The sequence below is a fragment of the Onychostoma macrolepis genome, chromosome 20, assembly GCF_012432095.1.
Source record: "Onychostoma macrolepis isolate SWU-2019 chromosome 20, ASM1243209v1, whole genome shotgun sequence".
In the NCBI taxonomy this organism is placed as follows: Eukaryota; Metazoa; Chordata; class Actinopteri; order Cypriniformes; family Cyprinidae; genus Onychostoma; species Onychostoma macrolepis.
Window position 1 is genome coordinate 31,175,131 of NC_081174.1, and position 71,801 is coordinate 31,246,931.

The 71,801-nt window shown below is 34.5% G+C and overlaps 6 protein-coding genes across 13 annotated transcripts; 2 read left to right on the forward strand and 4 right to left on the reverse strand.

Annotated features, from left to right (window-relative positions):
* Window positions 1–4,695: 4,695 nt before the first annotated feature.
* Window positions 4,696–28,127, reverse strand: ppp2r5cb (protein phosphatase 2, regulatory subunit B', gamma b). 2 transcript variants are annotated; one of them, XM_058755830.1, is made up of 16 exons: window positions 27,921–28,127; window positions 27,268–27,327; window positions 25,633–25,795; window positions 17,600–17,799; window positions 16,029–16,139; window positions 15,095–15,187; window positions 14,554–14,684; window positions 13,680–13,739; window positions 13,303–13,411; window positions 12,523–12,576; window positions 11,290–11,460; window positions 11,063–11,190; window positions 9,141–9,242; window positions 8,989–9,061; window positions 8,500–8,616; window positions 4,696–7,114 (listed from the first exon to the last, which is right to left on the reverse strand). In XM_058755830.1, the coding sequence occupies exons 1-16, from the start codon at window positions 27,954–27,956 to the stop codon at window positions 6,980–6,982; spliced, it is 1,743 nt and encodes a 580-aa protein (XP_058611813.1). In that variant the 5' UTR covers window positions 27,957–28,127; the 3' UTR covers window positions 4,696–6,979. The 2 variants fall into 2 exon arrangements, with proteins under 2 accessions (XP_058611813.1, XP_058611814.1); XM_058755831.1 differs by lacking the exons at window positions 25,633–25,795; window positions 27,268–27,327; window positions 27,921–28,127 and adding an exon at window positions 20,825–21,075.
* Window positions 28,128–29,294: 1,167 nt separating this feature from the next.
* hsp90aa1.2 (heat shock protein 90, alpha (cytosolic), class A member 1, tandem duplicate 2) lies at window positions 29,295–41,240 on the reverse strand. Its single transcript, XM_058754939.1, has 11 exons — window positions 41,080–41,240; window positions 40,020–40,169; window positions 38,321–38,687; window positions 37,860–37,993; window positions 35,839–36,159; window positions 34,430–34,595; window positions 34,121–34,311; window positions 32,642–32,789; window positions 32,293–32,561; window positions 30,847–31,180; window positions 29,295–29,742 (listed from the first exon to the last, which is right to left on the reverse strand). Exons 2-11 carry the CDS (start codon window positions 40,167–40,169, stop codon window positions 29,633–29,635), a joined length of 2,190 nt encoding a protein of 729 aa, XP_058610922.1. The 5' UTR covers window positions 41,080–41,240; the 3' UTR covers window positions 29,295–29,632.
* Window positions 41,241–41,439: 199 nt separating this feature from the next.
* LOC131526592 (heat shock protein HSP 90-alpha 1) lies at window positions 41,440–47,730 on the reverse strand. The gene is made up of 11 exons (XM_058754940.1): window positions 47,172–47,730; window positions 45,531–45,683; window positions 45,080–45,446; window positions 44,860–44,993; window positions 44,475–44,774; window positions 44,177–44,342; window positions 43,894–44,084; window positions 43,664–43,811; window positions 43,313–43,581; window positions 42,906–43,239; window positions 41,440–41,766 (listed from the first exon to the last, which is right to left on the reverse strand). The coding sequence occupies exons 2-11, from the start codon at window positions 45,681–45,683 to the stop codon at window positions 41,657–41,659; spliced, it is 2,172 nt and encodes a 723-aa protein (XP_058610923.1). The 5' UTR covers window positions 47,172–47,730; the 3' UTR covers window positions 41,440–41,656.
* Window positions 47,731–50,834: 3,104 nt separating this feature from the next.
* wdr20b (WD repeat domain 20b) lies at window positions 50,835–58,412 on the forward strand. Of its 4 annotated transcripts, none has more exons than XM_058756781.1 (4): window positions 50,847–51,152; window positions 52,334–52,516; window positions 53,556–54,800; window positions 57,332–58,412. In XM_058756781.1, the coding sequence occupies exons 1-4, from the start codon at window positions 50,895–50,897 to the stop codon at window positions 57,383–57,385; spliced, it is 1,740 nt and encodes a 579-aa protein (XP_058612764.1). In that variant the 5' UTR covers window positions 50,847–50,894; the 3' UTR covers window positions 57,386–58,412. The 4 variants fall into 4 exon arrangements, with proteins under 4 accessions (XP_058612767.1, XP_058612764.1, XP_058612766.1 ...); XM_058756783.1 differs by having other exon boundaries at window positions 50,895–50,919; XM_058756782.1 differs by lacking the exon at window positions 50,847–51,152 and adding an exon at window positions 51,173–52,075.
* A 4,700-nt stretch (window positions 58,413–63,112) lies between these two features.
* mgat2 (alpha-1,6-mannosyl-glycoprotein 2-beta-N-acetylglucosaminyltransferase) lies at window positions 63,113–68,509 on the reverse strand. Of its 4 annotated transcripts, none has more exons than XM_058756760.1 (2): window positions 68,345–68,509; window positions 63,113–65,208 (listed from the first exon to the last, which is right to left on the reverse strand). In XM_058756760.1, exon 2 carries the CDS (start codon window positions 64,989–64,991, stop codon window positions 63,633–63,635), a length of 1,359 nt encoding a protein of 452 aa, XP_058612743.1. In that variant the 5' UTR covers window positions 64,992–65,208; window positions 68,345–68,509; the 3' UTR covers window positions 63,113–63,632. The 4 variants fall into 4 exon arrangements, with proteins under 4 accessions (XP_058612743.1, XP_058612744.1, XP_058612745.1 ...); XM_058756761.1 differs by having other exon boundaries at window positions 68,220–68,357; XM_058756762.1 differs by lacking the exon at window positions 68,345–68,509 and adding an exon at window positions 67,759–68,202.
* Window positions 68,510–69,852: 1,343 nt separating this feature from the next.
* Window positions 69,853–71,731, forward strand: rps29 (ribosomal protein S29). Its single transcript, XM_058756764.1, has 3 exons — window positions 69,853–70,009; window positions 71,345–71,444; window positions 71,608–71,731. The coding sequence occupies exons 1-3, from the start codon at window positions 69,948–69,950 to the stop codon at window positions 71,614–71,616; spliced, it is 171 nt and encodes a 56-aa protein (XP_058612747.1). The 5' UTR covers window positions 69,853–69,947; the 3' UTR covers window positions 71,617–71,731.
* Window positions 71,732–71,801: the final 70 nt, after the last annotated feature.

The window sequence follows — 71,801 nt, forward strand, 5'->3', positions numbered from 1 at the left end:
TCAATTTTAAATTGGCTTTAGTCCTTATTCACATTATATGAGCAAAACAAAATAACTGGCCAATTTAGGATTTGATTGTACTACTATAGTGCAGTTGTTTACCATACAAATATAATACCTAAAATAATATTCTGAAGTGTTTGAATTGATTGGTTCAAGTGATTCTGTATTTACTGTCATCTGCTAATATTTTATCTTCTTGTTATTATCATAATTATACAAAATTATACACTACCAGTCGAGAGTTTGGAATAATTACTATGTTTTTTAATGAAATAAGTCTCTTCTGCACAAGGCTGCATTTATTTGATCAAAAATACAGTAAAAATGTGAAATATTATTAGAATTTAAAACAGCTGTTTTCTGTGTGAATATCTGTTAAACTGTAATTTATTTCTGTGATGTGCAGCTGTATTTTCAGCATCAGTCTTCATGATGATCTTCAGAAGATCTTCACATGATCTTCAGAAATAATTCTAATATGCTGATCTTGGTTATTTTATTTTAAATTGTAATAATATTTCACAATCATCTGTTTTACTGTATTTTTGATCAAATTAATTAGCTTTAGGGAGCATGAATTACTTTTTTCAAAAACATTAAAAAAAAAACTATTAAATTTTTTAGATGTATTTTATGGCTCGAAGTGACCATTGCTTTTCTGTACCAGAACTGACTGAGACTCACGCGTGGAGAAGCACGAATGTCGGAGGAGATCCACGTCTGTGTTCTTGTAGTCTGGAGGATTTTGGCTCCATCTTGTGTCACTAAAGAGCATCGCTGTGTCTAAAAATGAATAAAAGATCCTTAGTGCACTTTACTGTAATATTTGTAAAATGGGCAACCAAAATACTACATTTCTTTGCCAACTGGAGGTAATTGTGAATCTGAAATAAATAATAAATAAATGGTAAAGTATCAAAATATCCTATATTTATCTATTGAAATATAAAAATATTAACTAGTGCTGTCAAACGATTAATTGCAAAACAAAAAGTTTTTGTTTGGATAATATATGTGTGTGTTATGTGTATATTTACTATGTATATGTAAATACACACACACACAAAGTATATATTTAGAAAATATTTACATGCATTTACATTCATATAATTTACATTATAAATAAATGTTTAATATGTAAACATAATTTTTCTGCATGTGTGTGTTTTTATATATACATAATAAATATACACAGCACACATACATATATTATGCAAACAAAAACATTTATTACGGATGCGATTAATCGTGGTTTGACATCATTAATATTAACCCTTGTGCTGTACTGAAAATATCGTTTTGTGTTTACTTCATTTCAGAAGTAATGAAATGCTGTATTGTTCAGCTTTGTGTCCTTTGAGCTACACAGTGTCAGTGTAATAATGGTTTGTGGAGATTAATTATTGTTACGCGTCAAACATATATTGAGTTTAATCCATAATCGAACCGTTTATCCACACGTTTAACGAGACTCGCTCAGCAGGATCCTTTCATTTAGCCTTCGTGTAATTAATATCAATTGTATGCCTTGAGTTTGTGTTTGATGAATGGTCAGCCGTCAGATGTATGTTTGATCTCTGAACTGTATTCATCTGTTATCCGAGCTGAGACGGTAAATCTATTCCTGAAGGAAGTCATTACAGTAATCTACACTGATGCATTACTGGTTTCTGTCTCAGTCTTGGACTCGTGTTCTTCCTCTGGGGTTTGTCAGTGGGTTGAGGACAGATTTGCTTCCTTGAAGATGGATCTTCCAGTCAGAGACCTTTTTTCCGTGTTTCTTGAGGTTGTGTATTCCCCAGTGAAGCGCTCCTCTGGCTTTTCCCCTTTCAGTCTGATGTTATGCATTTTGTATGAGTAGAGACCTCCTTTTCTCTTTTATCTGACAGTGTTGTTGAACCTTCTTTCAGAGTAGATTGAAAGCCTTAAAACCTACATAAAATTAAAATGACAAACTAAATGTACGGTTGACGTTATCAGAAGATATTTGATTTGTAGCTGCACTAAAACTCCTGAAAAAAAATTAGCATTCGCAATGCATCGTAACTCAATCCAAAATAAAATACATGAAAATAATAATAATAAAAAGTTGTTTTGAAGTAAGTTGATGAAAGGTGGAGAAGTGACTGATATATTCTGTATAACGAAGGGCACTATACACTAGTGATGGGCGCTTTCGAAGCACTGCTGGGTTTTTACCGGTTTCATCAATTTGTAGACATTTTTAATGAGACATTTGTGTAATTAAAAGGATGAGTCTCTTTTATACAAGCTATACATAAAACAAACAAAACAAGCCCTGCAATTTAATATTATTAAAATAAAATAAAAAACACATAGGCTATTTTACAGACGCTTCATATTTAATGGCATTTTAGAATTTTTATTGAATTTAATGTATTATACTTTCAATAAAATATTTGCAATGGGATTTTAAAAGCTGTTTTCATGCATGTTTAGCCTGAGTTTTTGTTGCATTTACACACTTTTGGTGTTTCGTGTTGTTTCGAGCGCTTCGAAAAAGTGAATCATTTTGCGAAGCAATTGATTCATTTCTCCAATCACTACTAAACACTGTTTATAATAAATGAGCAGCAAATCAGTATATTAGAATGATTTCTGAAGATCATGTGACACTGAAGACTGCAGTAATGATGCTGAAAATACAGCTGCGCATCACAGAAATAAATTACAGTTTAACAGATATTCACATAGAAAACAGCTGTTTTACATTGTAATAATATTTCACATTTTTACAGTATTTTTGATCAAATAAATGCATTCTTGGTGAACAGAAGAGGCTTCTTTCATTAAAAAAAAAAAAAAAGTAATTATTCCAAACTTTCGACTGGTAGTGTATAGTTTTGATAAAAACATAATAAAATATTAGCAGATGACAATAAATACAGAATCACTTACAGCAAGGATGAACCAATCAATTCAAACTCTTCAGAATATTTTAGAAAATTTTACTGCATTTTTGATCAAATAAATGCAGCCTTGATGACCAGAAGAAACTTCAAATGCATAAAAAAATCATATTTATAAACCATCATATACCACGATATGAACATGGTATTTTTAAGCAAGTACATTGATAGTAATTAAAATATGACAATTAAACGACACTTGAGTGATCCAACTTTTGTGAACTGAACATCTCATACAGAAATATTTAACTTGTTTACTTGCAAGTCATGTGACCATTTAAGCAACATCAATGTGTTGATTAATGAAAATGTCAGGCGGACTTTAAGTGAATATTTTAGGTCAGAAAAGTTTGTGAATCTCTGGGTCTCTTTTCTTCCGATATTAACTGTAGGTAAACATTACCCTTATCTTATTACGCTCACTTTAGTAACTTTTAAAAGTCGTTAAGATGGTGTACAATCGGCCTCACCGTCATGTGCGCCAAAAACCGAGATAATCGTTCGACGCGCATTCAATCCTTCAAATATTCGACAAAGCGTTGCGTCGTTACACTGGACAGAGAGATGGAGACTTATAGTTCGCCTAGAACTACGAATGTAAAGGTACTTACCGATAATAACGCGTCTTTAAGTAAAAATCGCCTTACCTCAGAAAATCGCGCCAATTCTGTCCAAGCTGCTATGCGCGCGCTGCCAGAGGGTGCACCGTGATTGGACAAGCGCTGGCACCTGATGACGTTTCCACACAAGGTTGACGTTGAAATATGAATAATGTAAAGTAAAAAATAAATAAAAACATTTTGTGTCAGCAAATTATTATTTTTGGTGAAAAAAAACAAAACGTTGAAAAAAGTATTTTAAACAGTCAGCATTATTCACATTTAATTGAGAGATAGGTCCCATCTCTTAAAGGTACAGTTCACTCAAAATAAAACATAAAAAATAAAACATATGACCTACTTTTTTCTGTGGAGCAAAAGGATATGTGGTTTGCCATTCTCTTTAACTGCATCTTTTTTCAAAACAATGAAAGTGAATGGGCCTGAGATCATAAGTCCCTTACATTGATCCTTACATTGTTCTCAATTAGTTTTCCACATAAGAAAATACATATTGGGGGTTTTAAGAAACACAAATCTGAGTTAATGATGACCAAAATTTAATTTTTTGGGTGAACTATGCCTTTAAGTATGATTGATGGAAACCACAAGGTGGCGTGAAAGGGCAGCAAAACCAATTTAATATGAATATAGTGGAAACTTAATGGGTCCTTATTTCAAGGCAATTTCATGAACATTTCAACCAATCATTTGGATTTGACAGCAGCGTTATTTTAATATCTTTGTGATAATATTATAGCTTTTATTAATATTTTGAATATGTTGATTTCATTTTAATTTGAATGTTTTAGTAATTATTTTGTTATATTACACTTAGAGTAGAAAACAGTGGGAAATAATTAGCCCCAAAATTAAAATAATTTTTATTCTGATCAACAAAAGCCTATGTTAGGAGACTATTATTATTATATTTTGTATTATTGACATTTTATGAATATTAAGCCCCTAAAGTTCCCATTCCATTCTTATTTCATGAGAATTACCACTGAAACTACTTTTTATTTATCTGTAATCAAATGTTCCTCACCCATTTCAGTGAATGAGAAAAGCCTTCAAACCTTTCTTTAGTGCAAAACTTTCAGTCACAATCACGCTTCAACACACACATGCACAACACAGAATACAATTAACACCTTGTAAGATGAAAATATAAAACACGTTTTCTTTATTTCCTGTATATAGACATAGACCACTTGAGATTTGGAGAAAAGCACATATGAAGGCTATTTTATGATGGATCTCATCAGACAGCTGAATGCAGAGACAGAAAAGTTCTCAATTACAAATAGTAAAAAAACAAAAACATTAGAAATTAAATCGTAAACGTTTCTAACGCAGTTACAGAAGTCTGTCAAATACCAACTGTCTGCAAGTGGCTAATAGCGGTTTTCATCTGTACACGAGAAAATTTGTACAAAATAAGAGATCTACCATTCAATAATAGATGGATCATAACAGTACATAATATGTACAATATCAGATGGAGCCATTTAGTAGGGGGACGCATACTAAAGGACACTTTGCAGTTGTATTTTCTTTCATGAAACGAAACGGAAAGTGAAATTCACCACAATGAAAGCTTCCAGCTGGAAAAAGAACGCAAGTTATGCTATTGACACCGGCGAGAAAAATCATCTTTCGCAGACTACGTTTTTAGATTTTCGCACTACAGCCGAAAGATAAGGAAGGAGTTTAAATTAAAACCCAAGAGAAAGGTCAGGAGAGAGAAAAATAACGCATTTATCTATTGAAATTTGCACATTCAAATCGGACAGACGAGCTTATATGGGCCGAGAATAAAAACCTGCATCTGAAATCACGACACGGACGAACGCAGAGAGAGCACTGCACCGTAGCTCCGACCAGGCCAAACTCAATGGGAGTTCAAACAATGGTTCAGAGGGATTCGTCCTAAACCAAACCCAAGGAAACAATTCAGAGAAAGTCATTCAAGTTTATCAGGAGAATTTCTCTTTTTGTCAGGCTTCTCCGGGTCCCGTTCTATCCGCGTTTCTCGCGAGCGAAACCAGAAAATTTCAGACGAAAAATACTTTTTTCCTCGATCTAAAAAGGCACTCTATGCAAATAAAGGCTTGGTCGAAAAACTGGGTAAACAAAACGTTCGGTATTGCCCGTTAAAAAGCTTTGACGCTCATCTAAAAACGAATTAACCACCGTAAGGCCGCTCACCATTGTTTGAACAACCAAAATCTCCCTGGACGAACTTATTGCCAAGTATCTGGACAAAAACGGAAGGGTATTTTGCAAGCGTGACGTGAAATACACACTGAGCCGGTTTCATTTCAGACACAAGAACCACAGAAGAGAGCGAAATCTGAACACGGCTCGCTGCTCTCGGTCTCCAAACAACCTGAGAATCGTTCGCTCGCCCGAATACAAGTGCGGTTCAGCTTGAAGGGATAGTTCACCCAAAAATGAAAATTCTGTCATTAATTACTCACCCTCGTGTCGTTCCAAACCAGTAAGACCTTTGTTCATCTTCAGAACACAAATTAAGATATTTCTGATGAAATCCGAGAGCTCTCTGATCCTGCATTTGGAGCAATACAAACGTTCCCAGTCGCAGAAATCGGTAAAACAGTCCATGTGACATCAGTGGCTCAACTTTAATTTTGCGTAGCTACGAGAGTACTTTTTGTGCGCAAAGAAAACAAAAGTAATTTTATTCAACAACTCTTCTCCACGAGTTACCATCTTACGCTATTTAGGAGAGTACCACGATGCATGTGCGTGCTTTCCCCAGAACATAATCAACGTAATCAGAGTTGTTTACGTTCAGGAGGAAACGCACACATGCTGAACGTAAACAAAGCTGATTACACCAACGCGCACATGCGGTGTGGTACTCTCAGTAATGGCGGAATACATGATTTGGAGGAGAAGACTTAATGAATAAAGTCATTATTTTTGTTTTCTGCGCACAACATAATCTCTTCGCTTACTAAAATTACAGTTGAAGCACTGATGTCACATGGACTATTTTAATGATGTCCGTACTACCTTTCTAGGTCTTGAACTTGGCAGTTACATTGCTGTCTATTTCATTAGAAATATCTTAATTGGTGTTCTGAAGATGAATGAAGGTGTTATGGGTTTGGAACGAGATGAGGGCGAGTAATTAATGACAGAATTTTCATTCTTGGGTGAACTATCCCTTTAACAGAGAGAAACGGACAAACGAAAGCAGAGGAGAGGATGAGTCGGGACTAGCGTGGATCGAGGGGGTCTGGATGTGGGATGGGCTCCGGCGCGGTCGGTTCTGGACAGAACGGGTTCATGTGTTTGTGGGTCACACCGGAGCCGTCCTCCACCGCTGGTCGTCTGTGCTGAACACGGCGGCTGAGACTGGACTGGTCTGGTCTGGACTGGACTAATCTGGGCTGGGTTTCGGGCATCTGTGGTCCTCTAGTGGCCATCCTGGGCACCGATCATGTCCTCGGCGCGCCGGTGCGTCTCCAGGGCCTTCACGGTGGAGGTATCCTGAGGCAGCTCGGACTTGCGTCGCATCAGTGGACGTTCTTTACGCTGGTCTCTGTGGGGCTGCGCGGAGAGACGAAATAAAACAGTGAAATGACATTTGCACAGAATATCCAGTGGGAAACTTAAAAGATTAGTTTGCCCAAAAATGAAAATTCTGTCATTAATTACTTGCCCTCATCTCGTTCCAAAACCATAAGACCTTCGTTTATCTTCGGAACACAAATTAAGATATTTTTGATGAAATCCGAGAGCTCCTGACCTTTCCGTAGACAACAATGCAACTGTAATGTTCCCAGATCCAGAAACATAGTAAGGACATCGTTAAAATAATCCATGTGACATCTGGGGTTCAACTGTAATTTTACAAAGCTACGAGAATACTTTTAATACTTTTGCATTAAATATCTTAATTTGTGTTCAGAAGATAAACGAAAGTTTTACGGGTTTGGAACGACACGAGGGTGAGTAATTAATGACAGAATTTTTGGATGAACTAACCCTTTAACTGTGATATTATTAGGGCTGTCCTCGACTAAAGATTTTTCTGGTCGACTAAAGGGCATCAACGATAAATCGATGCAGAATCGATGGATTCTGAGATCTTCCGAATGCATCGCGATTCTGAGCTTAGATTTTAACAGCAAACGGTGCTCTAATCTAGTTTTTATCCGCACACTCAAATGCTCATGAAGATTTATAAAATGTCTTTAATGATTTTTAGGTATTTTTAAGCAAATAAATGCAGCTTTGGTGAGCAGAAGAGACTTATTCCAAAAACACATTTTAACAGACAGTCACATAGAAAACAGCTATAATAATATTTCACGATTTTTACTGTATTTTTGATCAAATAAATGCAGCCTTGGTGAGCAGAAGAGACTAATATAAAAAAAAAAAAAAAAAAAACACCTCACTGACCCCAATCCTTATTTAAAGGGATAGTACACCCAAAAAGTGCATTACCGCCACCTATCTGTCAAATTGACCATTGACACTATCTACAATCTCAATTAGGAGTGTAATGCACTTATAAGTCTGCGATTCGCCGTAAAGCAAGACGACGACGCGTCACGCGCCGGCTGTTATGAACGCGCTCAGGACAGTTGGACCGTTCGGTGTATCAGAGGTAAAAAACTATATAAATACTGTTCAGTTTCTTGCACAGACCGATCGTTTCGTGTCTTTAGACCTCAATGTATCGTCACGAGCTGCAAGGTTTAATTTGGTTTTGTCTCTGTATGTTTTTTTCTCTCTCAAAGCCGCGAGTCCCATTGACTGGCATTATATGACTGACAGACTGCAACGGTTTGAGTTAAACATCTTCGTTTGTGTTCTACTGAAGAAACAAAGTCACATGCATCTTGGATGCCCCGGGGGTCAGCAGATAAACATCACATTTTCATTTTTGGGTGAACTATCCCTTTAAATGGTAAAACATCTTTTACCTGAGTGGCTTCTTCTTCTACGGTCTTCTTTAGCATCATGACATCCTCAATGATCGGCCCGTCTGTCTCCATGTCCATCGGACTGCTGAGGCTGGTGGAGTCGATGTACATGAGAAACTAAATCAGAGAAAGTCATTATCAAAACCTCTGAAATACTATTGAATATATGCAACAAATGCACATTAATAACATACTTTCCAATAACAATAGCAGTTAAGCATGTCAATTGCCAAAAAGGAAATTTACACTTGTTTGTAAAATAAAAATGTAAACAGAAATGCACAAGCATTGTAAGTGTATTACCATAAACAAACATTGTTTCTAAAGCGATGGAGTCAAAATGATTGACAGTGTTAGAGCTTCTACTGAACCTGGAATATATTCATCTAAATAAATGACAGAAATGCTATTAAACTGAATGTGCTGGAGAAGGTTTGGCTATTTGCAGCTCTGAGTTCTGCCCACACGAGTAATATCAGAGCCGTTTACCTGTGGGTTTGATTTGGCGAGATTCTCGATCTTTATCCACGCCTCCTCGCGCTCTTTCCACTTGGCCTTTTCTCTAATGTTCAGAGAGAAAGGAAGAGTTTAGCCAGACGAGCGCGACTCTGAAAGTCTGAGAGAGTGAAAGCGCTTCCTACTTGTTTTTCTCGGCCCTGAACTGCTGTGTGCAGTCGTCAAAAAGCTTCTGATTCATCTCCATAAAGAGCTTCAGAGCGTTATAGATCAGCCCGTGGATCGTCCTGACGACAGGAAGAGGAAGTGACATCATCAAAAAACTCTTCATCTAACAGACTGAACATCTGAAGAGTGTAGATGGACTGAAACGCTTTTCAAGTCACTATTATAAAATTATGTGCATCTTAATTTTTCATCAAAATGACATTTTGGTTGGTTAATGACCAGAGTTGACCAATGTGCTTTACAATAAAATAACTAAAAACAGCAATAACACAATGAAAAAAAAAAAAACTAAAAAAAAAAACAGTAAAACCAAGAGGAAGGAGAAAAAAAAATACATCATAACATGCAACAAAAACATAGGACGCTTCACGCTTCAACCAGAATTAAAAGCCATATCGAACAGAAAGGTTTAGCCACTTTCTAATAAAAGTGAGCAGATCATTCCAGAGTCTTGGAGGCAATCGTAGAAAAAGCGCGAGCACCTCCGCCTCGTCTTGAGGATAAACAAGAGTCTCTGGTTAGAAAACCCGAGGGATCTGCTTACATTGTGCTCAATCAATAAATCAGAGATATATGATGGAGCCATAGCATTTAGTGACTTATAGACAATGAGTACAATTTTAAAATCTACTGTGTAACGCACAGGCAGCCAGTGTAAGGACTGTAAAACCAGAGTATTAGGATTTCAATTTCATTGTTAAATTATATATATATATATATATATATATATAGGTTGGCTCCAGTATTGCATAAATGCAAAAAAAAAAAAAAAGACTAATAGGCCATAGACCTAACAATAAATATTTAATTAATGTGTGTCCACCAAGTGAAAAAATGTCAGGCGCTCTTCTGAAAAACGGCCAGCTGGTGGCGCTTGAGAATGCTTTGGTTGCTATGATGTGGAATATGAATGAGGCCCAATTTAATAAAGCAATAAGCCCCAAGAAGCCGTGGTGAATTTATAACAGCTAAGGGGCATTGTTAGGTACGACGCAAAGCGGAGTTATATAAAACGGTTATTCCATATATGTAGCAAGGTTTCACAAATTAAAACAGAGCAAATAAAATGTAATGAGATTAATAAAAACATTATTCCTCAGCCAAACAATGTAGTTCCTCAGTAACGGTTCTGGCTGCAACAAAGTGGTTGCCGAGCAACACACAGACGTAAACAAAGGTGTATGTTACTTTGTAACAGCTTCGAACGCGGCTCAACCAATCAGAATCAAGGACCGGAACTATCCGTTTTATAATGTATATTTTTACACAAATAGATATTTATGTTTGGTTAATGACAATTTATGTTATATTCTGTTCCATTATATAAAATGTAACAATATATATTTTATATTTGTAATAAGTATAAAATCATGTAATTACTTGATTTCAAAATCATATATATATATATATATATATATATATATATATGTGTGTGTGTGTGTTTATCTATATATATTTATTAATAAATATATAAATAAATATATATATATATATATATATATGTGTGTTTTCATTTGATTTGTTTATACATGCGCACACACATATATATATGAAAAACTAAATTATGACATATATATATATACACAGTATATGTATATACGGTATATATAAGTCAAGCGTCATTATTATGTTTTTTTTTTATATCTAGTTTTTCCATTTTCTAAGCTCTCTATTCATTACAATTAAACAGGCTGTTTCTGATACAATAATTGTATGATTTCTATATGTTAATGAGTTTTCTTATGATTGGCTGACTCTCAGTATGCGTAAAACCCCTCTGACTCACTCGGTTTTTACCAAATTAGTCAATATTCTGGATAACCGGCGTCTACCAGAATAAGCGTGCGCTGCAGCTGAACTTGTGAACAGCGTGACTCACTTGTTCCAGTGGGTTTTGGAGTTTCGGTACAGCGAGGGGAACATGATGGGCAGGATCCTCGCCGCGTTATCGCTGATTAAACTCATGATGTACTCGTTATTCCAGTAGTAGAGAGCTCGCTCCGCAACCTGAGGACAACATGAACATAAACCAGAGATTCTCTCAGAGACTGCAGCTTGATGAACTCGTGTTGCTCCTGCAGATGAGTGTTTCAGGGTTCAGCAGACCTGGAAATGTGGACTGGAGACGCATTTGGCCAGCTGTCTGAATAGCGGCTCCATCACTTTAACAAACTCTGACGGCTCGATGACGTCCAGAATCTCTTCCAGCTCGTTCAGAAACATCACCTCCTTTGGACTGTGAGTCTTTGGCCAGTATTTTAGAAGAGCCATCACCACCTAAAACCAAGAAAACACTCTGCATCAACCACACCAGCCGCCAAAAGCTCGGAATAATTACGATTTTTAAGTGTTTTTGAAAGAAGTCTCTTCTGCTCACCAAGGCTGCATTTATTAGCGCAAAAATATTTTAAAAATTGCGAAATATTATTACAATGTAAAACAGCTGTTTTCTATGTGAATATCTGATAGCTGTCATTTATTTCTGTGATGCAAAGCTGTATTTTCAGCATCATTACTCCAGGTACTTCATTACTCTACTGATTGCTCCATTGATTAATCGAGGAATTAGATAAAATATAAACTTTTTATTTTTTATTTAAGAGCAATACTAAATTTACAAGAGAAAATAAGATGGTTCTCTTAAAATAAACAAATAATTTGTTTCCTTTTTAGAAAAATTAAAATTTTTATTGCTGAAATTGCATACATTGATAACCATGAAACCTAAACCCATTTAATTGCCAAATTACATTCAAAATGCAAATACAAATATATCAATAAAAAATTTAATTAAATAAAAATATTAAATAAATAAATACAAAAAAATCAATTTCACATTACTTTAAAAAAGGTAAACATTACAACCTAAAACTAAGGCATAAATCAAAATAATAGTAAAAAAAATAATAATACCTAAACATTGCATTTATGTATTTAACATTGTATTTAACTTTCAAGTTTGAGCCCACAATTTCTAAACACACTTTCTGCAACATGAAATTAGAGTTATTTGGAGAAACGTTTTGGTTCAATATACTTCAAAAATAACCTTAAACCTATACACTTTTTTATTTATTTATTTTTTTTATTTAGTAACTTTCAGGAGGGTGTACTCATTACCTCACAACCCTAACATCATATAAATAAAGAGTAATTGCTGAATTTGTTAAGTTTTAGAGGGTGTACTCATTTATGCTGTGCACTGTACATATGCCTTTTCAGCAGGAATAACAGAGAATAAACATATTTTGATAAAGCAGCTAGAGAGCAGAAGACAAAACAGCTTTATAAGAGCAGACAGAGTAGAGAACGTGAACAGCAGATGGTGCTAAAACCCACCGGCTCAGTAAGTGTGCTGTCCTTCTCTAGAAACTGAACCACACAGTAAGCCAGCTGAAAACCAGAAACAACAGTCAATCATCAGCTTCATAATGCACCTCAAACACAAAGCAATGAGTAACACATTATAATTAAAAAAAAAAAAAAAAAAAAAAAATTAAAGCTTAGTTTTTAATGATTTCTCATTTTTATAATACATATGAATGTTTAATTTTTGATTTAGTTAGATTTTCCTGAATGAGTATCTAATGTAATTTATGCAGAATTAAAATATGGAAGAAACATTTACAAATTTTACTATTTTAAAAATAAAATGTGTTATGTTAAATATATTCATGTATAATATAAAATATAGGAATATAAATTAATATGCATGTAAATATTGAAAAATATATACTCTGTGTGTGTGTATTTATATATGCATAATATACAAAGTAAACATAAATATATTATGTAAACAAAAACTTTTATTTTGAATGTGATTAATCGCAATTAATCGTTTGACAGCACTACTTTATATTTATTTTCTATAATAAAAATGTATTTTAATTATATGAATAATTACAAAATAATAACGCAAAATAATTTATCATTTACTTTGAGATAAATGGGAATTACAAAACCAAGAGTAAAACATTAATGTGTATTACAATAATGAGAATTTCGGAGGAAAAAAAAAAATGTGCAAAATTATCATAAAAATAATGTCCTACAAACACAGTTTTAAAAAGTGTTAAAAAGAAAAATAACACATGAATCGATATAAACTCCAGATCTTACCTGCGGGTGATAAACACTGAGGGACTTGACTTTATGCAAAGGTAACAAAACTTTTAAAAGGAAGATTTTGTGCTCTTCTTTCAGCGGTAAGGCGAAGCCGTTAATGATGCTGGTGGAGGAGAGGAAAACACAAGACGTGAATCTCGCTGAAACGGTGAATAATTACAAAGACTTCATTAACGAGGCTTCAAACACACTGTAACTGTACACTAGTGTGCTTATAAAACAATGAATGAAACCAAAAATATCATTATTATACATCATATCATTATATTGCCATTTCGTTAAGCAACAGTGATTCGTCACAATAATACACAATCAAATTAATCTGTTCGAATGTTGCTTGGATTTGAGAGCAGAAATAGATTTTAACATACCTTCCTAATATTTCCAGTAGTTCGGCTATTCCGTTATGATGCTCTGTTTCATAGATGAACCTGTACGGAGATAAAACACATATTCTATATCAATTTATAAAAGATATATCTCAGATATTATATATCAGTCAATAAAATCATAGTATAACATCAGTTGATCAATCTTTCATATCTAACCAAAAGCCGAGGGCCGTGGGCCAAAAATAAATGTTATATTAAAATGAAGTACTTTTTTTTTTTAAATGCAACACATTTAAACAACTTTTTGAAATTTGAAAAATATTTTTTTAATTAAATTCTAAAAAAAAAAAAAAAATTGTTAAAAGAAAAATATGAATTAGAAATGAAAATGTTTTTTTCCTATTTTCCAAATCAAATCAAAGGTTATCAGGGGTCAACTTTGGCTGATATCATATGCAGTTTCACTCAGAAATGTCATGTTATGAAAGTAGTGCAGTTTTATCGATTAATTCGAATGTAATGATTTGTCACGATTTTATTTTTTAGAAATCGAGGAATCGCGATTTTGAATAGAAATATTAACAAACGCTAGAATTAGACACTTTGACCAAGGCAAAGAGAAAAGAACGATCCAACCTTGTATATTTCTGAATATATAATATTTATAAGACAAGTTTGTAGTTCATGCATCTTTAACATTTACATCTTCACGTGTGCTTTACTTGGAACAGAACTGTCTTTAACTGGAGGGTTAATAAAGAAAAAGTTACTTGAATCGTGTTGTAGTTACATTTTCAATCATTAAAAATAAATTAATTAATAGAGAATCGGTCAAAAAATTTAAATTTAAATTTTTTGCCATATTGCCCAGTTGCATGCATTGCACGTCCTGGGTCATATTTCACAGTCTCACCTATAGAAAATGTTATTAATCTGTTTCCTGATGTACGCTCTGAGACCCAGGAACTTCCCATAGATGCGGTGGAGAGTCGTCTTCAGAAAGTCCCGCTCTCGAGGATCTTCACTGTCGAACAGCTCCAGGAGCTGCAATCAGATCAGATCTTAATAAGGCTTATCGGATGTAAACTGATCCATTTCTTAGCATAAAAGTCTTTGGTAATCATGCAAAAATAACTCGATGACCCACACAAAACATCTGTGTTTTCTGAGGACATGAATATTATTGTGGTTAATAAATTAAGGGTATAATAAAGAACTCGTTTATATCACACACAAATGCATTCAAATAAAGCAAATTGAATACATATTAATGCAGGGAACTTACAAACACATTTATTAAGTACAGTATATTAAATAAAACCGCAATGTGCACATGGAGTCCTACGTGTGCAATTTGGCATTTTAATGCTAAAGATTAACTGATTTGAATGATTTACTCAATGCCAAGTGATTCTGAACCAAACAGATGAACCTGAACGCTTATTTCAACACACCTGCATCACAAACTTTTGGTCGATGTATTTCTTGGCTATGTTTGGTTGAAAGTCTGGTGACTCTAAAAACCGCAGGAAAAATTCATAGACGAGCTGTGGAAAGAAAAATATGATGCATTTCAAACTAATGCGTAGTAAATAAATAATTTAGAGGCCACTTTTATCCAAAGTGCCTTAACAGCACACTTTTTAAAGGGAAATTATATTGTATCAATAATAATAATAATGAATATTACTATGACTACTACTAATAATAACAACAACAATTTCATTATAATTAAGCATATTAAAAATAAAAAAAACATTCACATAAGTGCACACATTATTCTCATTTATAGGATTTTTACTGTAGTGCAGTGAAAACAATATTGTAATAAAATGATTTTGTTAAATAATATAAATAATAGTGTTATATATATATATACACATATATATGTATATATATACACACCATTCAAATGTTTGGGCTTGGTGAGATTTTTTCAATGTTTCTGAAAGAGTCTCTTCTGCTCATCAAGGCTGCATTTATTTGATCAAAAATACAGTAAAAATTGTGAAATATTTTTACAATTTAAACCAGCTGTTTTCTATGTGAATAGCTAATAAACTGTAATTTATTTCTGTGATGCGCAGCTGTATTTTCAGCATCATTACTGCAGTCTTCAGTGTCACATGATCTTCAGAAATCATTCTAATATGCTCGAGAAACATTTCTGATTATTATCAATGTTGAAAACAGTCGAGCTGCACAATATTTTTTGTGGAAACTTATTTTTCAGGATTCACAGATGAATAGAAAGTTCAAAAGAACAGCATTTATTTGTAATAGTAATCTTTTGTAGCATTATAAATGACTTTACTGCCACTTTTGATCAATTGAATGCATCCTTGATGGATAAAAGTATTAATTTCATATAAATGTCCAGGTGTTCACCTGCAGGTGAGGCCAGGCCGCTTCTAACGTGGGTTCATCCTCCTCTGGGTCGAACTCTGCGCCGGTTGGGTTGGATGATGGCGGTAACGTCCTAAACATGTTGATTGCAAACTGAAACAAACAAACCACATAAAACTTCAACTGCAGCGGAGAAAAAATGTGTGTATAGATACATATCTGATTACTGGGAACAGACTAAAGGAGTAAGTCTTTATCAATGAACCGTCCGTACAGCTTGCTGGTTAATAAAACGTGGCAGCACATGCACAAATTAATCAGAAGAAAAGGCTTTAATCCTCCCGATCGCAGCACTTTGAAGTTCTTGGCTTTAATCATCAAAGAGTGTGTGTGTGTGTGTGTGTTTAAGGGAAATGTGCTTGAGAACATATTATCATGCTTATTTCGCAAGTCCATTTGCACTTCGATAGGCCGCGGCTTAACATCAGCTGTGGGCTCTAATAAATATCAAAGAGATATAATTCAACGCTGGAATAACTGCAGCTGGCAGAAGCACCGAGGCCAACCGCAGGTCAATCGACGCTCTGCTGCTAAACGCAAAGCTGTCGGCCAAAAACCGCCCCTTAAAAGGATGGCGAAACAACAGATCTGATTCAGAGGAGCCAACAGATTTGCCCAAACGCTCAACACAACCTTGTATGGCCGAGTGATGCTCTATCAGAGGTTTATATAGTTCATATCCACTTTATAGAAGAACAGAAAAAGCATTGACTTCTCTAGTCCAAAATTTGCTTTTTTTTGCTTCTTCACAAGAACAGATTTCAGTCTCAGCAATGGATGCTCTGCAGTGAATGGGTGCCGTCAGAATGAGAGTCTGATAAAAACATCATAATAATCCACAGCACTCCAGTCCATCAGTTAACATCTGGAGAAGACAAAAGCTGAAACACATCCAGCATTAAGACGTTTTTAATGTCTAAAATATGAGTCCATAATCCATAATAACGCTTCCTCAGTGAAGAAGTGTTCTGGTCTGAATCAGGAGAGAAATCTGCACAGATCAAAATAGTTCAAAACAGCTCTAAACAAATATGTGGCTGGATTTTGTTGCGAGAAACAACAGCAGATTTTAGACATTAAAACGTCTTGATGCTGGATTTGTTTCAGCTTTTGTCTTCTCCAGATGTTAACTGATGGACTGGAGTGGTGTGGATTATTGTGATGTTTTTATCAGCTGTTTGGACTCTCATTCTGACGGCACCCATTCACCGTATGTTATATTTGTCTGAGATACAACTATTTGAAAATCTGGAATCTGAGGGTGCAAAAAAAATCTAAATATTGAGAAAATCTCCTTTAAAGTTGTCCAAATGAAGTTCTTAGCAATGCATATTACTAATCAAAAATGAAGTTTTGATATATTTACGGTAGGAAATTTACTAAATATCTTCATGGAACATGATCTTAACATCCTAATGATTTTTGGCATAAAAGAAAAATGCATAATTTTGACCCATACAATGTATTGTTGGCTATTTCTACAAATATACCTGTGCTGCTTATGACTGCTTTTGTGCTGCAGGGACACATTTATGGCGTTTGTGTGTACTCACCATGTGCACCACCTCAGGATAGATGGGCTCGGTGATGACGTTCCTGTTGTGAGTGATGTACTCCACCATCTCGCTGAGCGCCGCCCGCTTCACCTCCTTCCATTTCAGGTCGCTCAAGGGGTCGGAGACGAAGTCGAAGAGAACGCAGCACTGACGCAGCTTCTGCACGAATAACTTCTCCTGCTCGGCGGGAGGAACATCTACAGCAACGGAGAGGAGAGTTAATGCATTAAATGCAACACTGACATCTACTCACTGGAAGGAAAAATTTAAACATATTTGATGCATGCATTTTTAAGGCCTCTAAATGATCAAAACTTTGCCGTTTCTCACTCAATCTGCTCAGGACTTCTGTCATCCGAGTTTTTTTATCCAGTAAAAGCTCTTTTAGTGTAATTGTAGAAGCTTCTCGTCTCAAATCTGGACTGATTTTGATCAAGTAAGCGTCAGAATAACTGCAGTCATGTCTCCAGATGAACACTTACTGAAGCAGCTCAGCTTTACTTGATTCTCCATCAATCATTTTCTAGAAACATCAGCGCGTCTCAAATCTGATCATCAGGATCTTCTGAGGAGCTTTACTTTCACTGTTCCTCAGCGGAGGAATGATCTTCATCTCACATCTTCTGAGGAGCTTTATTTCTTCATCTCTCCATCAGCATTGCATTATATGTACATCTCATCTTACTGAGACATATTACTGGCGATAACCACTGATATTTACATCATTTTATGTCTGTATCTGTTATAAAGATCTCATTGATTTACATCACAAGCATCAGAAGTTCATCATATAAATATCAGCTTAGCTTTTTTCCTCCACATTCTCACTATATCAGCCATAAATGTGTCAAATATGACACTCCACAAAAACATATACACATTGTTTTTAGATTTTTGTAATATTGTGTGTAAAAGCTCAATAAACTGTCCAATTTTTTTTTTTTTCATATGTCAGGCTTTACAGGGTTAAAGTGATGTTGCAGCTGCAGGGTTTTCCTGCATTATTGACATCAGACACACTTCTCTGAACGTTTAGATCACAAGGTTTCCTTTAAAGCTGCACATGACCGGCGACATTTAAAAGCGTAGTTTTATTTCAGCACAGAGATGTACGGATGAGTAGGCGGCTCTTCAGTGTCGTCTGGGATGCATCAATGTTTTCACGATAAATGCGATGCTATTACGGCCCTATTCACACTTAAATTTAATGCGGATCATTAGAGTCATTAGGTGCAAAGACGACTTCAATGATCTGAACAAGTGTAAAAGTGTTTGTTTTCTTCACTGCACTGGTCCTGATACTGAAACATGATCTGTAAAGGTCATGCCTGTGAGAAACTCGCCTCACACTTCTCTTTATGCACATGGGAGTGGTGATTGTGGTCTACATGTGAAAGCAGCAGTGCAATAACACCGTCATGTGAAGCACAGACGTCAGCATCAACAACTAATGCGTTTGACCAGAACTAATCTGGTGAAGCTCAGTTTAATACAAAACAAGGCGATTCAGTCTGCAGTTCACTAAAGAAAGCATGCACCCTTCACGTTCTGAATGCACTGTGTGCATGGTATGCAAATATTCTGCGTGCTTTAAATAATGCATACCATAATGCATGCAATCGGCTTGATCTTATTTTTCCAGAGCAATAAGTGAAACAAAAGTCACATCAACTGCGATTCTGACAACTTGACTCATTTTAATAACCATGTTTATCTGAGATAATTACAGGACGGCACTTATTGAATTAAATGTGAATGCATCATCTAAAGATGATTTTAAAGCAACCCAAAGTTCATCAAAATATTATCCAACTATTCAGGTAATACCAGTTTACTATGTTTAAAAACATAAGGCTGTGTGGAGAATATAATATCTAGTGTAGTGAAACAATATGCATTGATGTCCATTAACACACTACGTGCAAGTGTGTTATCTAGGAATTTAAATGCTTATTTTCCTTCATGCCATTTTAAACAATTAAACTTTTTGCAGTCTGATTGAATAAGTAAAAATAAGGGCTGTAAATAAATGCACTATTGTAAATTTGGAATAATTAACATTTTTAATGTTTAACGTAAGTCTCACCAGTGCTGCATTGGCTACGTCAAAAAAAATTAGCTGTAATTTATTTCTGTGATCAAACCTTCAGTGTCACATGATCTTCAGAAATCATTCTAATATGCTGATTTGCTGCTTAAGAAACATTTCCGATTATTATCAATGTTGAAAACAGAATATTTTTGTGGAAACTGTGATGCATTTTATTTTTCAGGATTCACAGATGAACAGAAAGTTCAAAAGAACAGCGTTTATTTGACATATAAATCTTTTGTAGCATTATAAGTGTCTTTACTGTCACTTTTGTTCAATTTAACACATCCTTGATGAACAACAGCATTCATTTGTTTGATTTTAATTACCCCAAACTTTTGAACGGTAGTATATCACAGTTTCCTAAGAAATGTTTCTTGAAGGATCATGTGACACTGAAGACTGGAGTAATGATGCTGAAAGTTTTTTAAAATATATTTCTGATTAAATAAATGCATCCTCGGTGAGCAGAAGAGACTGCATTGTAGGATACGGTATAGTGCACAAATCATATAGATATTGTATGCATACTTGCATAATGTTCACAGTATGCATGCAGGAATAGTAAAAGCATTATGTTAGTTTGCCATTATGAACAGAAAATGATCATAACTGACATTTGTGCATGAACACTCATCTGTCTGAACATGAAGCAAAGGAAACGGCCGTCAGGATGCAGGTTCTCTGCGGCTTGAGCACACATGCATGCATGCATATACATGCATTCTTCCTGGAGCCGTGACCTCACTTCCCCTGACATCAGCGCTCTGGTTAGGGGGGATGGGAGGCTAGTTAAACAGACCCGCTCCTCTTTAACCAGCGCATTGTAAACAGAGCTTTCCCCGTTCACCCGAGCAACATGCATGCTGTGCTTCGAGCTGCAGTTCCGTGCATCAGATGCATGAAGTATGCATGGGTCATTACGGCCAGAAATGTTGCATAAATGTCTAAAAATGCAGTCTAGGTAGGCAGCTTGCTGTGAATGTAAACCAAAGACGTTTGAAGCCGTTTCCAGCGTCTCGCAAGCGGTGCAAATTCTTCTGCCTTCGTAACGGCGGCCACAAATCATGGCATAGCAACCTTCCTCGTCGCTCTCTGCCTACACAGACACAATAAGACAAACGTCTCACCTCTAAAGTGCATCAGAGCCACCGGCTGAAAGGGCCCGTTGGCACTCGGAGCATCCAGAACCATCCTGGCCTCCTCTTTAGAGCATGTCAACATCTATGGGTCGGATCGGGCGCGAGACGGCTAGGTCGAGCTGTTAGCCTCCATTTTAGCACAAACACTCTCAGCAGAAAATGAAGCTCTGCTGCTGGAGGGAAGCAGCTAGTTAGTGATGTCACCCGTCAAGGGAAGCCGCCGATTGGCCGGAGGAGATCATGTGATCTCAAGCAGAAGGGAGGCTGCTGATTGGCTGGCGGGGGCCGGGGAAGGTGGGAGCTGTGGGTTTGATTGGCGCATGCAGAGTATGTGATTCGTCACAGTGCAAGCAGAGGGCCGGTGAAGACCGTAATAACAGATAAGCACTTTATTGTGCTGCTCTCGTACTTACAGTTCTGAGAAAAGTGTGCGCTAAGAACGCAAGCAGAGGCAGATGGAAGATGCACGAAGGGTTCTATGAAATCGGTTTGTTTTTTGACAAATTCCATGTTTTCTGTTTGAGATTTTTCATTTTCAGTGATTGAATTACATTTTAATCCATTGAATTCACAAAATTTTATCAATGTAATGATTTATTATTAAATTTTAACAATATTAGTGACCAGTGAAATGTAGTTTTTTTTCTTCTTTAAATTCTCTCATCGGTTTTAGTTTTTAATAATTAGATTTTAATATAAAAATGAAGTTAATCAATACAATTTATTACAATTTTAAAAACAATAGTGCCCTATGAAATACGCATTGCTTTTTCTCAAATTGTGTTTTCCGTTTTAATTTGAGTTTCATTTTTTAATGACTGAATTCAGTTTTAATAATCAAAAAGGATGCATAATCAAATTAATTCATAAAACTAACAAATTTAACACTTTATTCAAATCTGAACAATGATAGTGCCATACAAAATGCATTATTTTATCCCTCCCCTCCATATTAATTTTCTAGATTCAAATTTTTAATGGCAGATTTTTTTTTTATTAAAAAAATGATAATCAATTTAATTAATAAAACTTTAACAATTTAATAATTTATTATAATTTTAACAACAATATTAATGGTGTTTACATTTTCTGCATTCTGTGTTTTATGATTTAATACAAATTTAGTACCAAAAGCGGTACTAATCAAATAAATGCATGCAATTTTAACAATTTAATTAATCTTTGAAAATGTAACCAAGCAAAATATGAACAATTCCTCTCTTTTTTTGGTAGAAGTGCTGCACAACAGATTTTTGCATTTTTGTCATCACAGAAATAATAGAGACCTACATACTACAGCACAACATACAGAATTACCAAATTAAGTTTGTCATACCTTAAATATATTGGGTTTCTGCTGCATGTATGTGTAATATATATATATATATATATATATATATATATATATATATATATATATATATAGTAGAAACTTAATCTCGTAAAAAGCTCTATACAAATAAACTTGAATTGAATAATACCCCCCACACACTATTTATTTTGGTTTCCAGCATTTATCAGAGACTCTTATCACACAAGACAGAACGACAAACCTAGCAACCACTTATTATCAACCTAGAAACAACCCACATTGACCACATAGCAACACACTAAACCCCACTCTGAAGAGCTGGCACCCATTCACAAAAGCCCAGCATCATCACCATCACACTCTTAGCATTATATTTTTGAAAGATGCACAAATCTGACAGCATCCTGACAGTCAGTACAGTAAATCTGGCGTTTCCCTAAAACGCATCCTTTTGCGAGAAGCATCGTCTCCTGGCTGTACCTGTGCCGGAAACGAAAGCCCTGTCCCGCTGATGGCAAACAAACAAAAAGTGATGACATAACAGTTTGTGACAGCAGAAACCGTGCTGACAGGAAACCACAGCTCAACACCTGCAGATGCTCAGAGACGCTCATCTCAACACACACTCACACACACACACACACACACACACACACACACACACACACACACTCTCACACTCACACACTCGACAAAACCAGCTCTAACACAACTGTGCACACACCCTCGCACCTCACCGCTCCAAACTTAATCCATGAAAGGTGAACATTCCTGCATCATAACTTGGACTAAAAGATGAATGTGTAGAAAGTGAGCATGTCTCCAAAAACCCAGGTTTAATGACTGCATTTTTTATTTATTTTTACAGAAATTATGTTTTGATTATGTTTTTGATTATTGAGCTGAAGGTTTAGGTTCACTTAAGTGCCTGAATTATTTTTATTATTATTTTTTTTAATTTAGAAGGATTTTTTATTTATTTATTTTTTACAGAAAATAATTTATGTTCTGATTATTGTTGAGCTGCAGTTTAGGCTCACTAAAGGGACTGCACTTAATTTAAGAAGAATTCAATTATTTATTTGAATTATTATTATTTAGCCTGACATGTTTATGGTTCCAAAATGTTCTATATGATTCTTAAAAATAAAATATATTGTGTTCAGTGGAAAAAAAGTTGTTGTTTTTTACCCAGACATTAATATATCAAAAATAAAATATATACGTGTTATCATTTACATTATATATGAGGCATATTATTTTAAGACAACTGTTAAATATAATTGTTAAAATTGTTAAATTATATATTTATTATTGCATATATTATACAAATAATATTTATTAGATAATTGCTAAATAATAATTAACTTATTTTAATAAGAGTTTTAAGAGTATTATTTCATAATAATTAACAATTTATATATATATATATATATATATATATATATATATATATATATATATATATATATATATATATATATATAAAATCTCGGAAATAAATAATAGTTTACTTAATTATGTATACTACATATATAGGACATTTGAAAACAAAATTGCAGTAAAAATAAAAAAGAGAACAACTGCTTATTTCTGAAAACATAACTGGATGCCACTCGCTGCAAAATATGTGAATGTAATGCAAGTCACATGACCACAGCGTAGCTTTTTACAGTCAGAGCGGTTCATCGCTGCATATTCTGCTGTTTCTCACTGTTTCCAAAAACCCAGCACGCAGCGAGCCTTGTCTTCATAATCAGAGCATGTGCTCATCATCTCAGTGATTTATGACAGAACCGGCCATAAAACCGAACCCGGGCCCTGCTTTCAATGTCAATTTGCATTTTGAAACACGTGTGTGTTTTTGCAGGAATCTCGTCTGCTCTCGCTCTCTGCATTATTATGAGTAACGGTTTGACCAGTGAGGATCGTTAACTGGCTTTAATTAGATCAGATGCGAGAAAATAAACATCTAAAGGGGAAGATAATGCAACATAAAATGATGACACAACACCGCAAATGAAGAAGTGAAAGCAGCTTCTTCATAACATCAGCTCATCATATTTTCATTGAGTTTGCACTGGATATTAGTTAAAGTACATTAGTTTTATTAAAGGATTAGTTCAGCCAAATATGACCATTCTGTCATCTTTCGCTCTATATCACGTCATTTCTTTCTAGCTTCCAGTAAACACACAAAATTTGACTGTTTTACATACAATTGTGAATAAGAATAGCTTCATAAAGCACACAGAGCATCGTTAAAGTGGCATCCGTTCGCTGATGTGCTCATTAAGTCATATAGCACAATATCATTATGATACATGCATATATCAAATTGCTCATGATGTTCCTTATTAATTAGATGCTTTAGCTAAAAACACCTGCTAAATTAATAAATGTCAATGTAAATATGTATATGCAGTCGCTCCTACATTCAAAATGAGTGTAGAAATTATTTAGATAAATAGCTATAACTATACATATATGTGTGTGTGTGTGTGTGTGTATAAGATGATCATAAGATTAGTGATTCATATATACACACACACACTTCTTATGCTCATCAAGGCTGTATTTATTTGATTATAAATTCAGAAAAAAACAGTAATATTGTAAAATATTATTGCAATTTAAAATAACGGTTATCTGTTTTAATATACTTTAGAATATAATTTATTCCTGTGATGAAATGCTGAATTTTCACCAGCCATTAATCTTTTTTAACAATAAACACCGTTGAAATTCTGGGGTCAGTAATTTTTTTCTTTCTTTTTTTTAAAGAAATTAATATTTCTATTCATCAAAGATGTGTTAAATTGATCAAAAGTGTCAGTAAAGAGATTTATAACGTTACAAAAGATTTCTGTTTCAAATGAATGCGGTTCTTTTGAACTTTCTATTCATCTGTGAATCCTGAGAAATAAAATGTATCACAGTTTCCACAAAAATATTGTGCAGCACAACTGTTTTCAACATTGATAATAATCAGAAATTTTTTTTGAGCAGTAAATCAGCATATTATTATGATTTCTGAAGATCATGTGACGCTGAAGACTGCAGTAATGATGCTGAAAATACAGCTGCATCACAGAAATAAATTACAGTTTACTATAGAATCACATAGAAAACAGCTGTTTTAAATTCTAATAATATTTCACAATTTTTAGTGTAGATTTGTTTAAATAAATGCAGCCTTGGTGAGCAGAAGAAGCTTCATGCAAAAACATTAAAATTAATGATCTAAAAAAAAATATATGTACACATACACACATTTACATTTTAGATGTAAATATGTATAGTATCTTAAAATCATCAAAAAGCATCAAAACATAATTATTGCTCCACCTCTAAAACAACTTTCCTTTTCTTCTGATGTAATCGAGGCCATGTGGGCGGGGCTTAGCAATATTCACCAATAACACCGCAAAACACTTTTCACCATCCAATCAAATCACTGCAAATAGAATGCAGTGCGTCTCACCTTTGAACGCAGGCAGTTTCTGCAGCTCTCGGTTGTTGCTCAGACTGAATCGAGACGAGCTCGGCCTCTTCTCCTTCTTCACCGGAGTCTGAGATCCGGCCGCTTTGCCCTTCAGCAGCTGTGTGGTCGGTGGGACGCTGTTAGCGCCCTTCTTATTCGAGCCCTGATGGAGAAAAACACCTTACATCCTCATCTCTCCAACACAAGAAACGATTTGATTTTTATCACGCTTATTCGTTTTTGCTGAATGAACAACAAAAACACAGCGGGATCATTGAACAGGACTGAAGCTTTATCGCAGCACATCAGATCTGTAACCATTCAGCTACAAATATCCTTTAAGTTGAATATCTTTAGCACAGATGCAATGTAAACACAGTGTTTACTTTATATACTATTTACACATATATATATATATATATATATATTTTTTTTTGCAACAATTTACAAAAGTTACTAATTTTTAAATACATTTATTTTTATTTATTTTTTTACAGTTGTTCAAACATTTGTGTTTTTCAACATTTTTAACACTATTTTTTTGTAACAATGTACAATAAAGTTGCACATTGTTAACACCTTTTTTATGATTTTAAACACTTATGTTTTTGTTTCATGTTTTTTTTTCAGAGCTTTTTATATTTTTAAACATTTTTAACTCTGTTAATGTTGTTTTTTTGTAACAATTTAAAATAAAGGTTTACAGTTTAAAACAAAATTTTTTAAACATTTAAAAAAAAAATATATGCTTCAGTAACAATTTAAAATAAGCTTGCCAATTTTTAAACATTTGTGTGTATTTTTTATTTATTTTTTGTTACTATTTACAATCGTTTGCATGTTTTTTTAATACTTTTTTGTGTATTTAAATATTTTCCTATTTTTATTTTTAGCTCTTTTTGGTAACATTTTAAAAACTTTTTTATTTTTATTTTTTGTAACAATTTACAATAGTTGCACATTTTTAACATATTTCTATGGTTTTCAATTTATGACTAAATTTTTGTGTTTTTATTACTTTTTTAGGGTTTCTCATTTTAAAACAAGGTTGCACATTTTTATGTTTTTCTTTTGTTTTATAATTTTATGCTCATGTTTCATGTGCTCAATCACAGTAGAAGTCAATTCATCTGCAATGTTTCAGGCATCAATCAGTCGTGCTGTATTACTGACAGCAAGCTGATCACAGATCAATAGAGCTCATAAAGGCTTGATGCACAACGTTTGCATGAATCAACTTCAAAATGTTAGGTTTAAAATGAATATGCATGAATAGAAGAAAGTGTGTTTAGATCCTCTAACTCTAACTACACATTTTCATTCATAAATCTGCTACAAAGCATCAATGCATAAAGCAGCATTTCTGCACATGACATTTAATCTATGGCCAGATTTTAACCATGTGATAAAAAAAAAAAAAAAAGAGCCTTGAAATAATCTGAATAATAAAAACAGCCCAGTTCAGCTCACATCTCTCTCCATTAAAATAACTTCTCCACATGATCAGAACGAGACACATGCATCTCATTTTTATCATTTGCATTGCAGATAACAGACAATTATATAGAATATAAGCAAATTTTATATATATATATATATATATATATACACATAAATAAAATAGCGCTAAATTACCTCATGATCTGAGTTCTCCTGCCCTCCTGTTTTACTCACTTTTGCAGATTTTGGTGAATCCTATAAAGAGAATAAACAACATAAAACTCTGTCCTCACATTATCCCCCCTAAAAAACCCCAGAAGTTAATCAATATCGGCTAATAATAACAGAGCATCTCACTGACAGCTAACATTAGCAATCCGGCTTAAGTATTTCATGTCCAAATCTGGACTCCAACACCAAATATAATAAAACACATGCGATTTAATTTCATAGAAAAGCATTTTGGTCATTTCAGCTCGCATTTGGGTGAAAGGAATATTTCTATAAACGACAAACCATCCCTATTACTGCGCTAACAGGCTAAAGTTAGCTTCGCCGCGAAAACTGAACACCCACAAAATAAACTGTTCATAAATACACATGTAAAGTCATCTAAAGTGCTTTGTTTCGCCTCCAGGGGTGTAAATCGTTTAAAGTTTATAACCCAGAGTGCAACTCATTGCGATAAAAGCAAGTTTTATGATGGGCAAAGCTGGAGTTAGCATACATGCTAATGTCTCGAGCTGAGAGCTGCAACTAATCTGCCACTTTGACTGAAGTATAAATCCGCATTTTGCGCACTTTTACGGGTTTTCCTCCGCATTCAAACACGGCAGGTTGTGTCTCACCTTGTCTTTCTTGGTTTTATTCGGCATGGCACTCATACGCGTGTGTTTCCAGCCTGCAGACAGTCAATGAGAGCCGCTGTCAGTCAGTCTGTGTGTGTGTGTGTGTGTGCGTGTATATGTGTGTGTGTGTGTGTGTGTGTGTGTGTGCATGAATTTGATTATTTTACACTAAGGAGAGAGCATTAATTACTCAGTGTTGGCATGCAATAATGTGTGCATTGCAAACATAATATTTAGCCTATCTTTATGGACTCGTGATCTCTCAAGCGTTTGAAATGTAAATTGTATTTTGTATTGTTTTGCTGCCATCTGCTGGACACTCGCTGTATCTCTACAGATAATAATCACAACAAATTTTGTAAAATAATTTAATTTTTATGTATCTTTAGTAACCATTTAGAATAAGGTTGTACCATTTTTAAACATATATTTTTTAAATTGAGCTTTTATAATAAAGTACGATTGTAAACATTTTTTAAACATTGTTTTATTGTTTATTTTTGTTACAATTTACAATACGTTTGCAAGGTTTGAAGCATTTTTGTTTTTAAACATTATTAAACATGATTGTTTTTTTAGTAACAATTTCAATTAAACAATTAAACATTTTTATGTTTTTATACATTTTTGTTTTTGTTTGGGGTTTTTAGTAGCAATTTATAATACATTTTTTTTAAGTTACAATTAATAATAAGTTTTAAACATTTGTGACCCTGGAGCACAAAAGCAACAATACATTGTACGGGTCAAAATTATGCATTTTTTTTTATGCCAAAAATAATTAGGATATTAAGTAAAGATCATGTTCCATGAAGATATTTAGTAAATTTCCTACCGTAAATATATCAAAACTTCATTTTTGATTAGTAATATGCATTGCTCAGAACTTCATTTGAACAACTTTAAAGGTGATTTTCTCAATATTTAGATTTTTTTGCACCCTCAGATTTCAAATAGTTGTATCTCTGCCAAATATAACAAACCATACATACAAAGATTATTTATTCAGCTGATGTATAAATCTCAATTTAAAAAAAAAGACCCTTGACTGGTTTTGTGCTCCAGGCTCACATTTTTGTGTTTTGGTAAAACAATTTACAGTAAGGTTTTTAAACACCTTTTTAATACATTAAGTTTATGTAGTTTTTATGTCTTTTGTAGTTCATGTTTTCAAAATGATGGGTCGATATTTTTAGGACCATTAAAGCATATATTTAAATTAAAGTACATTTGTACAGAATACAGTTATAAGTATACATCACAGTAATATTTAATTAAATGTATGCTGTTTTTAATGTGTCTAGACTGGATGGCTTTGAATTTCACAATTTTTGTGTTGTTTTTTGTTCATTCAGATGCAGACTTGTCTCTCTAAAACAGCAGGAGTGTTTTGTCTGAGCATCATGAAACACAGGCATCAAATGATCTGATACGGTAAGCTTTATTTCAGGATCCCGTCGTGTCAATAATACAGTATCAGTCTCCCTTAAACACTCAAAATCAAAACTGGAATGTTAATCAATAAATACAAAACAAAGTGCATACACAACTCAAAAAAATATATAAAAAAGGGAATGTGGGATGACGAGGGGTTTCCAAAAGCTTTACCAACCAAACGGGAATGAACAGGAACTGGGATGTGGTCAAGAACAACAAGAATAATCAATAATCTTTTTACAGAGCTACAAACATGATCGGGTCAGCGGCCGCTCTCAGTCGACCTCCTCCATGCGAGACGTGTCTTCGTCTCCCTCCAGCGGAGGCATGTCCTCGATGGGAGCCGAGCTGGGCTCTTCTGTGGACAGATCGTCCTCGTCGATGCCTGAATCGGGCAGAAAGACACATTAAAATGCTTGTTTTTCCATTGCAATCGCATGCATATTGAGTAGGGATGCAACCATATCAAAATCTCACGATACGAGAATATCACGATATTAAGTCCACAATATATTTATTGCAATATTTAAAAAAAAAGAAAATGAAGAATTAGGAAAAAATAAAAATGTTGTACATTTTAAAAAAGTTAAATTATTCAAAATTAAGAGCTTCAACCCATGTTTCTTAACTAAGAAAACTTCAGTGAACTGAACTTTAAAGGAGACTCAACCCTGGTTTTATTTGTGATACTGTCTCAGTCTAAATTACACACACTGCTGTTTTAGGAAGCCAAACTAATTATAATATAACAATAACAATATATATTGTATGACAGCAATAGCCACATATTGTAAAAAAACTGCACTGTAAAAAAAAAAAAAAATGAATATTTCATAGGTATATTATTTTTGTTTACACTACAGTAGAGAAATTACAATACTTCTTTCCTAATTTCTAGATATATTTATATATATATATATATATATATCTATATATCTAATCACTAGCTGTCAGCAATTCATGCTGCACTTTAAGCTTTTTTTTATTTTTATTAATATTTCATTTGTCTCTGATATTTCATGTTTGCATCATGGAGACAGACTGAAAGCTGCTGTTCATTGTTTTTACAGAACATTTATAGTTAATAATAATCTACTGGTGTTATACCTTCAGTCATTCTGAATTTGAATTACCTTGACTTTTCATATTTCTTTTAAAGCATACTCCTTGTATTGTTTCTGAACATATAATATGTATAAGACGAATTTGTACAAGATGTGGTTGTAATTCATGCATATTTTTTGCATATTTAACAAGTGATTAGTTTAACATCTTCATGCGTGCTGCACTTGGAACAGAGTTTTCTTTAACTGGAGGGTTAATAAAGAACAAGTTACTTGAATCGTGTTGTAGTTACATTTTCAAGTTCACTAGTTAAAAATCGTTTAAAAAAATTACTAAAAAAAAAAAAAACGAGAACGGTCAAAATTTTTTTAATTTTGTGCCATATCGCCCAGCCCTAATCCCTAATATTGAGTCTGTGACCCACCTAATCCGAGTTTGATCATCCTGTAGATGCGGTTGGAGTGCGTCTGCGGGTCGTCCAGCGTGAAGCCCGAGGAAAGCAGAGCCGTCTCGAACAGCAGGATCACCAGATCCTTCACTGATTTGTCGTTCTTGTCGGCTTCTGCTTTCTGGCGGAGCGTCTCGACGATGGGATGGTCCGGGTTGACCTCCAGGTGCTTCTTGGCCGCCATGTAGCCCATGGTGGAGTTATCCCTCAAAGCCTGGGCCTTCATGATCCTCTCCATGTTGGCCGTCCAGCCGTATGTGCTTGTGACGATGCAGCAGGGCGAAGAAACCAGACGGTTTGAGACGGTGACCTGACGCAGGAATAAAGAGAGCCGTTAGCAATCGAAGGCAATGTGTAGATGCACCACTGCAATGCATTTAGGGGTTTCAAACCAGAAAATCAGTGTAAAGATTAAACTAGTTAAACATTTGATTAAAACTAATTTTTACTTTCTGAATAATATTTTACATGTAATTTCTCACACTATAAATTGGTTTTTATACATGAAAATATATAGCTGCCGAGACACGGTGTGAATAATTTAAATACAAAAAAAGATTAGATAAATTTGATTAAAATGAATAATTTCAAATTAGATTGAATAAATATAAATGAGATTACAATAAATAGAAGAGACAGTACTGTACAGCTAACAGTATAGGACTATAGTGAGTGAGGAAAAACGCAAATGTAATTGAAACAATTTTTTCCTAAAAATATTTTACATGTGTTTATAAAATATACATTTTCACCTTTTATATTAGGTTTTTATACATTAAAATATACATAGCAACTTTTTAAATTTTAGGAACGCAGTGCAAAATGTTTTTTTAAATATGTGACATTTAACTAAATAGATAAATTTGATTAAAAATAAATCAGTTAAATAAATAAAATAAGTAAATAATACAGCTAACGGTGAGTGGGGAAAAAAAGCAAATGTAATAAAATGTAAATTGAATAGAACTAACATTTTCCACATAATATTTTACATATTTATATTATTTTTCACAGTTTAAAAATGGACTCTTTATACATGAGAATACACAGCCTAAAAACAAATAAATAGTAAATAATAAACAGAAAATAAGAAAGCTAAATAGATAAGAGAAATAGAACACAATTAAAATAAATAAATAAAATAAAATAAATTAAAAAAAAAAAATATATATATATATATATATATATATATATATATATATATATAATAAAACTAATACAGCCAACAGTACAGAACTATAAGGAGAAGAAAAAAAGTAAATGTATTGAATGGAAATGTAATATAAACTAAATATTATTTTACATATTTATAATATGAATTTTCACAGTGTAGGTTGGGTTTTTATACATGAAACTACACATTTTAGGATGGAGTCTGTGGCATCTAAAAGACTGAAAACCCCTGGTTTAGTTGATCTTTACCTTCTCGACTTTCTTCTCCAGGATGTCTTTCATGATCTTGCACAGGTTCTCAAACTTGGCCTTCTTCTCCTCCTGCTTCTTCTTCTCCTCGTCATCCTCGGGAAGCTCCAGACCCTCCTTGGTCACTGATACCAGGTTCTTGCCCTCGAACTCCTTCAGCTGCTGTACGCAGTATTCATCGATGGGCTCGATCATGTAGATCACCTCCAGACCGGCTTTACGCAGGCGCTCCACGAAAGCAGAGTTGGCCACCTGATCTTTGGTCTCACCTTTGGAGAAGCACGCAAGCGTTAGTTAAAGTCATTAATACAGTGATTTCCAATGCAATGAGAGGTCAGCGCATCCGCACCGGTGATGTAGTAGATGTGCTTCTGACTGTCCTTCATGCGAGTCACATAATCTTTGAGGGACACCATCTCGTCTCCAGAAGCCGATGTGTAATAGCGAAGCAGCTCTGAGAGTTTCTTCCTGTTCTGGGAGTCTTCGTGGATGCCCAGCTGTATGACGGGAAAATATAAATATATAATATTTGTTGCCATGTTCACTGACTATTCATTTAAAAGATTACATTTAGTCATTTAGCAGATGCTTTTATCCAAAGCGACTTACAAATGAGGATCAAAATCAACAAAAGAGCAATGATATGCAAGTGCTAATTCAATAAATTGTTTAAAATACCATTAATATTCAGTATTATTATTGATAATATATTATTTAATACAAACTAAATATTATTTTATATGTAATGATTTTGCACAGTATAAACTGGGACTTTAAACATGAAAATTTAATTTTTTTTTTTTTTTTAAATAAATCATTAATAAAATCTAAAATTAAATTAAATAGATATCCAATTAAGATATAATTAATTTTGTTTAAAAAAAAAAAACAATTACATAAAAAGATAACTAACAAAATTTGTAATTAATTGAGCTGAATGATTTTAAACATTTTGTTTATAATTTATTTAAATGCATTTAACATTTTGCTTTTTTTGTTACTATTTGCAAAAAGGCTGTACATTTTTAAACATTTATGTTTTTAAGTTTACGAGTGAATTGATATTTTAAGACTATTAAAAATATGTGACCCTGCAGCACAGAAGCAGTCATAAGCAGCACAGCTATATTTGTAGCAATAGCCAACAATACATTGTATGGGTCAAAACTATCCATTTTTCTTTTATGCCAAAAATCATTTGTATATTAAATAAAGATCATGTTCCATGAAGATATTTTGTAAATTTCCTACCGTAAATATCAAAACTCAATTTTTGATTAGTAATATGCATTGCTAAGAACTTCATTTGGACAACTTTAAAGGTGATTTTCTCAATATTTAGATTTTTTTGCACCCTCAGATTCCAGATTTTCAAATAGTTGCATCTCAGCCAAATATTGTCCGATCCTAACAAACCATACATCAATGGAAATATAATTTATTCAGCTTTCAGATGATGTATAAATCCCAATTCCAAAAAATTTGACCCTTATGACTGGTTTTGTGGTCCAGGGTCACATATACATTTAAATTGTAAGGTATATTTGTAAAACACAATGCAGTATTTAATCACCTTTCTGCCGTTTTCATTTAAAAAATAAATTAAGAATTGAACTGAGGTGATCTGAATGACTCTGTAGCTGAAATATAGTTTGTTTATTATAGTACAAGTGATTCATTTTGCAACATTAAGACGGTTATTTTCCTGTTTATTCCTGCGAAGCCGCCTCGAATCAATCTGTTTTGTATAAAGCGCTATAAAAATAAAGCTGACGTGTCTATATACGCTTCTATGTCTGTTTATTGGATATTTGAGCTCGAGTTTCACCTTGATGTTCTTGGAGAACTGCTCGTAGTACTTCTTGTAGTTGTCTTTGTCCTCGGAGAGTTCGGTGAAGAGCTCCAGGCACTTCTTGACCAGGTTTTTGCGGATGACTTTCAGGATCTTGCTCTGCTGAAGCATCTCTCTGGAGATGTTGAGCGGCAGATCCTCAGAGTCCACAACACCCTTAATGAAGTCTGCAGAAGAAGAGATAAATCATATTAAAGGCAACAGCTCTGAGGCTTTAGGTTACTGGGAAATCTGGCCGGCGTTTGCATTATTCTGGATGCGATTGTGTTGGATTCAGAGACTTACTGAGATATTCTGGGATGAGCTCGTCGCAGTTGTCCATGATAAACACCCTGCGCACGTACAGCTTGATGTTATTCTTCTTCTTCTTGTTCTCGAAGAGATCGAATGGAGCTCTACGAGGCACAAAGAGCAGCGCGCGGAACTCCAGCTGACCCTCCACAGAAAAGTGCTGCGAGGAAATAAACACAGCCATTGAGCGCATGTGCAATGCTTAGCATTTCTCAAAATATGATAAACAATGCATTTTGATCATTGGCATGTTACATTGTCACATGACCTCCTTGTGTTGCATGGTGTCAGTTACTTAGGAAATAAAAATACTGCATGTTTGAAATAATTTAAAATGAAAAAAATTTTCAGTCTGTTTAGATGGGTTTAGAAAATGCATATATATATATATATAAACATTAAATATGTAGATACAAATATAAATGTGTATAATAAATGCAAATACATGCACACACACATTCATAAAATATTATAGGTGTTATTTTCAGTTTTTCGTTAATATTTAAAATCAGATTTTTGTATTTTATGTTTTAATAAGTCATTTTGTTGTTGTTTTTGTCAGTTTTATTACTTTTGTCTACGTCTACATAGTTTATTGATGATTATTAATAAACTAATGTTTATAGTTTCTCAATTTTTATTTATTAGTTTCAGTTTATTTATTTTTAGTAATTTTAGTACTTCAAATTAAACTAAACAAAAATGGGAAATTTTGCCTTGGCACCGAACTATAAATTAAATCCAAGTGTTTTTATTTTACTTAAATATATCAAGTAAAATATAAATAATATACACACAAATACATATGTATATTATAATGTACAAAATATACATACATATGATATTAAATATATAGACACAAACATAATATATATATATATATATATATATATATAATGCTTTCAATTAATTAATCACATAAAAAGTTTGTTTGCATAATGTGTGTTCTGTGTATGTTTATTATGTATGTATATATATATATATATATATATATATATATATATATATAAATGCACACACATACAATATATATTTTGAGTATGTATTTACATGTCTAATTAATTAATATTATAATTTATATTACAAATAAATATATTTAATATATAAACATAGGATATTTTTCTGAAATATATACATGCATGTGTGTATTTATATATACACAATAAATATACACAGCACATATACATATATTACGTAAACAAAAACTTATTTTGGATGCGATTAATCGCAATTAATCATTTGACAGCACTTTTATATATATATATATATATATATATATATATGTGTGTAAAATATTTTACATTAGATAGACACGTGTTATTTTAATATCTTTGATATACTATAGTTTTTGTTAGGATGTCTGAAGTAGTTCATTAACTGTTTCTGCACAGGTCTGAAGTCACCTTGACGGCCAGGTGATCCTCCCAGTCGTTAGTCAGACTCTTGTAGAACTCGCCGTACTCCTCGTTAGTGATGTCATCGGGGTTGCGCGTCCACAGGGGTTTGGTCTTGTTGAGCTCCTCCTGGTCGATGTACTTCTCCTTGATCTTCTTCTTCTTCTTCTTGTCGGAGCACTTGTCATCGTGGTCCTCGTCGTCGGAGCCCACGTCTTCGATCTCGGGCTTGTCCTCGTCCTTCTCGCCCTCCTCCTCCACCTCTTTCTCCTTTTCCTTCTCCTCCTCCGCCTCGTCGTCGCTCACCTCCTTGTCGCGCTCCTTCTCGACCTGAAACCAACAAAATTTAATCAAAAAAAAAAAAAGTGACAGAAGAAAGCACTGCTTAAAATCTCTATAAATCTTAAAAACTCCATGTACAGTAATTTAAAGATATCTACACAGGACTTCAAACATTCTAGTAGCGAACAAATGTCTTTAAGCATTGTGCCATCTAGAGCTTAATTAGTGCATGTAAATGTATGTTGGGATATAATTCTAGATTCATAAACGTAACAGATGTGTCAGGATTCTTGGTAAAAATTTGCTGCTGATGTTGTCATGTATTTTTGAGAACAATATTAAAAAAAATAAATTAATAAACTTGTTTAAATGTATGTCGTGTGACCTTAACCGGCATCAAAGAACCGTAAACATGCGAATGTGTTGTTGAATCACTGAAATATTACCCTTAAAGTTAATTTAACTTTAATTCATCAACTTTACATTTTTAAATATACGCATTTTACATAAAAAGAAGTTAATTGAAGTATTAACTTTAATTTTTAATTTAACTGATATTAATTATAATTTCTTAAATATATACATTTTAATTTTTAATATATGATTTTTTTCAGAAATGCTTATAGATATAAGCATGCAAATTAATTTGTGAAATACTATCCTTAAAGTTAATTTAGCTTTCATTCATTAACTTTTTAAATTATACACATTTTTAATTTTATATATTTGAAAAAAAGACAAATAAAGACAAATATTGAATTAGTATGTTTAAGAAATTAATATTTTATATATATATATATATATATAAAGAAAAATAAAGACAAATATTTAATTAGTATGTTTAAGAAATTAATATTTTATATATATATATATATATATATATATATATATATAAAATTTGTTTAACTGCATATCATTAATCAGAGAAGCGTAAACATGCAAATGTGTCCCTAAATTACTGAAATATTACCTTTAAAAGTTAATTGAACTTACATTTATTAATTATACATTTTTAACTATACAATTTAAGGTTTTTTAAATATTAAAAAAAAAATATATATATACACTGTATATTAGAAATACTTAATTAGAATATTTAAAAAAAACTTTAAATATATAATATATTCTTTGGTGTTCAGCACAAGAATAAAAATTAATACAGGTTTGGTACAACATGACAGTGAGTAAATAATGACTGAATATAAATTTTTGGGTGAACTATCCCTTTAATGACAATCAGCAGTATGTTTAGTTCTGTCCCTTTAAGAGCACGCATCCGTTTCTCCTTCAACTGTTTACTTAGACATAACTAACTGTGTTTATATGTGAACCTTGTGTGTTTTTGACAGTATTAGCGCAATCAGACGATAACTAAGTAATCAGGTGCTGTTTGACTGGCCTTTTAGTGAATCAACATGTGATGTGAATGTGTCTCGTGAGTTGCGGTTGGACCTGGAGCCGGGAGACATAGTAAATACAGCGCACTGCTTGAGGTAGATGTTGTGTTTTGTTAGTAAATGTTTCATTATATTATTAGTGTTGCCTCCTTTGTTCACTATTACACACTACTGCATATACTGCATCTGACAGTCCAGAAGCTTATCGGTAGTCCAGTATTGACCTAATTACGTTCCAGTCCAAAAAAACAGCGGTTCTCGGTACCCATCCCTAGGTTTAGCTGACACAAATGCAGGGGAATGCCTTATTTTTACATTTACGTTCTGTAGAATGACCCAAAATCGACTTACAAAGAGCGTGATGGGGTAGCCGATGAACTGCGAGTGCTTCTTGACGATCTCTTTGATTCGTCGCTCTTCGATGTACTCTGTCTGATCGTCCTTAAAATGCAGAATCACTTTTGTGCCACGACCGATCGGCTCGGCTGGACAAAGAGCAACATCTCCATTAAGCCTCAGTTACAGCTCGCATTCAGCATTTCAACCACAGTCTGACAATTCAGGGCTCCAAACAAGAAAAATCGATGCAATAGCGCATAAATATAGCAAAATGCTCCTCTTTATAGTTATTTTTCTAACCGACTGATGAGCTTATGGTGGTTATTCTGAGGTTGCAATGTTTACAAGCGTTACACGGTTTCCGCAGTTTGAAACATGAGGCATTTCAGTAAGTTTTTATCTCGGTAAGTTTCACAGTACGTAGGATCTGTTTGGAGCCCCGCAATTCATTCACTAAATCTAACGACACTCACAGCTGTCCACTTTAACGGTGAACGATCCTCCTGCCGACGACTCCCATGCGTACTGCTCGTCATCAATGTGTTTAGTGATGACCGTGACTTTCTCGGCCACCAAGTAGGCAGAATAGAAGCCCACTCCAAACTGGCCGATCATGGAAATGTCCGCTCCGGCCTGCAGAGCCTCCATGAAGGCCTTCGTGCCGGATTTGGCGATGGTTCCCAGGTTGTTGATGAGGTCAGCTTTGGTCATGCCGATGCCGGTGTCGATGATTGTGAGTGTGCGCTCTTCTTTGTTGGGAATGATTTCGATTTTGAGGTCTTTTCCTGAGTCCAGCTTACTCGGATCTGTGAGACTCTCATAGCGGATTTTGTCCAAAGCCTGATGGAAAGTAAGAATAGTTCAGTTAGTCTCTGCAGTACAGGTATGTTTATAGCAATAACCAACAATACACTGTATGGGTCAAAATTATACATTTTTCTTTTACGCCAAAAATCATTAGGATATTAAGTAGAGATCATGTTCCTTGAAGATATTTTGTAAATTTCTTACCGTAAATATATCAAAACTTCATTTTTGATTAGTAATATGCATTGCTCAGAACTTCATTTGAACAACTTTAAAGGTGATTTTCTCAATATTTTGATTTTTTTTGCACCCTCAGATTCCAGATTTTCAAATAGTTGTATCTCAGACAAATATTGTCCGATCCTAACAAACCATACATCAATGGAAAGATTATTTATTCAGCTCTTATGAAAACCCTTATGACTGGTTTTGTGGTCCAGGGTTATAAAATGTAATGTGCATCATTTTTTATTGTATTACTGACTGTTTACATGATTTACTTAATGAAAAACTACTTGAAGGCTACATGCTATTTTTTTAAAAGACATCTTTTAATTCTAATTATTAATTTGCATTAATATTTTGAAAAGCATTGTGATATTTTTCATACTGTGCATCTTTTTCTTATTTTTTGCTGTTTGCATGTCATTACTGAAGTAATGTTTACTTAACGAAAAAGGCTACATGCCATTTTTTAAACTTTGATTTAATTGTAACTATTAATTTGTATCAGTAGTTTAAAAAGCTGTTATATTGCTTCGTTTTTTCTGTTCATTTTATTACTGCGTAAGCAAACGGTAATTGTAATAATCGCTTTATAAAATGACACATAACCTTGAATTATTTTTATGTACACATTTTTTCTGAAGTAATATTTAATTGAAAAATACTTGCATGCCTTTTTTTTTTTAATATTATGATTTATAAATATTGATATTAGTATTTTTAAAAACACCTTCTATTAAATTGCTTGTAGAGTAATGCAATCACTAATAAAAATAACAATCGATTTAAAAACAGTATTTTTTCAGTATGTAAAATTGCTTAAATGTAAACACATTTACTCAAGCAGTGTTTACTTAATCAATACCTGAAGAATAAATGCACTTGTTTTTTTTTTTCATTAGTTTGCATTAATTTAAAAAGCAACTTGCTGTATTGCTGCTTGTAACATGCTTATGCATGCTTTTGCACGCTTTGAAATAAAAAGTTTCAGAAAAAAATATGCAAACACTTCTCTGAAGCAGTGTTTACTTAATGAAGGATTTTTTCATGGTGTTGTTGACAATACTAGTATGCACACTGAGATTGCCATTGTTATTACTATGCTACTATTACTCAATCGTGTATTACACAGTTACGTACATCTGAAGAGTTGGAGATGAGTTCTCTGAGGAAGATCTCTTTGTTGGAATAGAAGGTGTTGATGATCAGAGACATCAGCTGAGCGATCTCAGCCTGGAAGGCAAAGGTCTCTGCTTCCTCCTCCATCAGCTGGTCATGTGCCTCCGGCATCTGTGCATGACAAATAAAATATATATATATAAAACATATACACAATATTTGACGAGTATGCTGTTACATCAGAGCACATATTTGAGTTATTATACATGAAAAGCATTGGTATTCAACATGCATTTGGATGAATAATGTAGTATGCATTGCTGTATAACCCTCCTAAACCAATTAGGGATTCAAAGCATGGTTTAATTCAATTGCAAAACGGTTCTGCATTAATGCTATTAATATATACAAAGCTGAAGGGATTGCTCGTGGTTCGGGAACAGCTTGTACGAACTCTAGCGCCTCCTGTCGGTCCAAACGTGTTATTACTAGCTTCCAGAACCTACCAAACTCTCTACAACATGCATTAACATGATGCACATCACTTCAGATCTCACATGTGAACGAGACACTATAATACAACTACTTCAGTCACTAAAAACACCAATGCACTCTGTTAAACTTTATGCATAAGTCAATATGCAAGTATAAAAATCACATATTTAAAGTGCGCTATAAGCATACATGTGTAATAATGACATCCACTTTCCTCGAATGCGTTCATAAGCACCTTTACTGACCGTGAATCTTGCAAAAGCCTCGTTTAATCTCTCTGAGGTAAAACTGATCAACTCCAGATGGTCTGAGGACTTGTTCATGGAAGCACTTAACGCATTCGTTTAAGAAATGCACTGATTTAAATATACCAACAGCAACTTGTTGATGTAAAACACTTCGTATTTGTTAATATACAAGTTAAAAACCGCCGTGTAAATGTGAAGTAGCATCACAACTGTCAAAAGAACGTTGACGAATGAATGAAGCGCGAATAAACGTCGAATATTCTCACAGTATTTGCGTGAAATTGCAAATAAGTTGTATGATAATGAATTGGAATGTTATTCTGATTCTATATTCTTACCTTGAACGGTTTATTAGAGAGAATTAGATTAAGCGATTCTCCGTTAAGCCTGTGAGAGTTTTCTCCTCAGCTGTCAGTAGCTTCGGGAAATCCTATAGCGTGCGTTACGCCAGTGGCGCGCTTTTATACGTCCTGACGGGAGAGTTCGAGAACGCGTACGCTCCAGAAATCTCTCGAATCTTCTTAATGCTTTCCTATGGGCGCAGGGGGCGGGACTTGGCTGTCAATCATCCGCCGCCTCAATTTCAACCGTTAAAGGGGGCGGGGCCAAGACTGAGGGAGATGAAAATTCTAGATTGATCGGGAAATCAGAAGTAATAAAGACTCCAGATCATATTTATAATTAGTCATTTATTAAAAACTTTCAAGTCATGTTTACAAAAAAAAAAAAAAAAGAAAATGCTTATATTAGAAAAGCTCAGAAAATTACATTTTCTGGTACCGTAACAACACAAAAAACATTGCTAAAAATTTAATTGGCTTGTTAACATCCCACACTTTGGGATGTGGAGATTGTTTTTACAAAAACAGTAAATTAAATACATTAACAATTTAGTGCTATTTACACTAAAACTCTTTAGTCGACTTCCTCCATTCTAGAACTATCATCGTCGCCCTCCAGCACTGGCATATCTTCTTCAGCCGGTTGAGTAATGTCTTCTACAGCAGAGTCATCGTCATCAACGCCTGAAAGAGAAGAGATTAAATATAATTAAGTCATTTTCTCCAATGAAATTTCATTTGTGACTACACACCCTTAAAAATAAAGGTCATAGAAGAACCATTTTTGGGTTCCTATAGAACTTTTCATTGGACGGTTCTTAAAAGAACCATTTTTTTTATTAGTGTAAAGTGTTCATTAGTGTTTTTATTTGTTTTATTAATGATCTAAAGAAACTTTTTCCACTATAAATAATCTTTTGTGCATTAGAAAGCTTCCATGGATGTTAAAGTGTAAAGAGTGTAGTGGTGGACCGATATGTTTTAGCCGATAATTCCTAAAGGAACCATTTTTATTAGCGTGAAGAACATTTTAATGATCTAAAGAAACTTTTTTTTTCATTAAAAATAACTTTTAGTGCAATGGAGAGTTTCCATGGATGTTACAGGTTCTTCATGGAACCATCAAAACCGATAATGACCCTTTATTTTTAAGAGTCTAATGGTGGACCAATATGTTTTAGTAGATGATTCTTAAAAGAACCATTTTTATTGGTGTCAAAAACATTTTAATAATCTAAATAACCTTTTTCCATTAATAAAAACCTTTAGTGCAATGGAAAAGTAATGTTAAAGGTTCTTCATGGAACCATCAAAGCCAATAATGACCCTTTATTTTTAAGAGTGTAGAGGTGGACCAACATGTTTTAGTGCATAAGTCCTAAAAAATAACCATATTACATAAGTGTGAAGAAAAATGAAATGATCTTTTTTTGTTTTTGTTTTTTCCATTAAAAAGAACATTTAGTGCAATGGAAAGGTTCCATGGATGTTAAAGGTTCTTCATGGAACCATCAAAGCCAATAAAGAACCTTTATTTGGTAGACTGGTATGTTTTAGTGGGTAATTCTTGAAAGATCCATTTTAAGAACATTTTAATGATCTAAAGAAACTTTTTCCACCCCACTATGCACTGGAAAGGTTCCACTGATGTTAAAAGTTGTAGATGGCGATAATGAACTTTAATTATTAAGAGTGTAGTGGTGGACTGATTTTTTTGATGGGCGTTACCAATAACCATTAATGCATTAATAGTGCATTAATAACGGTGATATACTCTAGGCTAGTGTGTTTGCATGTATAATTTTTGTAGTCATCCAACTTACCAAGACCAAGTTTGATCATCCTGTAGATGCGGTTAGCATGTGTTTGTGGGTCTTCCAGGGTGAATCCGGAGGAGAGCAGGGCGGTTTCGAACAGAAGGATCACCAAGTCTTTCACTGCCTTGTCGTTCTTGTCAACTTCTGCTTTCTCTCTGAGCGTCTCGACGATGGGATGGACAGGGTTGATTTCTAGGTGCTTTTTAGCGGTCATGTAGCCCATGGTGGAGTTGTCTCTCAAGGCCTGAGACTTCATGATCCTCTCCATGTTGGCCGTCCATCCGTATGTGCTTGTGACGATGCAGCAAGGCGAAGCCACCAGACGGTTTGAGACAGTGACCTGTTTGGATACACTATCATTTAATGGCTCTGAAGAGTATTCACTTCAAAATCAAACGGCTAACGGCTCATACCTTCTCAATCTTTTTGTCCAGGATGTCTTTCATGATCTTGCACAAGTTCTCATATTTGGTTTTCAGCTCTTCCTGCTTCTTCTTCTCCTCGTCATCCTCGGGAAGCTCCAGACCCTCCTTGGTCACTGATAACAGGTTTTTGCCATCGTATTCCTTCAGCTGCTGTACGCAGTATTCATCGATGGGCTCGATCATGTAGATCACCTCCAGACCGGCTTTACGCAGGCGCTCCACGAAAGCAGAGTTGGCCACCTGATCTTTGGTCTCACCTTTGGAGAAGAAGAGCTAGGTTTGTAAGAAAATTACCTGTGTTAAAATAACGTTTAAAAAATGAGTTAACCAACTACTAACCAGTAATGTAGTAGATGTGCTTCTGACTGTCCTTCATGCGAGACACATAGTCCTTGAGGGAAATCATCTCGTCTCCAGAAGCCGATGTGTAATAGCGAAGCAGCTCTGAGAGTTTCTTCCTGTTCTGAGAGTCTTCATGGATGCCCAGCTACAATCGGGAAAAGCCATTTTAGCTTGGAAATATTGCAAAAATATCTATGATTTCAATAACTACTGTAAAGAGCACACACCTTGATGTTCTTGGAGAACTGCTCGTAGTACTTCTTGTAGTTGTCTTTGTCCTCGGAGAGTTCGGTGAAGAGCTCCAGGCACTTCTTGACCAGGTTTTTGCGGATGACTTTCAGGATCTTGCTCTGCTGAAGCATCTCTCTGGAGATGTTGAGCGGCAGATCCTCAGAGTCCACAACACCCTTAATGAAGTCTGGGAGGAAAGTTTAACTTGTTAACATCTGAACTCTCGGGTCATATCGATATCAAATGTATAATTTGCAAATTAATTACTGAGACACTTACTGAGATATTCTGGGATGAGCTCGTCGCAGTTGTCCATGATGAACACCCTGCGCACGTACAACTTAATGTTGTTTCTCTTCTTCTTGTTCTCGAAAAGATCAAAAGAGGCTCTTCTGGGGACAAACAATAGAGCGCGGAACTCCAGTTGGCCCTCAACTGAGAAGTGCTGCAACAACAAGACGATTGGTGGTTTAAAAACAAGACGATTGGTGGTTTAAAAACAAAATGATTGGTGGCTTAATCATCTAGTCTACTCAATAAGAACTCCATCCATTTTTGACTCAGTATTCCTACCAACCTTAACAGCCAGGTGATCCTCCCAGTCGTTGCTCAAACTCTTGTAGAATTCGCCGTACTCCTCGTTAGTGATGTCATCAGGGTTACGGGTCCAAATGGGCTTGGTCTTGTTGAGCTCCTGAGCATCAATGTACTTTTCCTTGACCTTCTTCTTCCTCTTGTTCTGGCCATCTTTGGTGTCTTCATCTTCATCAGCGCCCAAGTCCTCAATCTTGGGTTTGTCTTTGTCATCGCCGGCCGCCACCTCCTCCTCCTTTTCTCCTTCTTCAAGGTCAACCTCTTTCTCTCTCTGTTTCTCAACCTGCAAGATGAGAATTGATGCTTTATTTGTTCAAGCTGAGAGGAACCAAGGTTTGCAGTTCTGGTACCAAAGTACAAGCACTTACGAAGAGTGTAATGGGGTAACCGATGAACTGAGAGTGTTTCTTCACAACTTCTTTGACGCGCTTCTCCTCAACATATTCGGATTGATCCTCTTTAAGGTGGAGAATGACTTTGGTGCCACGTCCGAGGGATGGGCCTGCAATTCCAAAGCAAATGCATATGTCAAGTTCCAGTACTTTTAGACTAAAAAAAACACAATAAAACACTTATGAGGGCTCATACCGTTGTCTGGCTTCACTGTGAAGGAACCACCAGCTGCAGATTCCCAGATGTACTGCTCGTCATCGTTGTGTTTAGTGATGACCGTGACTTTCTCGGCCACCAAGTAGGCAGAATAGAAGCCCACTCCAAACTGGCCGATCATGGAAATGTCCGCTCCGGCCTGCAGAGCCTCCATGAAGGCCTTCGTGCCGGATTTGGCGATGGTTCCCAGGTTGTTGATGAGGTCAGCTTTGGTCATGCCGATGCCGGTGTCGATGATTGTGAGCGTGCGCTCTTTCTGATCAGGGGTGAGTTCAATCTTAAGGTCCTTGCATGAGTCGAGTTTGCTTGGGTCTGTCAAGCTCTCGTATCTGATCTTGTCCAATGCCTGTTTTGAAGATATGCATTGTTTTTATTGTGAATTTTGGAACAAATGCTGGTGCATAAATGGAGAATGCACTGATTGACTTACATCTGAAGAGTTGGAGATGAGCTCTCTGAGGAAGATCTCTTTGTTGGAATAGAAGGTGTTGATGATCAGAGACATCAGCTGAGCGATCTCAGCCTGGAAGGCAAAGGTCTCTGCTTCCTCCTCCATCATGGGCTGCGTGGCGTTCTCGGGCATCTGCATAAAAGATAAGGATTATAAATAAGGATTCTGGAATATAAAGCGTTACATTTAATTTATTTAATTTAAATAGATTTCTGAGCATTGTCTGTCCTTTAGTAATTTTTATTAAATATATATGTTGGAATGTCACCTGTTTTTTTAATAATTATTTTATATTCCTCTGATACAACAAAATATTTTTATTTAAATAGTTCGGTGGTACAATATTCTACTTATGCTCTCATTACTTGCATCACTGCATTATAAATCGCTCACATTTTTACTAATTAAAGGTTTCAACTAAATATTTCAAGAAAAATATATATTAACTTTGGTACTTTGTCAAAATCAGTGTTATTTTAGAATCATTGAGATACTAGTTTTTAATTTTTAATTATATTTTTAGATTTTTCGTGCACTTTCATGTTTATTTAAGTTAAAGTTTTAGTAATTTTGTTGTGCATTTTTGCTGTTTTAAAATATGTCTTTATAGCATTTATTCATTCATGATTTTTATTTCAGCTTTAGTTATTGTAGTACTAGTACATCAAGTCATATTTTATTTTGTTATTATTTGGTAACATTTTTTATTTTTTTATTTTATAGATTTAATTTTAATTTTAGTTAACTATAATAATCCAGTTAAAAATACAGATATATTTATTCTTACTAAGTGATATTTGAATAATTGCAATTAAATAATCTGCAAGGTCACAAATATTTCATACTATAAATGTTCTGTGGTGCAATGCTTTTATTACTTTCATCACTACATCCTAAAATTTCTATGAATTAAAACTGCAGATTATTCTAAACTAAAAAGGTGAAAATAAAGGTTATATATTGGCAGTTTTTCAAAATGCAAGTAAATTACTTGTATCTTTGGCCAAAAGCCTTTAAACTTTGAATGAATGATAATAAAGCAACAGCTGATCCCATTGAATCAGCAGCACATGTCCAGCACCTGTCACTACGGTTTTAAAGGAGGAGTGTCACATGTCACAGAAGCAGAAGGCAAATGGTGCAATCATGCCAACTAAAGTATCTTTATACCCCATTTTTGGGGGTTTTACTAATGTTTAAAGGGGGACTTTTCATAATAAAATGACCTATTTTCATTTTTAATTACTCTGGTTTAAGAAATTGTCTGAAAGGCCACAGCTGTCATTAGGCTTCTCCTAGAGCCGGCATGCTTGCAGACATGTGCTCTTAGCTTCTATATGAAACCCATTGAATTTGCTTACATTTTTTGGCTTTAATTTTGAATGTGAGGATTTGAAATAATTAGTTATGTTGTAAAATTGAGAAAATGCAACTCCATAAAGAAATAAAACATAAAATAAAAATAAACACAATATTTACCATTAATGCCATTCAAATGATTCTATATTCTGATAGAATTTTAACATATTTTTAAAGCATTAAATTTTAATTTTAAATTCAAAAAAAAAAAAAAAACAGTGCAAATCGCAAATTTAATGTATGGAATTTCATTCCTCTTACCTTGATGATTGTCTTCTGTATAAAACGTCAGTGCAAAAAGTCTTCTGGCGTATATAGAGATCTACTCCACTGGAGTTTGTTGAGCTGTGCTCTCTGGCGTTGACTTCTCGTCGCTGCTTTGCTTTATCTGCTGAGCATTGGGCCTTCTTCAGCCTTTATATACTTGTGAGCAAAGTTTCTCGAAACCCCCATTGAGAAGGTTCCAGAAGGAATGTCCACTAGAGTAAGGAGGGGTGATAGAGAGCTAAAGTAAGACCGGCGGGCCGTGTGTGCGAGACGAGGCGAGGCGAGTCCACTACCATATACCCCTTTTGTCCTTTTTGGGGAAGGGAGTCACAGGAGGTGTCTGTCAATCAAGGCCAGAACGTTCCGGGTGTCACATGGGCCGGTCAGCGAGCGAATCTCGAATGCTCATTGGCTGCGTAAGATTGCAAAACATCACAGGCTTTGAATTGAGGTGGCTGAATTCACACGAGCCACCTGTGAGATAAAGGTTCCCATGCATTCTGATGCATTCTTGCAGGCCTTCCTTAACCTCCTTGTGTTGAAATTATGGCCCAGTTGTGTTGTGAGTCAATGACCCCCACTGTTTTCATTTATCATTTATTTGCTCAGTTGTTCCAAAGCTGTGTGAGTTTCTTTCTTCTGTTGAGCACAAAAGGAGAATGTTTGTTGCTCAAAACCTCATTTTAATGCAACTAGATCATCTAATTATATTTCCTTGACTATCCTTAGAAAGAAAGCTACTTATGGTGATTTGCTGGCCCAATTGATTGGAATGTGCTACAAAAGTTATTGAAACTAGAGACAAATATTCCAGTATGTGCATTTATAAAATTACTAGTAAGTGCTCTGACCTCGACGTGTAAATGTTTTAACTGAGATTCTTTTTCTTTTATGTGTTTTATGTATTGTAATATATGTTTCTCAGGAGATATTAATTTTCCTGCCAGTCTGTTATTGAAAATAAGAACTTTTTCTTAATTAACTTAAATGAAGGTTAAATAAATAAATAAACCAAACAATTGACGGTATAGCCATTGACTTCCACAGTATGGAAAAAATATTTGAATGGAATTCAGTGGCTACCAGCAGCTTACCAACATTCTTCAAAATAAAAAAAAATAAAATAAAAAAAGTATGAACAAATGCTTAAAAAAAAAACAAAAAAAAAATTGGGTCAGTTTGATCTGTTATGTTCAAAATTAGCTGCACAGACAAAAAAATAAAAACATTTTTGGATGTTCTTATTTTTTTTATTGGGTAATGACACTTTTGTAGCGACTATTCACATACTGCTTTGCAAATGACTACAGCAGTATTTGCACTTATGTGTAAAAGGCATTTATCGCTATTTGTATTCGGCGTAAATACATAGATGTAAATAAACCTCCTTTTGAGGCTAAAATGGGTTTCTCACCCTTATTGTCAGCTAAAAAAAAAAAAAAAAAATCCAGCTCTTATAAGTGAATTATAAGTGCGTACCTCACGCTTATTTTCAGTGCAGACTAACTGAGATCGAAAAAATAACAACCAAAAAAATCAGATCTCTTTTTTTTTTTTTTTTTGGATGATTGCATTGAAGCCAATGGGGCTCAATATGACTAAACATCAAAGTAGTAACCAAAGTTTGTGCAGCCTTTCCAAAACACAACTGTGTCGAAATGTTGAATGCATTAGCAAAACGAAAAAAAAAATACTATAGTAATTCATAGTAAAAACTGTAGTGAACCATGCTATAGTAAAGTAATGTGTTGTGGTGATTCTATAGTTGCTGTGATAATATAACAACTATAGTAATATAAACAAATGACTTTACCCAATACTATACTAAGTTTTCTACAACTATAGGGTATATTACACTACAATACACTACAGTTTACTGTAGTAAAAACTAAAGTATACTACAGTATTTTTTTTACAGTTTATCAGTTTATAGTTAATATGCTGCTGTAGCATTCATTAACAAAGTGTTGTAAATATTATAATATATACTGTAGGCCTGTAATACACATAACTATAAGCTACTATAGTATTTTTTCAAGTGGGTCAAGGCAAGCGTATTTTATTTTTAATACAACTTTCAAGCAAAACATTTGGCTAAAACAGGTTTGGAACATCTTGAGGGTGAGTAAACGATGACAGATTTTCATTTTTGGGTGAACTGTACCTTTAAGTAAAAAGGAAGAAACCTAAGATGGTCTTGAGACAAAATGCACAGATAAATAATCTAATGCATGACATTCACATGCAGTCGAGTGGCTTGTTTTGGGCTCAGTAGTGTGTGGATGTGCTGAGTGGAGTCTGGAACACTTCAGTCCAGTCTTCTTTAGCTGCAGTGGTTGACCAGAGGAGGCACTGCAGTGTTTTCCAGCACTTTCCTTTACATAAACAAGTACAGTGTGTTTCACAGGCGTTTCTAGAAGCACACACTCCGATTAACTCACCAGAGGTCCATCCTGGTTTATATTTGCCGATATTTCACTCTTATAATGAGCAGTAACTTCTTGCAGCAGCTAGTGGGGATTTAATCTGTTTAGAAGTGACGGACAAGATACTATGCAGTCACATTATTATGTTACTTTTATACTCTCATTTAAATCATGCTTGAAATATAACAAGTATGAATGTACATACTTTGACAGCTTCATATAGTAAGGGCTCAAAAGCTAATATTTTTGTCAAATGCGATTAGTTTGCATCTTCTATCTTCACTTTTTCTCGACGCACATGGCACGTCGTGCGTCATGAATATTAATTACGTTACGTGACATTCAACGTAGCAAGCGAATTAACTCAGTTATGTATAATATAATATAATAATCTGGCCAAATATATATTTAAATGCTTTTTACAAATATATTTATGTTTTTAAAATATATAAAATATTTTAAAATTGCCAAAAATATAATTGTAAATATAGGATAAAGGCATTACATTCGGATTATTTCTGTTTTCATGTCTTAAAAATGTTAAGAATGTTAATGTGCATCAATAATCAGTAACTACGGCAAAAATAAATAAATGCTTTTAAAAATATATTTATAAATTTACAAAATATTTTAAAATAGCCAAAAATATATTTGTAAATTAATTTATTTGTAGAAAATATTTTGACGTTAATATATTTTGAAAACATATTTAATTTTTTTTTTTTGGATAATGCAACGATCAGCTGTGTCTTTCTTCTGTATTCTTTGATGTGTATTAATTTGCATGTTTAGTGTAAATGTCACATCCGCACAGAAGTGGAAAAATACGCATAAATCGGGCATTTTTAAAATCGATTTATTTTGACCAGAAGTGACAATAAAAGGCATTATATTCGGATTATTTATGTTTTTATGTCTTAAAAATGTTAAGAATGTTAATGTGCATCAATAATCGTCAAAAACCAGTAACTACGGCAAAAATAAATAAATAAATCTGGCCAAATATATATTTAAATACTTAAAAAAAGATATATATATATATATATATATGTTTTTAAAATACACAAAATATTTTAAAAAGGGCAAAAATATATTTGTGAATAAAGCTATTTGTAGAAAATATTTAAAACATATTTAAGGTTTTCTTTTGTATAATGCAACGATAGAACAGCTGTGTCTTTCTTCTGTATCCTCCCATCTAAAAGTTGCGTGAACGCGCAGCGCTGTCGGTCTCGCGCAGAGGAGGAGGAGGGGCGCGCGCATGCTCGTGCATGAAGCGGAATGAATACTAATGTGGAAGATGGCGGCGGAGGGAGGTGGGAAGGAGGCGAACGAAATTAAAACTCAATTCAGCACACGGGAGGGTGTCTATAAACTCCTGCCGAACTCCGAGTACAGCCGGCCGAACCGCGTGCCGTTCAACTCGCAGGGCTCGAACCCGGTCAAAGTCTCGTTCGCGAACGTGAACGATCAGTCCGGTAACGGCGAGAGAATCTGTTTCAATGTGGGCCGGGAGCTTTACTTTTACATTTATAAAGGCGTCAGGAAGGTAACGGCTTGACAGCTAATGGAACTCTTTCGTCAGCTTTAAATGAGTTTATGTCAATAAAACTGACACATGCATGTGCAAAAATAAGTGTGCATTGGTCAAGAAAAGTGACCAGTTTTTAAATAATGTTTACAAGTTGCACGTAAACACACCGTGCATTCGCTGATTTCCAGCAGATCCAGAGTTGTGCGCGCGGTTAAAGTGGGAAACCTGTTGCATGATGTTTAAATACAGATTGCAATCTAGAACATAGTTCGTAGTCATTGTTTTGGAGCAGATCTGGAGTTATGCATGATGTTTGCGGCTCTGTGTTGCAAAGGCTTTTGAGTGTATAGTTAGTGTATAGTGTGCACAGTTACAATCCAACTAAAATAATTTCGTTCACTGATTTCTAGGGTTATGCCTAAAGTGCACGTGGTGAACTTTTGCATTATGTGGTAATTATATAAACAAAAGTTTAAAACTCAGATTATATGCTAATGCATTTTAGAATACATATTTGCTGATTTTAATTTTTTTTTTTTTTTGCACAGATCCAGAGTTATGCATGAGGATTTGGGTGGATTATAATTCAATAATTTATGTTTACAGCATCATTTGCAAATAATTAATGTAAATGCAACCTAAAATATGCTGTGCATTAACTGCCTTAGGGCAGGTCCAGTGCTTATGTGTAATGATTACTTTATGTAAATACTTTTCAAAGTGCAGTTTATATGCTAATGCATCCTACAATATAATGCACATTCACTGATTTTTGCACAGTTATGCATGAGTTTTGGGGTGTGTTACCTGTTGCATTGTGTTGAAAAGGCTGTTGAGTGCAAACTATTTTGTTTACAATACCATTAACATGTAAAGTGCATTTAAAGTATGCACTCTGTTATTTTACAGGCAGATTTTGGCGTATGCATGAGGTTTGGGTGGGTAACCTGTTGCATGATGTTGCAAAGGGTCCTGAATAATATTATTCTCTAATTTGTGTTTACAGCATCATTTGCAAATAATTTTAAATGCACGCAAGTGCAGCCCAGAATATACTGTGCATTATCTGATTCAGATACAGATCATGCATTAATTGGTCAGTGAGACCGAGATCTTTAATTGCAAATCATGCTTTCTTTAGCCTAACATCATGCATGTGAAAATATTAAAATGCTGCCTATTTCTGATGTCACCAGGCCGCTGACATGAGCAAACCCGTAGACAAGCGGATATATAAGGGAACGCTTCCCACGTGTCACGACTCCAATGCGTTGACAGCCACGGCGGAGAGCGTCTCGCTGCTGGTGGGCTTTTCTGCAGGGCAAGTACAGCTCATTGACCCCATCAAAAAGGAAACCAGCAAACTTTTTAATGAAGACGTGAGTCCTGAACTCCATTCTAGCAACTTATTTAAGATTAAACCTAAACAGTTTTAATCTAGTTGTTAAGTCCGTGATCTGGACTAGATCAAATTTTTGGGTTTCTGACTGAAAAATGACATTAATTAAGTGATTTAAGGTTTTTATGTTAAAGAAGATCAATTTTACTGTCTTTCTAATAGAATTAAATGTATATTTTTTAAGTTTTACAAAATAAATACTTTATATTAAGAAAATGAAATCTGTTTTAGGACCATTATTTTATTTTTTTACATTTTATTTTATTTATTATTATTAGTATTTTATTTTTTGCAACAACACAGATTTGACCTTGTTGTGAAGTCCGTGATCTGAGCTACACATAAGAGTGTTAAAAAAAGTTATGTGACTTAAGGCTTTTATCTTAATTTGCTAAATTGTATTGTCTTTGCATAAATTCTAAAAATTTATTTTCAAATTTGTTTTAAATAAATTATATTTTACACAAAGAAAATGAAATAAATTTTGTTATTACCATTAAGTCACAGTAAAAAAACAAAACAATAATAATAATATGATTTAAAGCTTTTGTTAAAATGCTAAATTTGAGATATATATATATATATATATATATCTATTAGAAATAAATTGTTAAATTAAGTACAATAAAATTAATCAAAATGTTTATTTTACATTAATAAAATGAATTGGATTTTCGCAACAACACCGATTTAACGTGGTTGTGACGTTAGTGATCTAGCATAAATGACAGTAAAAAAACAACAACAAAATAAGCTAATTATGTGATTTACGGCTTTTATTTTAACGATGCTAAATTTTATTGCCTTTGTAATAAATATTTTTTTAATTTTCAATATTAAATAAATGAATAAATAAATAATATTTTATATTAAGAAAATTAAATCTATTTTAGCACCATTTAGATTTTTTTTTATTTTATTGTTTTTGTATAGTTTGTAACAACATTTAAATCTATTTTTGGACCTTTTTTGCATCTTTTGTAATTCTGCTTCTCTCTTTTTTGTTTCTGTTCTAACAGAGACTAATCGACAAAACCACGGTGACGTGTTTAAAGTGGGTCCCGGGTTCAGAGAGTCTGTTCCTGGTGGCTCATGGGAGCGGTTGTTTGTACCTGTACAATGTGGAGCACACCTGTGGAACGACTCCGCCGCATTACCAGCTCCTAAAGCAAGGCGAGAGCTACGCCATACACACCGGCAAGAGCAAAACGGCCCGCAATCCTCTCCTCCGCTGGACGGTGGGCGAAGGCGCGGTTAACGAATTTGCTTTCTCGCCCGACGGAAAGTTTCTGGCCTGCGTCAGTCAGGATGGATTCCTTCGCGTCTTCAGCTTTGACGCGACAGAGCTGCAATGCACAATGAAAAGCTACTTCGGTGGGCTATTGTGCGTTTGCTGGAGCCCCGACGGACGATTCATCGTAACCGGCGGGGAAGACGATCTCGTTACGGTCTGGTCGTTTTCGGACGCCAGGGTCGTTGCTCGCGGACGAGGGCACAAATCGTGGGTGAGCGTCGTAGCGTTCGATCATTGCATCACTAGCGTTCAGGATTGCGACGCGCCGGCGGAGTTTAGCGGAAGTGACGAAGACTTCCATGACAACGCGCAATTCAACGGAAATCGTGAACGGGCGAATAGTGCGCAATCAAGACTATCCAAACGAAACTCTACGAACGGTAGCGTGACGTACCGGTTTGGCTCGGTCGGTCAGGACACTCAGCTATGCTTATGGGACCTTACAGAAGACGTTCTGTTTCCGTTATCCAGAACGAGGACTCAAACGAACGCAATGAGCGCAGAAACCGGCGCTAACGGAAACAATAGCGCGAACTCTTCGTTACCGCGTTCGAATAGTTTGCAACACTCAACAGGCAGCAGCCCAAACAGCAACAAACCAACCAGCATAGTAGACAGCGCTTTGATCGCGACAGGTGTCAGCAAATTCGCAACGTTAGCTTTGCACGAAGTGCGTAAGGAGCGGAATCAGGAAAAGGAGCACAAACGCAATCACAGCATAAGCTACATTAGCAACAAGAGCAGCGACAAGCTCAACCAGATCATCGGCGCACGAGCGGCTAAAACGGACGTTGCGAAGTCGCTGGGAACGACCTCGTGTCCGCGCATGGAGGAAATCCCGCTGCTGGAGCCGCTGGTTTGTAAGAAAATCGCCCACGAGAGACTCACGGTGTTGATCTTCCTCGAGGACTGTTTGGTCACTGCCTGCCAGGAGGGATTCGTTTGCACGTGGGCACGACCTGGAAAAGTGGTGAGTAGCGACTTTTGGGTTGAGTTTAGTGTGCGATGTTATTAGTATGTGCTGAAAATGTTCCATTCGAGTTGTAGATGAGTTTGTTTCTTCATCAGAGAAATGTAGCATTGCATCACTAGCTATGTTTCCATCCACCTACACTGTAAAAAAAAAAAAATTTAGCAAACTTAAAAAAATTAAGGAGACCAGTTTTCTCAAATTATTTTTTTAGGAGATTTTTTGAGTTTTTCAACTTTTTGTTGTATAAACTTAAAACAACAAGTTGAGAAAATTCAAAAATCTGCTGATGCTGGTTGCCTTAAATTTTTTAAGTTTGCTCAACTTTTTTTTTTTTTTTTTTTTTTACAGTGCTGTAAAAAATCAAAAGCCGAGAGAACTTAAATGCTTAAGGCAACCAGCTTCAGCGGATTTTTGAGTTTTCTCAACTTTTTGTTGTATAAACTTAAAAAAAACAAGTTGAGAAAACTCAAAAATCTGCTGAAGCTGGTTGCCTTAAATTTTTTGTTTGCTTAACTTTTTTTTTTTTTTTTTACAGTGTATTTTTATGTGCATTTTGGAATATCACATTAAATGCTGGATGAAAATGCCAAGATGCACATAAATTCTAAAAATGTGCATTAAAAACTTATGCGCACAATTGAGAAGGATACATTTTTTATCCGATATGAAAAAATGTGCATAAACTACGATGGAAACACATTTACCGAATAAATTCCTACATGCGCATCAAAAGAAGTCATGTGACTTTGCACAATGGGACGGGATAACGTGACTAACCAGCGGACTTATCTCGTTCACAGCATCTGAAATGTTGTTACGGTTGTTCTGAAATGTATCTATCGTCAAAGTATTTCTGCATTTTGTCTTCCAAGACTGCGTTCCCAAACAGCAGCATCCGCCTTCGAAAGCAATGACCGCATTTATTGTGTTTCTTCTGCTAGCTCTGAGATGCAAGTAATTTATTATATATGAAAATTATTATATACAGTGACTTCTTCTACTTTTCTTAGTGATATATTGTGCCGGTTGATCGGGAAGTGGTGATTTTGTTCTCTTTGACTCTTTGGATGGAAACGGTGCTTTATTCACAAATAACATAGGTAGTGTCTCAGCAATGGATGCTCTGCAGTGAATGGGTGCCGTCAGAATGAGAGTCCAAACAGCTGATAAAAACATCACAATAATCCACAGCACTCCAGTCCATCAGTTAACATCTGGAGAAGACAAAAGCTGAAACACATCCAGCATTAAGAAGTTTTTAAATTCCAAACCATCCATAATCCATTACCAAAAAATATTTTTAAGAAGGTTTAGCTAACATTCCCATGAAGTTAAGAAAACATTATTTCTGAATGTTTTCTAAATGTTCAAAACGTCCAGTTTTTAAAACATTTTAGTTTGGTTATGTGAAAAGTTAGGGGAACGTTCCATTTTAATAATTTTGCAAACATCATGAGAATGTTACTTTTGAATGTTCTCTGAATGTTCTGAAACAAGTGTAACATTTGAACATTTAGATGAACGTCCAAAATGAAACATTTAAGTAAAAAAGTTCCATGAACAATGTATAAATAATGTTTTGAGAACATTATTAAAGACCAGATAACTTTGAATGAACGTTCTATTAATGTTACTTGAAGAACGTTTGTTCATAACGTTGAGAGAACCTTGTCAGAACATTCTGATAACATTCCCTGTAGGGTTGGGTATCGTTTTTTGTTTTTTTTCCGATACCGGTGCCAAATCAATACTTTTAAAACGGTTCCGGTGCCTGAACAGATACTTATAAAAAAATAAATAAATGAATAAATTAAAAAATTCATTAGCACTATAAACACATGATGTCTGTTTCATTCATACTGGACTCCAGAGGGCGCCCTCCTACAGAAAATCCACATATCCAGTCACAGAAGTAGCATAACTCATGATGCTCCAGGAAATCCCCAATATGGACAAAGGCATCCCTATCACTGTAACTGAATGAACAGAAGCTATAAACGTTTTGAATGATAAAACAAAGACAATAAACACTTGTGCACAGATTTAAAATTACTATATTTGTCAATTAATTTGAAATTTTGGGGTGGGTAAGATTTTTTAAAATGCTTTTGAAAGAAACCCCTCCTGCTCACCGAGGCTGCAATTATTTGATCAAAAATACAGTAAAAATTGTGAAATATTATTATAATTTAAAGTAACTCTTCTCTGTGTGAATGTGTTAAACTGTAATTTATTTCTGTGATGCGCAGCTGTATTTTCAGCATCATTACTGCAGTCTTCAGTGTCACATGATCTTCAGAAATCATTCTAATATGCTGATTTACTGCGCAAGAAACATTTCTGATTATTATCAATGTTGAAAACAGCACAATATTTTTGTGGAAACTGTGATGCGTTTTATTTTTCAGGATTCACAGATGAATAGAAAGTTCAAAAGAACAGCATTTATTTGAAATAGAAACATTATAAATGTCTTATTAATTTCTTTCAAAAAAAACCTCTCTTGTCTTCTTTTTTTGTCTCTTTAGGGTCTGTTGTCGTCCCAAAACCCAGCCAACTCTCCCAGCGGGACGGTCGTATAGCTGCTCTAACTGGACCTTCAGACGCATTGTATCAGTCGTGTCATGTTTGCTGAGGAACACGCATTTATTATTCATGCCGAAGCCTGTCAAGATCATATTTCACCCTAAAATGAACAAAGAAAAATGTTTGCATAAACAAAACGGACCATTAAGATTTTATGCATTATTTTCATGACAATTAAACACACTTTCAGTCTGATTCTTGTTACTGTGATGCAATATATCGTGAAATACAAATGTAAGTACCATAATAGTATTTAATGTACAGTATGCTGAGTTTAATTAAAAGCAAAATGATTCTGTCCAAACAGGATGGTTTTCACTACTGTATGTTTTTCACATTTCAATAAGCTACTGAGAATTGCGGAAATGTGTGTAATTGTCATGAAAATAATGAAAACGAATGGTCATTTGGGATGAAATATGACGTTCTCGGCAGGTTTTGAGAGTCAAACTGATGTTCGGTATTTTCAGTAATTAGTTTTGTTCCCTCTTGCTTCATTATGTGTTTTATAACTACCATAGTTCACAGAATCGCAGTCCATTCCTTCCACATTCGTGACGGTCCTCCGTTTGTCCTCACTGGATTTCTGAGATCAGAACAAACAGACTGTCGAGGTGTTTTGCACTGATTGTTGAAACTGTTTTTCTCATAATTGCATTGGAACAAAAACATGCTGGAAGTCGCTGATGCGTTTCGGTAACGGCGTGATGCTTTGCTCCGTCAGCGCTGGATGTTGCAATCAAACTTTTGTTCAAGAGTGAAAAATCATTTGCACTAAACAATTAGAAGAAAATGGCTTTACAAATGTTTGGAGTCGTAAAGGACTCCCTGGAAATGCTGTAAAAGTATAAAGAGAACTAGATATCTTTTCTGAACATTTATTTTAATATTGTTTCAAATGAAACGGGTTATTGTACAATGTGTAAATATTGTAAATTACGGATTTATGATGGATTGAAATAATAATTACACAAAATAGAAAACAGTTGTATTTCTAATACAGAGGAATATATATATATATATATACATATATATATATATATATATATATATATATATATATAAAATTAAAATGATCTTAAGCATATCTTTGGCTTGTTTTTGTGAGTGTGGTTTGAATATAATTACTAATTTAACCCTTGCGCTGTGCAGATAATTCATCCTTTAGCTAATTTGGTGTTAAAAATGGTTTGTAAGTCTCTTGTCATGCTATATTATCACCAAATCTGGGATTCAATCCTTTTATCAACGCTTTTAGCACAGGTTTTGTATTTCTTTTTGGAACTGCTTGATCGTAGGTCTCAGTTTTTGAGTGAACGTTGCCAAAATTATCTACAAATAATGCGTTTTTCACTCAAAATCAATGAAGCCTACGATCAATCAGTTCCTGAAAGAAACACAAAACCTGTGCTGATTGAATAAAAACAAGTTGATTAAAAGATTGAATCCAAGATTTGGCGTAATAAGTAGGCTGGTCATGTTTGACCAGAAACACCTGCAACAAGGTGAGAAAAAATTTCCACCAAAAATGAAAAAATTATAAATTTTTTAGGAAGTTTTTTTATCCCGTGTGAGCAAAGTCAGTAAGTTTTACTCCAATGCAATAACATTAAAAAAAAAGTTTTTTCAGGAAAAAGAAAATCCTCTCTAGATCAAAATGACCCGAACAAACATTAAAACTATTCTAAAGTGTTGTATAGTGTTATATAATGCCACTTTATATCCTGAGGTGAAGTGTTTTAATGAGGGATGCAACGATTCACTCAACTGTTCTCCCAATTTATATATTTTTTTTAACAAAATGAGATTTAAGACAAATTATAAATTAAATAAATGCTTATAAATGCTTTTATTATTTCTCATCGTCATGTGCTCTTCTCATTTAAATTTAAAGTCAACCACTGCATTTTAATCACCATCCAAACGAAGATGCAGCATGAGTCGTTTTTAATTTAAATTATATTGTATAATTTTAAAAATGTGAAAGAAAAACAGAATGGTCTGATTATAGCTTTGTGATATTTATGCTGCATAAAACATCTGCATGAAACCAAAACAGCAGACGGGCTGAATGAGATGCAAATTTACATTCAGACAGTAGGTGGCGCTTATGGAACAGCAGCGATATAGCATTTCCTCTGTTTGCGCCACGCTTATAAACACTGTTATACAGAGGCAAGATGGAGAAAATACCATGTAAACTTTTCTGAGTCAGAGATGCATTCTTATACACCCCCGACTGTATTCATTTAGCATCTCAAACACATATTTTTATCAATTTGGGTTGCGTCCCTAGTTTTGATCAAGGGTACAAAGATGATAATAAATCAACTCTTGCAATATTCAAATCTAAAGTTTTGTGAGTTTCTGGGCCAAATCTTTTAAGCACTACACCACACAGTTGTATTCTCTGCTTGAGTCTGCAATCTTTGCATTCATCCCTCTGAACGGAACGGCCTTTCATCTGATGTGCCCTGACTTTGGTTCTTATAATTGGGAAATTAACAAAGAGAGACAGTTCGGTCTTGGCACACACACAAGGAGTATTTTGATGGACATAGTTTGGTACACATTAAGTTCTGATCTGCTTCTGAAAATATGTTTTGTGCATAAAAGACAAGCCTCATAATTATGACCATTCAGTTCCAGTAAAAATGCATTGCAATTTTTTTCATTAATTTCTATTGCACAAATGCAGTTCAGATCACTAACTCTGAGCAATACTGATGTTTGCATTCACATAATTATATCTGGTCACTTGCATTCTGATTTATTACTCGTCATACAAATTGGCACTGAACTATTATATCCAATAGCATTATATGTCAGCAGTGGATGTCTGAATGCATTGAACGCATGGTGGCACCAGAGTAATTAATCTCATCATGAGTCTTAAAGGTCAAACCGTGCTGAAGGATTTAATATCTGCATTTGTAATTGGAAAAATTGCAGGGTATTTATAAACAGATCTGTTGGTTATGCACCTGCAGTATTTAAGGCTTGTGTTGTGTTCTGGTCATTTTGACCCAGAGAGGATTATTTTTCCTGATAATGCACAGGTAATGTTATGGCATTGGACTAAAACGTACCGACTTTGCTCATACAAGGTAGAACAACTTTTTTTTTTTAGTTTGTGTGTGTGTGATTCCCCCCCCCCCCCCCACCCCCCTCCGACTTGTTACACGTGTCAACTTCCCAGTCAAAAATGCCTACTAAAATTGCTATATTATTACCAAATCTTGAAGTCAGTCTTTTTTTATCAACTTGTATTCTTTCACAAAGCATGTTTTGTATTTATTTTGTTTTTTGTTTTTTTAACTGGTTGATTGTAGGCCTCATTCAACTCTTTGTTTTAAGTGAATTTTGCCAAAAATTTCCACAAATAATGCTTTTTTTAGGTGCATGTGCTCAAATCAGTGAGGCCTACGATCAATCAGTTCCAAAAAGTAATGCAAAACCTGTGCTAATTGAAGGAAAGCAAGCTGATAAAAGATTGCATCCAGGATTTGCTGACAATGAGAGATTTACAAGCAATCTTTAAAAGGAGATCATTTTTGACTGCAAATTAGGTAAAGGATTTTCAGCACAACACAGCAGGTTAAATGTTCAGGTGTAAATTTAGTCACGGATCTTTCTCCTGAAAGAAATAAAAACAATAACAAATTGAGAGTATTGAGTGTATTATAGAGTATTGAGCTATAAAATCAATGATGATTTCATCTGATGAGAACATTTGAGGTCAAATATCAAGATCACTGACTAGTCTTTTTTTTATTATTATTTAAAATCAGTGAAATTTGATCCTGGTTGTTGTTGCATTAAAGTCGCTCACACAGAGTCCATCGGTGCAGTTCTCTGTTGCATTGATCTGCATTTTATTATTATTGCTAACACAAGCATTTAATGATTAATAGGATGCATTTCAGTGGAGTTCTTTGAATTATTAGCTGAAAAAGATTGTGGTAAGAAACCATGTATGCATTTAAAACGTGCTCAGATCAGATATTCACCAGACGGACAATAAAACAGGTGAAAAATCCCACAGACGCACAATGAAAGAGGAACGGAGTCGCATCTACAGACCAGAAGATCTCAGAGGATGCAAGACTCCATGCAACTGCATAACAATTCACTAAAAACACTTTCTTAAACACTGAAGGGTCTTTAACTAATGGAAAACATCCCAATTACACCTTTTTACCAGTCTGTGAGTGTCACTACACTGTAAAAAATGAATCATGGGTCTTGTAATTTTCATAAAAAAAAATAATAAGTTGATAATTAAAAATAGTGTGTATATTTTATTAAAGAAATTAGTGGTTCAGTGTTGTGTAGAAAATATTGAGAAATTTTCACCAATACAGTAAAACCAAGAGATATGTTTTCCTAATTTTTTAGGGAAACTTGAGCAGTTTTAAGGCTAAAATTTAGGAATTTGTTAAATTGAAAAAAATAAATAAGGAAAGAAAGCTATATACCTATTTATTTTAGGAGAATTAGCTCAATTTTGCAGTTATATTTTAGCTGTGATTCTTAGTTCCCAGCATGCTTTGCATATGGCTGGATGGAGAGTATTGAAATTAAGTGCTATTTTAAGTGTTTTTGAGTGAAGGGAACATCTATTAATGTTTAATGTTCAGTTATGTTTAACATTTGAAAGTTTCTGTTATGTTGAAGTTTCTGTCGTTACCATTGTGCAGAAGAGCTTATGGTTATGGATAATGTACTAACACTGTGAGTCAAGATGCTTTGTTAATACTCGTGCAGTATTTATCAAGTATTTTCCTACTTGAGCTGTCTTTTAATTGTACAAAATAACTCAAAATCACACACAAACGGGCCTTATTCAAAATCACAGACTTTTGTGAATCAACTTAAAATAAATGAGCACATTTCACTAATAATATTAAATTAATTGTGCCATAGATTAAATAATTTAGCAGATTTTGCATGATTTATTTAGGTAGATTCCACTTAAAAAAAATCAAGCCTCGAAAACTACTCAAAAATATTATGTGTAATATTGTTATAAATGATATTCCATTAATATTTATTAAAATATTTGCTAAAATGTTAGTAATTTTGTGTTTTGTAATGTTATTTTTAAATTAAAATTGTAAATATAAATTATTTTTTGACATTTTCTTTTAAATATGTCCATATAGTTCAACTTTATTTAAATTTAATTCATTTCAGTAATTAAAATTAAACTGAATGAAAATGGGAAATTTCAGAGATAATTAGAAACCATATATGGAACTATATGTGTATATATATGCATAAATATATATATAAATATATGCATACATATATAAATAAATATATGCATACATATATAAATATATGCATACATATATAAATAAATATATGCATACATATATAAATAAATATATGCATACATATATAAATAAATATATGCATACATATATAAATAAATATATGCATACATATATAAATAAATATATGCATACATATATATATATATAAATAAATATATATATATATATATATATATATATAAAATTTGTTAATGCTTTTTGTTTATGGTTTTAGTTTATGCTAATAACCCTGATTACTAACTATAGTTCTCCTAAAACATCACAAACTAGCTCCAAAGGCTTTATTTTCCCACACGTTGTTAGATCTGTGAAGATTGAGGCCAGAGATCCGAAAGCTTGTGTAAATGGGACAAAGCGTCTATAAGGGGCTAATGAGAACTGCGAGATAGTCAATGCAATTTTAATGTCTTGCAAAAGCTTCAAAACCATTCTAATACTGGAATACGTTCAATATGAAGCAGAACCTTACACTTGGAAAATGGTCAGTTACATTCAAGCAAATAGAAAATAGTTCATCTGCATATCAAAAATAGCCCAGTCGTTTTAGCATAACCTTAAACAGAAGGTGGAATATGATCAAAATTACACTGTCTGTAGATATATACACACACACATATGCACATAATAGAAAGTTCATGCTTTTGCAGATCGTAAAATCACACGTACAAACGCCGTCTTCGAAATGGCACAAAAATGCTGTTTAATAATAGATAATATGACAACAATAACACTTGTTTTAAGTGATAATACTTCAATGATGCTCATAACCACCAAATCCAAACGTCACATACTTTTTTTTAAATTTGGAATATCTCAATAAAACAGGCAATAGGAAGAAACAGTCCGTAAAGAACTCTTAAAGGCTTTCATTAGAGGATGCAAAAACAACAAAAACAATACAAAGTCACTGCAATCGAAGGTAGCTCTTGCAGAGTTCATGGTCCCTGATGTCTCCCCAGCCTCCGTTTTTGACGTGCGGAGCCACTCCTTTGGCTCCGGAAGCTGGGAGTCTCTTTGTAATGAGCAGCTGTTTGGGGAATAACTGGTTCCCGCTGCTCTGGAGTATGTTTTCGATCTTCGTCTTCTGGGTGGACGGCATGCAAGCAGACTTCTTGTGGTGCATCCCGCAGTCACCGGCGTGGAAGACGCGAGGCGCCTCGCTGACCATGACCTTCAGGAACGTGGGCAAACAGGTCACGGTAAGGTGCTGCAACGACCAATCCCAGTTGTAGTCGTCGTAGGTGCAGAAGGCATCGGTGCATCTGAGGAGTTTTTGGTAGGTATCTCTGTTCAGCGCCATTCCCATGTTATGCTCGGTGGACTTCCATGCTTTCACCTCCACTTTGTTGGCTTTGCTGGAGTAGCTGACGTGTCCGTAGCTTCCTAGGGATAAGATGTCGCAGTCGGGACACTGCTCTTTCTTGAGGGACGCCATGAGTTTGAGAAGATGGTAGAAGTCGGGGGCGAGGTAGTGGTCCTCTTCGATGAGCAATAAGAGTCCTTGGTGCTCCTTCAAGACTCGGACTCGATCCCAAACGAAGTGCAGCTTCCACCACCAATGGTGTTTGGTCTGCGAGAACTTGGCTTCCCGATAGTGTCCGAAGGAGTCGGGGTACTCTGCGTTTAAGCAGCCAAGGGTTAAGGCATCTTTCTTGGGAATGTCTCGAGGGCAATCTCTGGGGTCATTCCCGGGGAACTCTTGAGGATAGAGTTGGATGCTGAAGGGGAAGAATATCTGAAGGACCAAGCAGAAGTCGACGGACGCGACTATCCGGTTGATTTCTGGCGACCAGAAGTCGTGGCTGAATATCAGCAAGACGTTCTCGATTCCTTTCGATTTCCTTAAGCTGTCCACCAACAGGCGTAGGTATTCGGGACGGTTGTGGACTTGGATGACGACGACTAGGTCGTCCTTCTGGCGCGAGGAGCGAAACTTCTCCTCGTTTCTTAGGATCTGGTCGAAGTTGAGTTGAAAGACGATTCCTCGGTACACAAGAGTTGCGTTATCCGCTTCGGATTTGGCAGCTGCCTGTAATTGTTGTTTTTCCGGAAGAGTTTCGTTGAGAGTTTTACGGGTTACTGGGATCGTGACCTGTATTTGTATTTGACCGCCAACGCTACTCCGTTTCCCCGTTTCCGCCTCTTTGGGAAACACTGCGGCGCTCGCCTTCTTCGGTTTCCCGCTATTCCAGACGGCGAATCCGCAGATGACCACCACTAGAGTCAGTATTACCACCTTTCGCTTGTAAATTCGGAATCTCATGATAGGCAGTCGCCTCGCGGGACGGTCGGAGAAATGATTCGGGAGACGAGGACGGCAGGTTTGCGATGCAAATAAAGTCTGCGGCAGCAGATTGGGTGCAAAACGTTATCATAGAAAATGCAGCTTAGTCTTGGTCCTCTAATTCTGGAATGTAATCGAATGACGGTGTTTCCCATAAGGCATTTTTCTTAGAGGCAAAGGACTCGCCTTTTAAAACCTGTGGAAAATGAATCGAAAGGGTGGTTTTAATTAACACGGTCTGAGGTTTGTTTGCAATTGACTCTGAAATCACCTAATATTCATTGTAAACAATGGAGTTTTAGTAACTACACCCAAAAATATTTAGGCCTGAATTGAAGATTTATGTATTTGAATCGCATATGAAATTTCCTTATGTTTGGATTACTTTGTTTTACAAACAAATAAAAACTTGATGTGATGCATGATGTTAGCCTCTAGCTTGCTATATTCTTTTTCTATTCTATCTGTTTTATTTTTATTATATAATACATTTTTTTTTTAAACTTGCTATGTGTATTGCGTTAAGCTGAGACTTGTTATAGCACTTGCATATCATTGCTTTTTTGTTGATTATGTATGTATGTCTATATATATACACACACACATATACATACACACACACACACACACACACACACATACATACACACACATATATACACATACACACACACACACACACATATACACACACACACATATACACACACATATACACACACACACACACATATACACACACACATATACAAACACACACACACACATATACACACACACACACACACACACACACACATACACACACACACACACACACATACACACACACACACACACACACACACACACACACACACATACACACACACACATATATATATGTCAATCATACATTAAATAAACAGGTCAGGTTTATCCAGTTTATTGTTAACCATTTGCATCTGTTTGTATTTAATTAATTATATTTTTAAAAGGCATTTGTTGTTTTGCATCTATTTGAATGCATTTAAACAATTCTGTTTTTGTATTCAAATTGCTTAGAATCAGCATAAATTTGTTCAACGTAAAAAAAACTATTACATTTATACAGTTACAAAAACATTATTGAAATACGGTTAGCTGTTGAACAAGCAATTTTTAGTTTTGAAACAATGCAATTTATTAATGACAAATATAGAAACCTGGTTACTATGTATTTAAAACACATAGTTACAGAAATCTGACCCGTTTCATTTATGTATGACTGACAAATATGCATCAAATTAAGTGTATAGTTTGTTTATGGTAAAACTGTGTATAATCCAAATGCATGGAAATTATATATGCCTTTTAAGTTTTTTTGAGTCTAAGCAATGCATCTAAAAGAAATAATTTACATAAAATGACAAAGTACACAAAAATACCAAAGAAAAGCATTTTTGTTCTCAAGAAACTTTCAAGAAAGGATTATTTGCTGAAAAGGCAAAACCTCTTAATGTGGCCTATTGTTAGATCGCTGCTATTTTTATGGCTGACCAAAGGCAAATGCATGGCTCAAGTATTAAAGCTGATTGTATTTCAAATGCACAACACACTCTGTGATCTATTGCATTGTGCACATCGAATCTTTCTCGAGCAAGTGCCCTAAGAAACATGAGATTAATAGTATTAAAATAGTATTAATATAACAAATGTGGCCCTGGTTTCAACTAAAGTATAAACCCACAGGGGTCCAGACCTAATTACTAGTCTCTGTGGATTTAGCTGCTAATTAGAAGACTAAAACAGAGGCAGTGCAGCACAGATAATAATAAAATACGAAAATGATGTTTCCAATACAAAGAAACTGTTCACTGTAGCTTCTAAATATTTCTAAGTGCAATCAGATAAAAATATGCATTTACATGATTTTCCACATGATACAAATGTAAACAGATTCTTAAAAGTGGTCTTGTGTACAGTTACAGCATGATACTGAACGCAGTTTAGATTTAAAGTATTTTTAACTTTTAACGAGTGCAACACTCATGGCGAGAGATGCTGAAAAAACATGCATGCATCTCAGCTGGTGTTTACATATTTAAAAATATGCTTTAATTTCAGGCTGCTAACGAGAATTATAAGCAGCATCCAAAAATTGGCATGCAATCACAAACTAGATATTTGTAGATGAGAACTTGCATTATTAATTAACATGCAAACTGATTATTTAATATCTGCAACTCTTTCAATCATATCAGATAAACCAAGCCTTTTGTTAGACTGGGGTGTTTACATTAAGTCTTTTCATTTAGATCAAGTTATCTGGATTATTAACACTATTATAGATGCATGTAAACATAGTTGTCGAATGCACCTGTGACTTCATAACATGTCAAAAATAACTAAATGAGTTTTGCATATATTAGATTCCACATTCTATACTTTATATTATTTTCCTTACTTGTATGTACAGTTTGCACCATTGTCTTTACTGCCAATGTCCAGTCTGACCAAATATTTCACAGTGAGATAAATGACAAAAACAACTAGAGCAAAATATAAAAACACTATTCTGAACCTCTCAAATGGGAAAAACAAACAAACAATCACATGCATTAATGAAAGTACAAACGTGCAATCTAATGAAACCTTGATTTAATTAATGCATATCATGAGTGCTGCTTCCAAATAACAATCTTCTGCTTAAATAAGTGCATTACTGTACAGATCATCCTAACATCTATACTAATACTACAGTAGGCTATATGATTCACTAACTTACCACAAGCTGCAGTGAATCACCAAGACAAACACCCCTTAATTTCTACATATACGTCGTGATCTGCGTGCTTTTAGCAGGTTAATGCATTCGTATTTTTATGACCATGAATGCTATCAATAACCTGCGGGAAATACATGCACGGACACGCGCACAAACACAATATGGGAGAAACGCGACCATATTTACCCCACATTTGCATGACTGTCGACTCATGCAATTCTAGAGATACATAAAAGTGAGAAAGCGTTTGACTGCACAAATATGCACTGGGCAAAGTTTAAAAATAAGGAAGTATGAAGCCAGCACGAATGCATTCATTGCAGCTGCATGCTAAAGCGAGCAGCGGCGCGAGCCAGAAAAAGCATTAAAGCCAAAAACATGCCATTGCATGCATCACAAACTGTATATTGTTGATATTACTCGTTTTAGATGGCAGATAATCGATGCACGCGAATGCATACCGATTGTGGTGATGCACTGTCACTCGTTAGCTTTGCTGCTACCGATTCTTAAAGCGGAATATTGAAGAGCTGCCGCATGCAGATCCATACGAAACACAGAAACGCAAAGAGAATCTAAGCCTCACCGCAGACGCAGGCATGTATGGCGGCTGTCATGTCCACATAAAAGCGCATTTTAATTGAAAACGCGTGTCATACTGCGTGCTCAGGCTCCGCGCGCGGAACCAAAGGCTCCAGCAAACCTCTGGGGGCCTCAGCTGTCAGGACACGCGTGATGTCACATTGCACACAATATTCGCGGTTTGTGCTTAAAAAATGAATTAAAAAGTTCATGCAATGCATGCAACAAGCGCGTGTTAGATTTATTTAGCTATCATAATGATTGTTAGGGTTCCTTCCACTTTGGGATTAATTTCTCTAATTTTTGCATCTTACAACATTTTTACAAAATCATGTCAGATAATATGAAATATATGGGTTTTTGCACGTAGAATTTAATTAGATGTTTTTTCTTTTTTCGCCAGATCTATTAAATTGTTAAGAAAATGTGACGCTTTTTTGTGTGTTTTGTCATCTCAACCTTTAGGTGGACATGTGTTTGGTTTTGATTGGGTTATATTTATGATATAAAAATGTGGTTTATAGAATGTTATTATAACAACGTTATGAGAACATTAAGGGAACGTTATGGAAATTTATTCTGGACAAAATATATTATATATAAATTTATGGTAAAAATGTTATAAACACTGAATCTCAATGAAATATACTTACGAAACTGAAAATATATAAAAGTCTATAGCCTAAATTTAGGCTTTATTTATTTTTTATTTTTAAATGTATTTTTAATTATTTTATTTGAAAATGTGCTATATGTTTACACGTGTTATAGACAACAAATACGCTTTTCTTTAAATGTGACCTATGTGAATGTATTTTCTTGGATATATTTTTAAATGCTTTTATAAAATAAATGTATATATTTATTTATCTATTTTTAATATATATATAAGATGACCAAAATATTATGTTGATTTTTGTAAATATATTTTTAAACATATTGATGCAAATAAATAATTTTTTTTTTTTGTATATTTTGAAATATATTTAAAAATGTATTTGAAAATATATTATTTTAAACTATGGGTTTTCATAAAGAAAACTTTCCTGGCTAATCAGTACCCTATTAAAGAAAAAATAAATAAATAAAAAAGCAATAAAAACGCTTTGTCTGATAATTATAATTTAACTTACAAATAAATAAAAACATTAATAAAATAAATAAGAAAAAATTCAAATAAAATTTTCACCTTCCAGAAATTTACCTTATAGGGAAACTATCGTTTCATTCAGCAATTAAGCAGTTTAAACTGTTTTCCTTATAAATTATGACCCATAAAATAACTTGAAATCTGTACAGAAAATAAAAACTAAAATTGGGTTTTAATTCGGCAACTAATGAAACCTCCATCTCATCTAACCCAGTTCCCAATTCTCAATGGCGAAACGTGTTTTCAGTCATTTATACATAAATAATAACCGACTATTTTAAACTATTCCATTAAAATAATTTAAAAAATCGTTGTTTTTGTTTTTATCTAGACCGCTAAGCGCCGCTGTCGTCGCTGTTGACGCAGGAAGCGCGCGGATCCGTAGAAGGAGCGCGTCTTTTTTGCGCCTGCGCACAAGCTCCACTTCCTTTCCTACATCCCGATCGAGAGAGACGAGATGGGCCATCAGCAGCTCTACTGGAGTCACCCCAGAAAATACGGCCAGGGATCCCGATCCTGGTCAGTTCTGCTTCAGTCGCGGGTTTAATGTGAAGGGTTTGTGATTGCGCGTGAGTTTAGCGCGCTCTGGCCGTCGTGTGTTTATTATAAGCGTCTGATTGTGAAGCACATGGGTGATGAAGAAGCGCTAATATGGCGGCGGCTGCTCTGAGCTCCCGCCTGCAGACTTTAACACGGGGTTTATGACCGTTTTCAACCTTAAAGGGATAGTTCACCCTAAACTGAAAATTTTGTCATTAATTGCTCGCCCTCATGTCGTTCCAACCCCGTAAGACCTTCGTTCATCGGAAAACAAATTAAGATATTTTGGATGAAATCCGGAAAACAAAGGTCTATGAGGGAAAGCATTGTCGTTTTTGGGTGAACGATCGCTTTAATATTTGCTCATTAGTAGCTGATACTGATTTCCGTGTCATTAAAGGGATTCAAAAGTTCACTTTAAAATAAGAAAAATCCTATCATTATCTCGAGCCTCATGTTTCAAACCTACACTGCAAAAAATGATTTTCTTAGTATTTTTGCATTGCTTTCGAGTATAAATATCTAAATTCTTGAATCAAGAAACATTTACTTTACAAGTAAAAAATGTCTTGTTTTCTGAAAGTGTTGTTTATTAGTTTTTTTTTCTTAAAACATGCAAAAATATCTGCCAACGAGGCACTAAAAATCTAGAATTAAGATTATTTTTCTTACTGAATTGGCAGATATATATATTTTTTTAATAGGAAACTCGGCTAATGATATATTAAGTCATTTTACTTGTCAAGTGAATACATCTTGATTTGAAGAATTTTAGATGTTTATAACAAAAAGACAAAGTACTAAGTTAGAAAATCATTTTTCTTCTGTTGTACCTAAAAGATATTTTGAAGAATATGGATAAAGAAATGGTTGCTGGTCCCAAATGACTAACATGGTATGAAACAAAACAAATTCAGTCAATAGTGACCAGAATCTAAAGTAAATGACATAATTTTCATTTTTGGGTGGACTGTCTCTTTAAATGAAAGTATATGCTTCAGATAAAGTGTGAGTCTTGTGGCGTCTTCGCCAAATATCTTAAATTACAGTTTGAAGTTGAGTTTTAATGTGCAAGATTGATTGCAGATTATTACTATAAACTTAACTGATAATTTCATAAAATTGGTTTTGGGTAATTATTTTGATGCATTTCAAATATTAAAGTCAAGGCTTATAAGTGATGCTAATTAATAGTGAAAGCATTAGTCAAATAATCAGTTTTGTATTTTGGATTCATGTCTTTTTTTTTTTAAATGCATGCTATCATTTAGAAAATGAATTTGAATGTGTTTCTAACTTGTCTTGTTTTTCCAGCCGGGTTTGCTCAAACAGACACGGTCTGATCCGTAAATACGGACTCAACATGTGCCGCCAGTGCTTCAGACAGTACGCTAAAGATATCGGCTTCGTCAAGGCAAGTATTCATGCTTTTTAAGTGTGTTTGAGTTCTGCTGCTCATGCATGCTTTTTTCCGAAGCTCACATAAATGTAGAGTTTGCATTTGATGACTTTAATATTTTAGATGTATGACTTACTGATGCATCGTAAAACAAACTATTGTCTCTCTCTTTATCCAGCTGGACTGATCTCGTGACAGCTGAACTTCTGTGATGTGGAGTCGACGTCCTCCAGCTCACCATCTTAGCATCATGAAGTTACTCTGGAGCATTCAATAAACATTGTTTTTGTTTCTGTTCAGAAGCTGCACTGTGTTTTTCTTCATTATAGAGAAAGGCTTGTGAGATGAAGACATTAGAATTCAGTAAACTGA

Coding starts and splice junctions, on each gene's coding strand:
- ppp2r5cb (XM_058755830.1), bottom strand. CDS start 27,956: ATGAGTGCCATGCCGAATAAAACCAAGAAAGACAAG. Junction 13,412..13,679: donor CTACTGGAAATATTAGGAAG/GTATGTTAAAAT, acceptor CTCCTCCACCAG/CATCATTAACGGCTTCGCCT. Junction 9,243..11,062: donor TCCAAAACCCACTGGAACAA/GTGAGTCACGCT, acceptor TCCTGTCGTCAG/GACGATCCACGGGCTGATCT.
- mgat2 (XM_058756760.1), bottom strand. CDS start 64,991: ATGAGATTCCGAATTTACAAGCGAAAGGTGGTAATACTGACTCTAGTG.
- LOC131526592 (XM_058754940.1), bottom strand. CDS start 45,683: ATGCCCGAGAACGCCACGCAGCCCATGATGGAGGAGGAAGCAGAGACC. Junction 44,775..44,859: donor GTTACCCCATTACACTCTTC/GTAAGTGCTTGT, acceptor CTCATCTTGCAG/GTTGAGAAACAGAGAGAGAA. Junction 41,767..42,905: donor GATGATCAAACTTGGTCTTG/GTAAGTTGGATG, acceptor CTTCTCTTTCAG/GCGTTGATGACGATGACTCT.
- rps29 (XM_058756764.1), top strand. CDS start 69,948: ATGGGCCATCAGCAGCTCTACTGGAGTCACCCCAGAAAATACGGCCAG. Junction 70,010..71,344: donor GGCCAGGGATCCCGATCCTG/GTCAGTTCTGCT, acceptor TTGTTTTTCCAG/CCGGGTTTGCTCAAACAGAC.
- hsp90aa1.2 (XM_058754939.1), bottom strand. CDS start 40,169: ATGCCGGAGGCACATGACCAGCTGATGGAGGAGGAAGCAGAGACCTTT. Junction 38,688..40,019: donor TCATCTCCAACTCTTCAGAT/GTACGTAACTGT, acceptor ACTTTCCATCAG/GCTTTGGACAAAATCCGCTA. Junction 34,596..35,838: donor AGGATCACCTGGCCGTCAAG/GTGACTTCAGAC, acceptor ATTTCCTCGCAG/CACTTTTCTGTGGAGGGTCA.
- wdr20b (XM_058756781.1), top strand. CDS start 50,895: ATGTGGAAGATGGCGGCGGAGGGAGGTGGGAAGGAGGCGAACGAAATT. Junction 52,517..53,555: donor GCAAACTTTTTAATGAAGAC/GTGAGTCCTGAA, acceptor CTGTTCTAACAG/AGACTAATCGACAAAACCAC. Junction 54,801..57,331: donor GGGCACGACCTGGAAAAGTG/GTGAGTAGCGAC, acceptor TTGTCTCTTTAG/GGTCTGTTGTCGTCCCAAAA.